Here is a 72089-nt window from a genome sequence, read left to right on the forward strand (position 1 = left end):
GGGTACAAGTGACTTGCCTAGATTTAAATCCCCAATAACATTTTTTAATATGCAGTATTAACTAGGTCCATAAATACGTCTTAGATAATGACCATCCTTTTTGTATGAGCAGTGACACGCCATAAATTATGGAATTTGTGGATTGTCTGCAATACCATACAAAGTGCTAAAGACAGAAAAAAATTAACTGTTTGAATGTGAGTCTGAGAGTCTAATCATATTGTGTATTTTAATGGGTTTTCCCAGAAAGGACAACAAATGATACCAAGTATCACTTCTCAGGGTTCTTATCTTGAGAAGAAAATGGGAATATGGGGAAAAGAGATGTGGTACTTCTTGTTAAAACTCTCCTGAAATTTAACAAAGATAGTAAATCTTTAGGTCTAATTGTCCAAATTTATGAATTCTTCATGGTGAAAGAATTGTCTGAATCAATAAATTTTTTGGTGTAGTCCCTTTTATTATTTTTTTAAAAACTTTATTTTTAAAAACAATTTGTAATGAATCACCATGATATACAATTACAGATTTACAAACTTTCATGATTACAATTCAGTCATATAATGATCGAGTACCCATCCCTTCTCCAGTGCCCATTCTCCACCACCAATGTTCCCACTATCCCTCCCACCACCCCCTACCTCTGTGGCAGGCACATTCCCTTTTACTCTCTCTCTCTCTCCTTTTGTATGCTATGGTTTACAATATAGGTACCAAATGGTCATCATGTTCAGTGTTGCATATCCCACAGGCAAGTCTCAGCTGACAAATGTTTTAAGAAATCTTGCAAAATCATATTAAAGAAAACTTGCATTCTTATACTTAAATCCCTAGTCAGTCACCTGCAAAATCACCACTTGCTGGTCATTTGCTTACCTTTCTTTTTAAAAATATTTAAATTTGATTTTCATAAAATTGTTCACAATAATTGTTTACATCCAATATTTCAACACCAATCCTACCAACATTACACCTTCCCACCACCATTATTTATAACGTTTCCATCACCCAAGCCTGCCCCATAGGCAGATGCTAAATAATTTATTTTGTACTGCTTGTTATGAATAGTATGAGAGGATGTGCAGCTGCTTTGGTGGCTGCATGCCCCTGGAATTCTAAAGCTTTTAAATATTTGGGTTCTGGAGGCATCTCTGTGGTGTGCTGCTCTCTTCCATGATTCATTTATGAGCCTCTGAATGATGGTGCCCAGAGTCAGTTCATGGAAATGACTTCCAAGAAACTGGAAGGGAGAGAGGATGGGGGAAGGTCACCCATCCCTGACTCCATGAAGCCTGGAGTTTTCAGTCACTGGTCCCGCATGTCTGGGTTTTTCAGCAGGTTCATTCTCATGCGTGGGGGGGGGGGGTGTCTCCAGATGAGCCTGTGAAGGTCAGTGATGAGCATGACAGCAGTTCTGTTCTGGAGGTTTGTGGCTGCCGGGCTTCATTTGGGGCAGGCAGAGGAACACACATGCCCCCTCCCAGGTGCCCTGGTGAAATCTCTGTGGCATACTGCTCTCTTTTGGGATTCCTTTGTGAGTCTCTGAATTTGATCTCTTTCAAAATTTATTTATGGGTCTCTGAAACAAGGCCAATAAATGAGCTTGTAGAGCTGAGTCAGAGTTGGTTTGTGGGCATGACTCCCACATACCTAACTTTTGGCCATTTAAGCTTTTGGGAAACTTGGTCCCAAGTTGTTGGGGTCTGGCCAGATGCACAGCAGCAATTTTGGGGTATCAGGAAGCCTAAAGGCATTATCAGGCTGCTGATGGACTCACCCTACAGGTACAGGTTGACTGCTGAGTGGCACCATAAACTCATTTACCTAAATTTAAGATATATGTATTCTCCTTACCAACTGTCATGTTAAATAAGTTGTAAAAATAGGGTTTTGAGAAGAGAAATTGCTTACAACATGAATTTTACAATTTGCATTTTATGTCCAAACCAGTTGTTAGTGTTTCATATTAATCATTGCAAATTAAAATTTTTAGTCTTGCTCTAGGTCCTATGAAACATAAAATCTCCATGTTACATGAAAAGTCTTTTTTTGCAGTATATTCATTGAGTCTTTATATTTTTTCTTTTAGAATTAATGTATTCTAATCCATGGATTTATGATAGAAGAAACAATCATAGTCTAACAGATAATACAAGCCACAGCTCTACCACTATTTCATAAATTTATGGAAGAAATTCTTTTGAGTCTCAGTTTATTCTGCTGTAATAATGGTTGCCATGGAGGGATGTGTGTGGATTAAGATAAATAACTTACATTGTAGCACTGTTCACAATAGCCAGAATCTGGAAAAAACCCAAGTGCCAGAGAACAGACAACTGGTTAAAGAAACTTTGGTACATTTACACAATGGAATACTACGCTGCTGTTAGAAAATAAGAATTCAAGAAATTTAAATATAAGTGTATAGACATGGAGAGTATCATGCTAAGCAAAATGAGTCACAGAGAGAGGGACAGACATAGAATGACTGCACTCATTTGTGGAATATAAAGTAATGCAATGGGAGACTAGCACCCAAGGATAGTAGCTCCATGGCTTGGAAGCCAGCCTCACATGCTGGGGGAAAAGGCAGCTGAGATAAAGAAGGAACCACCAAGTAAATGATGCTTGAAGGACTCGCCCAAGATGGGAGATGTGTTCTGAAAGTAGACTATGGACTGAACATGATCACTTAGTACCTGTATTGCAAACCATAACACCCAAAAGGAGAGAGATAGTAAAAGGGAATGTGCTTGTCACAGAGGCCGTGTAGGATGGGGGGGTGGTGGGAAAGATACTGGGAACATTGGTGGTGGAGATTGAGCACTGGTGGCGGGATGGGTACTCGATCATTGTATGACTGAAACATAATCACAAAAGTTTGTAAGTTGGTAACTGTACCTCACGATGATTCATTTTAAAAAAAGACAATAGGACTTTCTGCAGCTACTACAGCAAAGTATAAGATATAAAAGGTAAGAAAAAGATAGATAGGAAGAAGAAAAGAGAATGAGAAGAAGGGGGTTGAACCCAGGCCTCCTGCATGCAAAGCATGTGTTTGAACTATCTCTCCAGGTTCTGTGATTGGTTTTGAATAGTATCACTGTATCACTGTCATCCCATTGTTCATCAATTTACTTGAGTGGGTGCCAGTAACGTCTCCATTTGTCCCAGCCCTGAGATTTTAGCAGTCTCTCCTTACTCATTTTCCCCAATGATTGGAGACTTTTCAGGGTCAGGGGAATGAGACCTGTTATTGTTACTGTATTTGGCATATTGAAAATGCCATGGGGAGCTTGCCAGGGTCTTCTGTGTGGGAGGGATACTCTCTGTAGCTTGCCAAGCTCTTCAAGAAGTGTATACACACACACACACACACACACACACGCATATATATATAGCTACCCATGCGTATTGGATATGCCAAAAATAGTAACAATAAGTCTCTCAATGAGAGACATTACTGGTGCCCGCTTGAACAAATATATGTGTGTATGTATATATGTTTCCCTTTATGATGATGTGTCCAGGAATATGTGCACTTATGCGTGAGGTTTGGCCAAGAGTGTGGAAAGTGGCCTGGAGCTTGGCGGTGGTGGGTCAATGGAGGTCTGTTGCCAGAGCTGGGTCCCTTGGGGCGGGGAGGGCTCTTACCCACCCCCCTCTGGGGCACCCCTGGTGCGGAGTCCAGCTGGGGCTGCGGGGACACACTGTCACCTCGGAGGCTGCCTCCCTCTCTACACCTTTGCAAACCATGGCCCTGCTGAAGCTGTGCAAGGAAGTGTTTAGCACTGCAGATATTTACCAAGTGCTGGGTGTGCGGTGTGAGGCCTTGGACACCAAGGTCCAGCGCAGCTACCACAAAGTGTTCCTGCAAGTGCACCCAGACCAGATGAGCGAGGGCGACAAGGAGGATGCTACCCGCCGCTTGCAGATCCTCAGGAAAGTCTACTCAGTTCTGAGTGACAGCGAGCAGAGAGCACTCTATGATGAGCAGGGAACTGTGAGTGAAGATGCAGTCATGCTCACCCAGGACCGGGACTGGGAGACCTACTGGAGGTTACTCTTTAAGAAGATATCTCTAAAGGACATCCAGACATTTGAAAAGACGTACAAAGGATCCGAAGAGGAGCTGGCTGATATCAAACAGGCATATCTGGACTTCAAGGGGGACATGGACCAGATCCAGGAGTCCATGCTATGTGTGCAGTACACAGACGAGCCCAGGGTAAGGAGCATTATTCAGCAAGCCATCGGTGCCAAAGTGGTGCCTGCCTACAAGGCCTTCATCAGAGAATCAAAGCAGAAGATGAATGCAAGCAAAAGAAGGGCTCAGGAAGAGGCTGAGGAAGCGGAGAAGACCTGGGAGAAGTTTGGACTGGAATAAGGAGTGGGCAGCCTAAGAGCAGTCATCCAGAGCAGACAGAAGGGTCGACAAAAGGAAATCTACAGTTTTCTGGCTCAGATCGAAGCAATGGTTTTTTTTAATTATTATTTTTTGCTTTTCTCATTCATTTTATTTTTTTAATTTTTATTTTTTATTAATTCACCGTGAGATACGGTCGCAAAAATTTTCATGTTTGAACTTTGATCATATGGTCATCCAACACCCATCCCTTCACCAGTGCACATTTTCCACCACCAAAATCCCCAGTATCTCCCGCCATCCCATACTTCCCCCTTGCCTGTGTGGCAGACAATTTGCAAGGTATTCTTTCTCTACTTTAGTTACCTTCGATATTTCGAGACCAGTCCTACCTCCCCTCATATCTTCAAAAATACAACTGTTAGACAATGTGTTTTGTATTGCTTGTTATGGATATAATATAATGTCACACAGCCACAAAAGCGGCTGCGCACTTTAGAAATTTTAAGATTTTAATAATTAGGGTCTGAAGAAATTGCTGCCACAGGTTGCTCATGTCTGAGATTCCTGTGTGTGTCTCTGGATCATGGCCATGTGGGAGCTGGTGCTTCTTGCTGGCTACTAGAAAATGGCAACAGCTGGAGCTCTTAGAGGGCAGGTGGTGGGACAGCACCAGCCCCCATTGAAGCAGCACAGCAGAAAAGGCCTATTGCAAAGTCCCGGGCCATCTCTGCCACAAGTTGCTTGGGTCCGAGATTCCTGTGTGTGTCCTGGAAGCAAAGTTTTTTAATACCTATACTTAATTTTGTACAAACTACCTGGATTGGGTTTGAAGTTGGAGAGAACATATTTCTCTTTGTTGTGCCGAGACAAATCAGAGCAGCTAATATTTATTAAAGAGCTGATAAGAAAAGCCAATCTGCAAAGCCAATGGCATGTTTAAGTCCAGGCACTTGGCTAAACAAATTATATGCAGCAGTTCATTTTTCCACTACCTTATCCACTACCTTAGTATCACCTCTTGATTTCAAGAATAAGAAATCACAATTCAAGGGATTAAGCAGTGCATTCAGTATCACATACTTTTAAAAGAGTGTAAAAATAAAAGAGCTGGGAAAGAATAGAGGTTTGTCAATTTTTTTTGGTATTATATCTTTATTTTTATTTATTTTATTTATTTTATTTTTTATTTAATAGTTTATTTTTAATTAGTGAGTCAACGTGAGGGTACAGTTACAGATTTATACATTTTTGTGCTCATGTTTCTCCCTTACAAAGTTTGATAACCCATCTCTTCACCAGTGCCCATTCTCCACCACCAGTAAACCCAACATCCCTCCCCCCCTCCCCAGTCCTGTCTCCCCCCACCCCACACTGCCACTATGGCAGGGTATTCCCTTTTGTTCTCTCTCTCTGATTAGGTGTTGTGGTTTGCAATAAAGGTGTTGAGTGGCCATTGTGTTCAGTCTCTAGTCTATATTGGGCCCGCATCATCTTTCCCCCACATGACCTCCAACCACATTTTACTTAGTGTTCCCTTCTCTGAGTTGCCCAGAATGAGAGACCAGCCTCCAAGTCATGGAGAAGGTTTGTCAATTTTTAAGAGCCTGGCTTTCTAATATCCAGATTTGACTCTCTTAAAAACAAAAGAGACAAACGATTCTAAAAATTATGGCTAATTTAAGCCATACATATTAGAAGCATAGATGATAAATTTAAGAATAGGAAAAACAAGGAAATGAAAAAGAAGAGGAATCAAAGTCATTATCAAAATTGTGTCCTGTTATGAAATAATAAGCAATCTCCTTTTTGGAGAAGATTCAGAATTTGGGATGTGTCTACCTGTTTTTAGCATTGGGGTTATTCTTCTTGAAAGTCCAACTGTGGCAAAATATGTCCACTCTCAGTTATCTGTCAACTCTTTGGTCAAGGGAGAATAGGGTATCATGCATCAGATTCCCACCAAGTAAATGGAAAAGGAACAGTTTCCAACATCAAAAAAGGGTGGTCGTCATCATCATCATCATCATCATCATCATCATCCCATTGATCATCAAATTTCTCGAGCAGTCTCAGTAACTTCTCCATTTGTTCTAGCCTTGATATTTTAGAAGCCTCTCTTTACTCATCTTTTTCAATGGTGCCACATTGGAGACTCTTTCAGGGTCAGGGGAATGAGACCCATCATTGTTACTGATTTTGGCATATGAACACACCATGGGGAGTTTGCAAGGCACTCCCATGTGGGCAGGAAACTCGGTAGCTTGCCAGGTTCTCTCAGAGGGAGAACTAGGCTATAAGATGTCACTTCCAGGAGCTTGGTTTTATAGTCTCTGGATGTTGGCCATTGGTGGAATTACATGGTTTAGCAAGCAGTCCCTGGGTGTGACTGCCTAGCTACTGGAAAACGGTGAATCTGGGCAGAAGATATCCAGTCCCGATCCAAGCAGGCTTGAAGGTTTCAGACCCGGGTCCCACACACCTGGGTTCCTCTGCCGGGTCCTTCATGTGTAAGGCTCATCTGAACATGTGGAGAGGGGTCTTGAGCATGGCTGTGGCTAGGGTCCAGAGGTCTTCGGCCCCCAGACGCTATGCTTAGGGCGTGGAGGGAAACTGAAGCCCACCCCCTCTGAGGGGCCCCAGGAAAGACAGCCAGGCATGAGGGCAAGGGACTCTCAATAAGGATGGTATTTTTTGGAACTTACACAAGGAATGGACAGTGGAAAAAAAACAAGATATATTCACTTCCGCAGCATGATACAAAAGGTACATATGACCTAAACCATTCTACAGAATATTATTGGTCTAACACCATGACAAACATGTACTTCTATTCCCTCACTACCTACACTCGGTAAAATTCAAGCTTAAATCTTAGAGAGGAGATCGTGGCTTGAATTTGGACTTGAATCTTGTTCTCCTATTTATACCTATGTGTCTTTGAAATTTACTAAATCTGTTAAAGACAATTTCTCCATCAATAGAATGGTTTAGTATGCAGTGCCTGTATCTAGCATATATGATCACTATGAAAATTCAGTTCAATAATGCATAAAAATCTTTTGGCATAGAACCTAGAACAGTAAGAGAATCTAATAAACGTGAACTACTACTACTAGCACTAAACTTGGAAAGAGTAAAAGTCCTCCCTCTGACCACAGAACATCTTTGGGCAAAACTGATGGTTTGGTTTCCAAATACCACCCTATGATCAATCTTTTACCAATGTGTAACCAAATTAGAAAAAACTGAAAACAATGACTCTGCATCTATGTCACTCTCTTCCAGGAACTTGGTTTTATAGTCTCTGAATAAGAGACGCAGAGAGTCTCTTGCCCCAGCACCTGGCTATCTTCCCCGGGGCCCCTCGGAGGGGGTGGGCTTCAGTTTCCCTCCCCGCCCTGAGCAGAGCTCCCGAGGCCAAAGACCTCTGGACACTAGCCACAGCCTTGCTCAAGGCCCTTCTCCACATGTTCAAAAGAACCTTACACATGAAGGAACCGGCAGAGGAACCCAGGTGTGTGGGACCTGGGTCTGAAACCTTCAAGCCTGCTTGGATTGGGATTGGGCCTCTTCTGCCCAGATTCCCCATTTTCCAGTAGCTAGGCGGTCACACCCAGGGACTGCCTTCGGCACCATGTAATCCCACCAATGGACAACATCCAGAGACTATAAAACCAAGCTCCCGGAAGTGACATCTTATAGCCTAGTTCTCCCTCTGGGAGATAAAGAGCCTCCAATGTGGCACCATTGGAAAGAATGAGTAAAGAGAGGCTTCTAAAATCTCAGGGCTAGAACGAATGGGGAAGTTACTGAGACCGCTCAAGAAATTTGACAATCAACGGGATGATGATGATGATGATGATGATGATGATGATGATGATGATGATGATGATGATGATGACAACAACCACCCTTTTTTGATATTGGAAACTGTTCCCCTTCCATCTACTTGGTGGGAGTCTCATGCATGATACCCCATTCTCCCTTGACCAAAAAGTTGACAGACAACTGAGGGTGGACATATTTTGCCACAATTGAACTCTCAAGAAGAATAACCCCAATGCTAAAAACAGGTAGACACATCCCAAATTCCAAATAGAGATGTTACTGAGATAGCTCGAGAAATTCGAGGATCAATGGGATGAAAATGATGATGATGAGAACAATGAAGGAAATTTTTAATAAAGCTAAATAAATTTAATTTTAGATATTAAGATGCCCTTCATAGGCTCACAATTGTGCATTACTTTCCCTCTTTTTCTCTGTCTCTCTCTATATGCCTATTAAAATTTAAAAATGTTTAATTTAACTACTGGCACTTTTCCCATAACTTTATTATACCATGACTCTCGGCCATATCACTGCACCTATAGTGTTCCCAGGTGCGTCTCTCATTGTATTATAGAAGAAGAGTTCCCAATATCTGTCTCCTTGTTCTTGCGTTCTTACTAGCTTTAATTTTCCCTGAAACGTTATTACTGTGTGAAATTGTATGTTTATCCACTTATCTGCATATCATCTTCTTTTCATTATATTTGGAGCTGCCTTTTTAAAATTTGTTTGGTCTTTGGCTTCACCCAACAGTGCTCAGTGCTTATTCCTGGCTCAGGAATCACTCTTATGGGTCTTAAGTAACCTGAGCATATACAGTACTGAGGATCAAACAAAGGTCAGTTACATGTATGGCAAATGTTTTAAGTGTACTATCTCTCCAATCCCCAGAGCTATTTTTCATTCATTTTTGTATTCTCAGATCTTAGAAAAAACCTGCAATATTTTAATTTTTAATACTTAATTCATGCTTATATATAATTAATATAAATCAGTGAAGAATAAAGGCTTCTATAGTTGCAGGAACCCCGGCTTTAATTCAAGCAATATAGTTAGAACTCAGGAGAATATCAACTCTGCAGCAGTTGTTATAGCCTTAGGTTTCTTTATCTGCAGAAAGATCATGATAATTATTATAAGAATTGAGCAGGAAAAGAAAAGAGAAACTTTAGTATTAATTCATTTGCCCTTGATTAATAGTGTCTCTGATTTGAGTATATCTTGCTCCTAAGTTATTTTCCAAGTTACATATGGCTTGAAAGTAAGATATCACACCGTGTCAACGATGTACCACATCTGGAGTGATTCATGTTCAAATATTAGATGTAATCAAATATTGTGAATTACTTTATAAAAATAAAAGAAAATTTTTTTTAAATGCACCACATCCGATACTCCTACATCCTGCTACTGCCACTGGCACAGAGTCAGCCTCCCATCCCAGTACCCACTGTGTCTGTCTCAGAAGTCCTGGTGGCACAAGGGATCCATGGTGAAGTCTAGCAAATTGCTTCTTGCTGAGCGCCAGGACCAACCCTCGTAACTGGCATGGCGCAGGCACCCCTACATCACTGGCTGAACTAATCAACAATCGACTAGCACGAGCAAGAGCAGACCAGGGCTGAAGACAAGAACACAAATCAGTGCACCCTAAAAATCACATGGAAATTGATATGATAGTGGGAACGCAAAGGAATCTGGAGGAGAAAAGGGCAGGCGCTGCTCAGAGACACGGAGCAAAGATCCTGCTTTCTGCAGTGATTCTGGTTGTTCTGGAGAGCCAAGAAGTCAGAACTGGGTCCCAGGTCCTGACTTTTTGTTTAAAGGGGAAATCAAATAAAGTGTTGCATTCCCTCCTAAAGATATAAACAGAGAGATGCCTTAATCCATCTGTGTTTAGTGTCAGGGTTCAAGCAAAGGGTTTTTTCTACTTTTATAAAATGTTACTGTTTGTGTAGGAGAGGCAGTAGAGAAGGTCAGACGATTGCCTTGCACTAGGCTAACCTAAATTTGATTCCAAACACCCCTCCTCAATTAGGAAAGCTTGAATCTTTCTCTTCTATGTTTTCCATTTTAGAGTCATGGCAGACATGTGGTGTGACAGATGAAGAGACTGCCTACTAAGCAAGTGACAAGACTTAACCCTCTCGGGATGCAGAGTCCTCATCTGGCAACACTGGCATAGTAGCAGAACGATACAATTTCTATCAGAAATGTGGGTCTGTTCCTAGTGTGGACAGAAATAGTCCTAGAGATGGGAGTAATGTTGGGCTGGAGTTGTAAACTCAGAATGAGACTTGTACTATTTCTGTCTGAAAATGAAAACAAAATTAAATGCAATTTTTGAATTATCTTAATTATTCTTAGACATAAGTTCTGAATTTGATATAGGAAAAATAAAGCTTGTTATGTCTTTTATGGACTGGAGCAGTAGCACAGTGGGTAGGGCGTTTGCCTTGCCTGCAGCCGACCCAGGTTCGATTTCTCAGTCTCTCTCAGAGAGCCAGGCAAGCTACCAAGAGTATCCAGTCCGCACAGCAGAGCCTGGCAAGCTAACCATGGCGTATTCCATATGCCGAAAACAGTAACAATAAGTCTCACAACGGAGACGTTACTGGTGCCGCTCAAGCAAATTGATGAACAATGGGATGACAGTGCTACAGTGCTACAGTTCTATGACTTTCATATTTGTCTCATGTTCGTCGCCCGCGTCGCGATTTCCCTTCGCCAGCAAAGAGTGAGACGACACGGGTTGAGGATCCTTCTGCAGCCGTTTTATTCAGTTAACTGACCAAGAGAAAGAACCCCAACCCGGGTAACGGCAGTCCTTATATAGCCCTGGTTGCCCCGCCTCTGACGTGGTGCTCATCTATTGGCTCTCGCCAATCACCCCATATGAGGTCATTCTGTCATGGCCGCCACGCATGCGCAATGTGCTCTGGCCGCCACGCATGCGCAATGTGCTCTGGCTGCCACGCATGCGCAATGTGCTCTGGCTCCCTACATCCTCAGTATGTATCTAACAAAATTTGGGAATTACCAGGGAGAGATTATTAACCCAGCAATTTACAAAATGTGAAACAAAAGAAAATAAGAAGGTAAATGAGGGAGGAAGAAAGGAGGAAGAGAAAGAAGAAAAGGAGAAAGGAATAGGAATGTCATCTTTCTCCAACTCTTCCTGTAAAATGTATTGTCCCATTTACCTCTGATTTGACATTTGGAAGATAGGTAGTATATAGAGATGATAGGAGAGGGTGGTAGGGAGAGAGAGATACAGAGAGAGACACACAGAGAGGAGAGATTCATTGAAGATTAAAAAATACTAGTATACTAACATGCTCATTCTAGCTTTACCTAAAACAGCAAAGAACAGATAATCTAAACAATCAACATATCATGCTTATACAGGTAAATTGTGGTATAATTCCTCTGTAGGTTTTAAGAAAGAAATTCAAATAAATATTTTAAGGATATGCTTCAATAATTTTTAAAAAGGTGTTTATAATTATGTTGCATTTTTAAAAGCAGACTATAAAATTAAATACGTAGTAGAGGCACCAAGCCATAGTTCTTTCCAGCTTTTAACATTTTTAAATATCTGCTAATGTGTGACATAAGAGGCATCCATCTATTTGTATATGTACATGCAAGCATAAATACATGTATATGTGTATAATATGTCTGCCGATATGCATATTATATATTATATCAGAAACTAGATCAGAACATTGAGTTCAGAGGTCAGTCATTTGAGTTCAGGTTTTTCTTAGTTGCATCCACAATCCTCCCTTCCACTCTAATTTAAGCACTACATGGTAGCTGCGAATGCCAACATTCCTGCTATGAGGGAGGAGATTGCTTGGAGAGTCTTCATTGCTCGGAGATTCCAGCCCTATCCATCACCCAAAACAGACTATTCACTGTGCCGAGAGAAAGGAGTCCTGTGATGCAAGCAACAAATGGTCAACTAATAAAATGGCTTAAAGATTACTGCTCAAACTACAGACAAATTGACCCAGCTACAATTCCTCTCGGCTGAGAATCATTTACTCAGATGCCCTGCCACTTTTGAAAGTGACTCATTGGCTTGCTTCTTCTTTGTGATGAATAGTTCCAGTTGTTTTGGATTTTCTTTAGACTAAAGCTTTTATGTGAAGGAGGGAAAAGGTTGGAAGATGTTTAGAATGTAAAACAATGGCTTTTCTAATGGTATATCTCACTTTTAATTGACACCAGGAGGGGAAAAAAAGAAAAGAAAAAAAAGTTGCATCATCAATCCACCCAGATGTAACATGCTGTTTCATTTTTAATGATTACTTTTTATTGCACCCCCAAATTCCCAAGATGTATATAGACAGGATTTACCCACCTTAATAATTAGATGTCACAAATTATGTCACAAATTTAAAAGATGATCACATGTATCATCTTTTAAAATGAAAGTGTTCTTTAAATAACTGCTGCCATAATAAAGATTTTCACCCATGTGAAACTTAATGTTTAGTATATTATACTGCTAAGCTTATTTCAGATTCAAATATCTTTTGATTCTTTGTCCATAGATACTGAGTATCAACTATAAAAATGTCTGAGAGCACGTCTACTTCTTTTATGATGTTAATTTGAGGAGAAAATCTCTGTGCTTACTACTAATTAGTTGTAAGGTGTACGATGATTACCCCAAAATATATGCCCATGGTCCTTTATAATCTATATGTAAAATCTTATTTGGAAAAGATATGATTAGGAATTTCAAGATGAGATCATCCTAGAGTATCTGAATGGACCGTATGTGCAATGACTAGTATCCTTATAAGAGAAACCCAGAGGACAAATAGAAGAATAAGAGGAGAAACTCCTGCAAAGACAAAGGCAGAATATGGAGATACATAGCTGCAGGTGAAGGGACACTTTGAGCCTCCAGAAGATAAAAATTGTCAAGGAAGGATGTTCCATAAGCCTTAAGGACAAAATGATGACTCTTTGATTTGGACTTCTGGCTCCAAGAACTATTTCTATTGCTTTAAGTCACCAAACTCATTTTAACTTGCCTTAGAAAACACTAATTTGCCAATTGTGTAGTTTTGATTATTTTGCTTCACCACTCAGATCTACTTTCCCATCATAAGTTAGATATGAAGAGTAATAGCTATCTATAAACCTAATTTATAAAGTCTGGATACTGGTAGGTACTCAAACACTAGCTGTAGCTATCAAGTTGTTATTAATACAGTTAATATTATTGATTTCACCAAAAAATGATAAGTGGAGGATGCAATCAGAAATTCAACAAATCTTAAGGGATTCTATTTTCCTTCTCAAGGATATACTGTGAAAGACTAACTTTTTATGCTAGGTATTAAATTTTTACATTCAAGGATTCGTTTTCCATGGCCTCGCCCTAAACTGAGATATATGATAAATTCTAAACTGAGTAAATATTAAACTAAAGAAAGTGGTCAAGGAAACAAGTATAAGTAATATGGTCAATGCAATTAATTAATAATTACAGGCACAAAACATTGTGGGTTTTTTCATGAGTGAAACCCAAATTGAATTGTAGGCCAAAAGACTTTCTGAAAATAGACTATGAAATAGACTTTAATAAAGAAGACTTTATGAAAATAGAATCTGACTTGATTACAGTCATGTTTTGTCAGTACACTCGTCTAGTTAAAACCAATGGACTCTCAACTTCAGAGAGAAATTCAATTGCTCTTTTCTTTGCTCATTTGCTTTCAAGGTATTTATTCATGGTCTTGCCATCTTCACCCTCTCCAAATTATTATCACCCATTTTCACATTTTTCATTTATACTACAGCACAGCGGGTAGGGTGTCTGCCTCGCATGCAGCCGACCCGGGTTCAATTTCTCTGTCCCTCTCGGAGAGCCCAGCAAGCTACCGAGAGTATCTCACCTGCACAGCAAAGCCTGGCAAGCTCCCCATGGCGTATTGGATATGCCGAAAACAGTAACAACAAGTCTCACAATGAAGATGTTACTGCTACCCACATGAGCAAATTGATGAACAATGGGATGACAGTGCTACAGTGCTACTGCAATCATCCTACTCCAGACTCCTACCCTACATTCTTCTCAAATGACAATTATATTCTCCTTGTAACTTTATTCCTCCTACCTGTGCACCCTCTTAGATAATTTGCATGCATCAGTGAGCGTATCAGTGAGTGTGACTTAAAATTTTAAAACATAAAGTCTGAAAAAAATATTAAAACATACTAACACAATGCTTCCAATGATACTTTCATATCACTTATAACAAAGTCCAAGAATCTGGCCCTGAATTCTGGAACTCTACTAAAATCTTGATCTACTCACCAACTCTCCATCCGGGATCTCCTCATCAATTCTTTCTGTGCCCCCATCACTTTAACCTTCTTTCTGGTCCACAAACGCTCCAAGTTTATTTCTTCCTTGCGGACTTTCTCTCTAGGAGTTCGCTGCCTATTAGACAACTAGCTTTTCTGAGTGTTGGCCACTTCTTGGTTCTCAGACCTCTTTTTCATGTCACCTCCTCAGAGTGATTGTTTTTCACGATCAACCACTTTTAATTATATCACTGTTTAACTTTTCTAATTTTCTTTATCACATGAATTAGCTGCTTATAAGTTTATATTTGTCTTTATCTCCAGAATCTAAACTTTTCTTTCGTGTGTGTGTGTGTGTGTGTGTTAACACCATACTTGGCAGTGTTAAGGGCTTAACTCCTGGCTCTGAGCTCAGGGATCACTTCTTGTGGGTCTCAGAGCACTGTGTGGGATAGAAGGGATTGAAACTGGATTGGCTTTGTGCAAGGCAAATGCCCTACACACTGTGTTGTCACTAAAACCCTCTAAACTTCTTAGCAGAAATTTACCCATATTTTTCACTGTCAGGGCCCCTGGCCTACAAGCCCATCTGAGTCATATAAGATGACCACAACCATTCATAAATATTTTGTAATGATTGACTTGGAAAACTATCTCTTAACTGGAAATGTTTTAAAGCCCCCAAGGGACATATATCAATGCCTAAAGATGTTTTATATTGCCACATCTTATATGTGTATTTAGGCATCCCATGGGTAAAATCCAGAGAAGCTGCTAAATATCATATATTGCACTGGACAGCTCACACAATGAGTAATGATCCACCTCCAAATGCCAAGAATGTTGATGCTAAGAAACCCTAACATTTAATACACAAATTACCTCACCAACACCTAACACAATGCCAAGAATGCAGCAAAGAAAATGCTTAATGCTTGGTAGAAAAAAAATAGATTTGAGGAGGAGAATATAGACTATAATCTGTATATGGATATTGACTTATTAAGGGTATACCCACAATGCCTAAAATATTAAAAGTTTCATATACCCAAAAATAGTTTAAGAAAAATTTAACATGTCCAAGAGTGATGGCTCAAAAGGCTGAAGCATATGGGAACCTCAGTTTCCTTTTGCTCACATTCCCTTCCTTGAGCACAGCTGGGGGTGAATACCAAGCAAGGCCAAGTGCAGCCCCCAAAACCAAAAAAGGCATATCAGATAGAGAGGCAAACTTATACCACCTTTTCCTAAACTTGATTATATTGTGTTAACTCATTTTACAAACGTTTATTGAGATATAATTCATATATCATACAACTAGCTCATTAAAAATGCATAGTCCCATTACTTTTAATCTATTCTCAGGTATATGCAACTAATACTAAAGGTAATATGCCAACATTTGAATCCCCACCAACTCACTTTTTAAACTACCCACTACATCTTCTTTGGGACATCTTGCTGACTAACAGTGATCTATGTTAGGTTTTTTTCAGAATCTCAATGTCTAGTACCCAGTCTCTAAGATACAAAACAAGGCAAATATGTTGGACTTCTCTTGGGTGCATACCAAACATGATAACCTCTCACTAGCTATGATTCAAGCAGAAGAGAATTAATCAGAAAAAATTAAGTCATAAGCACTAACAATATAGTGTTTGGGGGCTTATGGAGAAGTGAAGGTCAGGAAAGAAGTCAAGACCAAAATATTTGTTTTGACGTCTGTTTTGCACAGATCATGGTGAGAAAGCAGAGAGATGAAATCGTGAAATTTGCTTATAAATGAATAGACATGGAGAGTTTCATGCTAAGTGAAATAAGTCAGAAAGAGAGGGACAGACATAGAAGGACTACACTCATTTGTGGAGTATAAAATAACATAGCATGAGGTTGACACCCAAGGACAGTGCATACAAGGCTCAGGAAGATTGCTCCATAGCTAAAATCCTGCCTCATGAACTGAGGGGAGAAGGCAGCTGGAATATAGAAAAGATAACTAAGAATATGATGGCTGGAGGAATCGCTCGGGATGGGAGATGTGTGCTAAAAGTAGATAATCTACCAAACATGATAACCTCTCAGTATCTGTATTACAAACCTTAATGCCCAAAAGTAGAGAGAGAATATGGGGAATATTGTCTGCATGGAGGCAGGAGGAGGGTGGGAAAGGGGGTGGTATGCTGGGGAGATTGATGGTGGGGAATGTGCACTGGTGGAGGGATGGGTATTTGATCATTGTGTGATTGTAACACAAACATGAAAGCTTGTAACTATCTTACGGTGATTCAGTAACATTTTTTAAAAAAAGAAAGTCTAAAGATCATAGATTAATACTCAAGGGTAATAGCAAAATTTCTATGAAGCATAATAAACCTCAGAAAGACCCCTGTATTGGCAGGAACAGAGGACTTAGGCAGAACAGCTCAGATCCACTTTCAGGTCCTCTGACTCCACCTACTCACTCTCTCCCTCATCCTGAAGCAAGGGTGGGTAACAGTGACACATTTTTTAGGAGGCAAGACCTAGGCTTGTTACTCTCTGAAGGACCAGGAAGGACCCTGCCAGCTCCGTTCAGATTACCAAGAACTTTTTCAGACAAAAATAGGACTCTCCACCTTCAGATGTGAAAATACTACTAGAGTGGTATTTTCTACATTATTTGGCTGGGGAGGGATGTCTGCTGAGAAATCCAGTCCTCCACGCTGGAGGAGTCAGTGTGATAAGCATCACGTAAATATAGACTTGGCATGTGAAGTTTTCCTTTCTGTTCTTCTGACACCAGACAGTCTGTTGCCATGGAAATTGTTCTGTCACTTTGCAAATACAATCTTTCTTCCAGAACTGCAAAACACCAAATCATGTCTGCATTTTGGAAATCAAACTTGACTAAGGGCTGTCATTCTGTCCTCAGCACAGAGAATACCTCCAGTGTCTCTGACTTTTAGCTTTCAAACATCAGTATCAGAGAGCATATGAAGGTTGAATTTAGGGGGGTAGGGAGGTCTCACTAGCAGTGTTCAGGTGCCTGGGATCTCTTCTTGTGACTCTCAGTCAGACAGACCAACAGAAGGACCAGAGAACATGGTTCCACTTGGTACTATGGTGTTGTTCGGTGTTGTTCAGTGTTGCTCCCGCCTTGTGATGAAGATTATCAGAGTCACTTCTGCATTGTTCAGGGGCCTCCTGAACTTCCCCAGGCAGCTTTGGAAACCAAATGATGTCAGGGATGAAATCAAGGTCGACCACATGCAACAATGCACTTTAGCCCAGATATCATCATTCCCATCCCCACAGTTAATTTTTTTATTTAAATTTATTTATTTTTAATTAGTGAATCACCGTGAGGGTAGAGTTACAGATTTATACATTTTTGTGCTCATGTTTCCCTTATACAAAGTTCAAGAACCCATCCCTTCACCAGTGCCCATTTTCCACCATCCGTAAACCCAGCATCCCTCCCAGCCTCCCCAATCCCATCTCCCCCCACCCACCCTGCCACTGTGGCAGGGTATTCCCTTTTGTTCTCTCTCTCTAACTAGGTGTTGTGGTTCGCAATTATTTTTTTAAGTAGTTTCCCCTTTTTTTGGCAAAAGTATGCACATCAGTTTTATTTCCTCTTGGCAATCAAAAAGATAGAGGTCTCTCAATTGCTTCAGAGACCATAGCACCAACTAAATGTCTTTTTAGCCTACTTCTAAATTTGAGGGATGGTGCTCTGGATAAATCCCAGAGGTATCTGGCTTCTAAGAAGACATCTGATTATCTCTTTAATATGCTCATTAGATACGCATCAAGCAATATTGCTAGTCTTCAGGCAAAACTCAAGGTGTCATAGGACACAGAGAGAGGGAACTGAGTCCAGCACCTGTTTCAATATGTTTGTACAGCAATGATAGTAACAAACTGTTAACTACCTTACCAATTAACAGAGTATTATCTCTCTGCTTTCTGATTAGGTCTCAAGAGAGCCTTGAGCAGAGAACACTGCTATTAACGCCATTTACCAGTGAGCTTGAGAAATATTAAACCAACGTCTTTTGACTTCAGAGTCCTTGCTAGTAGCAGATACATCATCAAGGAATCAAGGTGACTAAAGAGAATCAGCACCACAGGAGAACACAACCAGGTGCTCTGGGAATGCAAATGCACCAAGAGTAGATTTTTTCCTGTGGGAGAAATCCAAACAACTTCCCCAGGAGGCAGTGGTTTGAAAATGGAGATTAGGAGTCAGATTCCCAATACGGGGAACCAAATTAGGTAGGTTTCCCAATTTGCAGTTCTCCAATATTGGGTGAGGAAGTTTGATCCTGAGACTTTCCACATCTATTACATCCATGATTTCTATTTCGATTATAGGAATGAGGAAATTCAGTCTATTTAATACTATACCCCCATGTGATGTATGTGCCCAAATACTGTCTATGGGATGGATCCATGGTTTTGATTAATTAAAGAATGTGCACTCTGACTAGGGAAATAACTCAAAGTGGTCGAGCACATGTCTGGAATGTATGAGATCCTGAGCTTAATCCAAGGCACCACATGCCCCCATCATCATTGGCTCCACACACCGGACCAAGAAGACCAGAATACTAAATCTTTGCCTCCCCCTTACCTAAAGCACTGTAGCACTTTCATCCCGCTGTTCATCGATTTGCTCAAGCAGGCACCAGTATATCGTCTCCGTTGTAAGACTTGTTACTGTTTTTGGCATATCGAATATGCCATGGGTAGCTTGCCAGGCTCTGCCGTGGGGGCGGGATACTCTCAGTAGCTTACCTGGTCGAGGAATCGAACCCAAGTCAACCACATGCAGGAGACGCCCTACCGGACGCCCTATCGGTCTCCAGCCTAAAGCAAGTATTATTAATGTAGTAACTCTGCCTGTCCCTATGATTTTATCCCCCTGAATTTGTGGCATATGTGAGTGTGGCCCCTAGATATGTGTTATTCACTGAATTACTTTCTGAGCTTGTAAACAGTTATTAAGGAGTAAAAAGTTTGCTTAATAAATAATAAGTGGGGGGCCGGAGCGACAGCACAGCAGGTAGGGCGTTTGCCTTGCACGTGGCCGACCTGGGTTCGATCCCCGGCATCCCATATGGTCCCCCAAGCACTGCCAGGGGTAATTCCTGAGTGCAAAGCCAGGAGTAACCCCTGAGCATCGCTGGGTGTGACCCAAAAAGCAAAAAAAAAAAAAATAATAATAAGTGGCTCTACATCTGATTTTTCCTAGATTTTATATAATAGACACTTCACTTATTGCTGGAGGAAAGACTTTCATAAGCTTCAGAGAGTACAGTGTTCATGCATAGCCCTTATAAACTTTCACAAGCTATATACGTTCGTTACTACGACCCCAGCCACAGACTCAAATGTTAGGACAATTGCTTTATGGCCATTACAAAGTCCAATTCCATCATTACCTTTAGTTCAAGTAAAATTTAAAGTTTTTCGTGTTTAAATTTTGAGTGTTTAAATGTCTTAATATAATTCATGTTTTCATAGTTCTTAGGACCTGGCCTATCATTAAAGTGAAAGTTAATTTTTGATTCACGAAGGGGCAGGGGAAAGGAAAGGTCTATGCCTCATATAGAAAAAAATACAATTATTTGCATTCTTCTTCAATTCGCCTTTGAAATGCAATGACAATGCTAGAACCATGAAAATTTAGACACGTTGAAACCCACACACTAAATTGAAATTAATCAAGCACATGTTAACATAATCTCAGCCCCCCAAAAAGAGAAGCCCTGGATTATATAGACATCAGCAACATCAGTGCCTGACGATGCCCCTTCCCTCCTGGCACCAGGACGCTTCCATCCTCCGGCTGCAGAGAATGTCTTCCCAGTGGCTTCAGTGTGTGAAGAGATTACCTCGATAAAATATTGATTTTCTTAGAATTTATAGAGTCTTCCAAAAGATTGCTAGCAGAATTCAGTACATTAATTCCCTGAAGACATAACACAAAGTCTACACAATCTGGATCCTTCTAGGATATAGAAAAACAGACGCATCCCTGAAGCAGAACTTCTAATAAAAGGCCTGACTACTTCTGTCACAACTAATAGAAGGCATGATCATTAGCAAGTGACATTGTTCAGTGAGCTCCGCAACAGGAAGCTACTCTAACTCAGTTTCCCTTGAGGGAGTCACTGTGATGAAAGACTGGGTCTTTATAGTGAGGACACTGCCTCTTTGCATACTACCTAGTCTAATGTTTGGAAACAGTATAAATAATGATCAAGCCCTTCAGCTCTGATAGCACATTTTCTGGGTTTTGTAACTTCATCCTCAAGTGAAAGGAAAAATCACTATGTCACCTTTGTTTTTTCTCACTAAATGAAAAAGCTTCTGATAGAAAATAGAAATATAGAAAAACTTTGTTAGCCCGAAGTACTAAGTTTGTTACATAGTTTGAATGCTGTATAGAATTATTTAAGGTCTATAATTTCAGAGAACTGGCTAATATATTCTTTTGTTTTGTTTTATTTTGTTTTGTTTTGTTTAGGTGCCATCCCTGGTGGTGATCAGGGCTTCCACCTGGTGGGTTTAAGGCACCATATGGGATGCCAAATATATGCAAGTAAGTACCCCTCCTCACTATACTTCACTCTGGCACTGGTTAATATATTCTAGGGCATTTTCATCAACAAAAGAATGCTTTTAAGAGGTTTTGTTTTATGTGAAGGAAGAAGCACCACTTATGTAGGAAATCAGTTATTTAACTAAATAAACAAACTAATTAGCACAAGCTTAATATGCATCAGACTCTGTTCTAAGCCTTGGCATAGCACAGTGGGGAAAAACAAAAATTAAAAGATAAATAACTTTCCCTATATGGAGCTGACAAATTTGGAGGGAAATATATAATAACCAAAGTAAATAAGAAAGAGGGTTACATATGAGGAAAGGACTAGCAAGAAACAGCAACACAGAGAAATGAATGGGATATATTCAGCATGTAGTCATGGCATCAATCAACTCTTTGACCACCTACAGAGATTCAGGCCTTCTGTTCTTTTAAAAAGAAATGTATGCCCTAGTTAGGTCCAATAAATGAGTCGCCATGGGAAATATAGAAAGTTCTAGTTTGTAAGATAGGTAAATCATCAACAGTGGATGAATGATCTGTAATTACTCTACAAAGGTCAAATTAAGTTCAGGCATCCTTGACCTCCATGCATCTGTAGGTTCAGGTGCCTTGTATTAGACCACTGTCTATTCTAGAATTATTCCTTATGCTTTCCCTGATGATGGACCAAATACTCTTATGCCTGAGGGCAGCACAGGATTTGATCCTGTGCTTGTTGCATTTACCTCTTGCAAGTCTAAGATTCCAGTGTTAATTTGACCCAAATTATCCTCCGAACTTCTGAATTAGCTATGATCTTAGGCCTAGAACCTAAGATGAGAGATGGCAATTAAGGGTTAAGGGAACGGAGTGTAAATATAAGATATTGGGAGCCAAGAGAAAAAGAAAAAATTCCTGCTGTGAAAGCAGGTTGAGGGGAAGGAGGAAAATGGTTACACTGGTGGAGGGAAGTAGACACTGGTGAAGTGTTGGTGTTGGAACATTGTGTGCCTGAAACCCAATCATAAATATTTTTGTGATCCATGGTGGTTCAAAATAAAATTAAATTAACCTCTGCAAATCTAAGGCTCACAAAATGAGCTTTGCCTATGACCTGGACTTTGCCCAGGTATTGGAGATACAGAAAAGAAAAGATGGAGGTGTTTTCTATCTTTTTAATGCTTTAAAAAAACTGAAAATCGCACACACACTGTAACACCAATATATCACATTTTGAAAGATTTAGTAACTTAGAAAATGATTCTTAATTCTCAAATGACCCCATGGGAATAAATATAATTATCTCCATTTTAATCTCCATTTTAAGCTAGGACACTGAGATCCAAAGACTAAGAAAGAAAAGTCAGAAGGAAATAAGACCATTTAAGCCATCATTATAAGAGAAAATTGACAGCTCAACTTATTTTTACAGTAAAAACACAGCCCTCCTGCTTCTCAGTAGGTGTGGAAATTTGGTACTTTGAGTACCAGGCAAACACAGCAATTTAGTCCATATATAACTTCAGTGTGAAAACAAAATTCTTTAAGCAGGTAGATGGAGGTGAGCAGCAATATGTGAAAATGAGTGCACCCACACACTTGGGGGAACCTCTTCATCACCTGAAAAATGGAGGGGGGCAGTAAAAGACCCCAATTCATGATCGCTAGCTTTATCATTATTGTCTTCACTTATATCACTTGTCATCCCGTTGCTCATTGGTTTGCTCAAGCAGGTGCCACTAACATCTCCATTCATCCCTGTCATATGCCAGTGTAGCCCAATGGATGGCATCTGGAACATGAAGAGCATCAAATGGTTCATTCAGGGTCTTAATGAAGAATTCTGACCATCTTGTAGGTGGGCGGCCGGGCATATGTTTGACGTACCGTGGAATCCAGTCGGTAACGGCTCTAGTCCAGTGGTCATCTCCAAATCACATTACGTGTCCAGCTCATCTGATTTTTGACGTCTTGGCAAAAAAGGCAGCATACCTGATTCTCAATCATCGATGGAGATCAGAACTCCAGATTCCTTCTCTCACTTGAGTTAAACGTGAGATTCCAAGAATAGCTCTTTCGATTCCTCTTTGGGAGACCCTAATAGTGTTCTCATCCTGTTTGCATAGGGTGCAGGTCTCTGAGGTGCATGTTAGTGCAGGAAGAACGGTGGAGTCGAAAAGATGTGCCTGGAGCTGGAGGTTTTTTGCCCTCTTAACAACTTCTTTGACGCTCTTGTAGGCATTCTATCATTACTGTCTAGGAGATAAAAATCTAGTGATGGCATGATTTTGTTGAGAGACAAGAGAAAAATGTGGCAGGAAGAAGTGAAGCAGAAAGGAGCAAGTCCTGCATTATTCAGAGAGCCCTTCTCAATTTTCCATGGGCAGTACTACTTCACAAGCTAGATGCTAGCACATACACATTGATAAAGGGTAACTTGGAGAGATGAGTGGTTTTCTGTACCAAGAAAACCTTTGTTGCTCTGGACAAGACTAACAGAAAATGGTGGTTTACCTGGATTTGCTTTTGGTTACTTACAGGGGCAGAGCTTCACTGGCATGTGTTCAGGATGCCATCCAGCAGGAGGATGTTTCCAACTGACTCTGGTTGAAGAAACACTTGAGACTGGGCACAGAGTTCGCAGGTAGAGAGAAGCCATCTAGATCATGCTCCAAGGGCCGAGAGTCTCCTGAAAGTACCTTGCTTGGTCAGAAGTTCAGGAACCACCTGAGAAAATCAATGCATCTGTGTTCTCGGGGCCAAATAATAACAAATAATCAAGGTTTCTGTCCCAGTTGTTTCTGCTTAATGAAATAGAGGGCGCGAATCATCCAAAATTTCAGTTTAGAGCACAAAACTGGGCCTAAGGACCAGGGAAGTGGCATTTGAATTTGTTTAGAGTTCCAATTTCCCTTCATGAATATTTCATTTACATCCTGTATGAATCATTAAGTAGTAATGACTGCCTCCTCTGCCTTCATGCCGGCTCTGTTCCTCAAGCATCCTCTTGCACTATCTTCTTTTGTTCCTATTCAAGTCTTTGGTATTTTGCTGTATTTAGATCTTTCTTGCCTCCCCCCCTTTTTTAAATCTCTCTTCTCCCTCTCTCTCATCTCCATCTCACTTGTTCACTTGCTCTCTCTCTCTCTCTCTCTCTCTCTCTCTCTCACACACACACACACACACACACACTACACACCTTTTATCCCCTGTCCCATTACCTTACCTGGCCATTTGGTCCAGAAGAAAATCCTCTAAATCTACTGGTCTCCCAGTTATGTGTCATTATAAAGATACTTGAAGGGTAAAGGAAGCCCAATTCCAGAAAACTAGGAGCCAGAACAGGTGCTCGACGAGATGCTTACTATCATGGCATGATCCATATTCAGACTTCATTTATAACCCAATAGAGAGCACACGCAGAAATCCAGCCTAGACACATAATTCATTTTACGCCAGACAAGCACTCTCTGCGGCATAGTCACCCCACAGGGCAGGCAATGCTTCAAGCACTCTCTTCCTTTGTTGGTAAGAGCAAGCTTTTCCCAAGGCAAATCACGTCATTGTCCTGAAAGAGACTGGCAAAAATCACAAAGTGAGAGAGCAGACCAGTGGACAGAGAAAGTTAAGGTTTTATGACTTTCATAAAGAATGTCAGAATCACCTTTATGCATGCACAACACATCTGAAAGTCGGAGAGATGGCTCAAGGACTGGAGCATATGCTTTGTTAAGTGGGAAGTCAGGATTCACTCCCCAACACTATGTGGTCCCACAAATAGCTCAGGGAAAGATCTCCCAACCAACAAGCCAGAAATAGTTCCTGAGTACAACTAGGTATGATCTAAAATCAAAACAAACAAACAAAAGAGCATAAATCTCTACATTTCCCCTCCACTGACTCAAATGTTCTCCTTGAACAACCAAGCCCCTGTGCTGAAATAATATTAAATGGCTATAATATTCTTTTCCTTTTTTATTGTACCAAATTTATGTATTTCTTAAAAATGTTAACAAGTAACAGTTCTGAATGGTCAGACTTTTAAAAATCACTTTCATTTTCTTTATTAGGTTTTTCCCTAAATGTTTCCTCATGAGCATAAATTACTGTTACAATGTGGGAATGTAAAATATTGTCAAAATTTCAGATAAGTCATTGTATCTTGCCCAGCTCTTCCATAAGAATTCCTGACTTGTTTGAATTTATAGTACCCTTATTTTCACAATAGTTATGGCAGCTTATAATTGTATTCTAAGCCCATTTTCTGACAGTCTTCATAATTACCCTGAAACTAAGATGCTTAGTATCATTTTGCATATGAGAAAAGGAAATCTCTTAAGGCTAAATGATTTGTCCTGGTTATATATTTAATGCCAGATACAAGCTTCAGATGAATCTCTTTTAGATTCTTTTTTTGTATAGTTGATATAATCGTCATGAGAATTTTATTAATAGTTCCACTGATACTTAAGGGCTGGAGCGATAGCACAGTGAGTACGGCATTTGCCTTGCACACGGCTGACCCAGGTCCCATTCCTCGGCACCTCTCAGACAGCCCGGCAAGCTATCGAGAGTATTCCACGCGCATGGCTGAGCTCCCCATGGCATATTCGATATGCCAAAAACAGTAACAACAAGTCTCACAATGGAGATGTTACTGGTGCCCACTCAAGCAAATCAATGAGCAACAGGATGACAGTGATACAGTGATACTGATACTCAAAGATGAATTTTATAGTCTCAGATATAAAATAGTAAAATGCTTTTACTATACTAAACATATATACTCTATAAGTGTCCTTTACTTCTGCAGAAACCGCTCAGGAAGTATTTCTCTCTCCCAGCTCACTCTCTGAGTCCTTGGATGTCCTTATCCATCTCTGGAGAAGCTCCTCCCCATCTAAAGATTCTAATGAGATTTCTTTTTCCTATCACCTCCTCCAGCATGAAAGAAAGAAAGAAAGAAAGAAAGAAAGAAAGAAAGAAAGAAAGAAAGAAAGAAAGAAAGAAAGAAAGAAAGAAAGAAAGAAAGGAAGGAAGGAAGGAAGGAAGGAAGGAAGGAAGGAAGGAAGGAAGGAAGGAAGGAAGGAAGGAAGGAAGGAAGGAAGGAAGGAAGGAAGGAAAGAAGGAAGGAAGGGAGGGAGGAAGGGAGGGAGGAAAGAAGGAAGGAAGGAAGAGGGAGGGAGGAAAGAAGGAAGGAAGAGATAGAAAGAAAGAAAGAAAGAAAGAAAGAAAGAAAGAAAGAAAGAAAGAAAGAAAGAAAGAAAGAAAGAAAGAAAGAAAGAAAGAAAGAAAGAAAGAAAGAAAGAAAGAAAGAGAGAGAGAGAGAGAGAGAGAGAGAGAGAAAGAAAGAGAGAAAGAGCACAGAGCCATGTGGGGATGCTCCTTTCCGGCCCCGCGCGAGATCGACCCCAGAGGCAACTGAACCACTTTGGACACGAGCGGCGCCCCCAAAATGCCTCCAAACTGTGTGCCGGGAGCTTCTGGTCCAGGCGCTGCCAGCGAGTGATGCAATTACCAAAAGAATTTTCCCTGGACTTCATATAGAAATCCAAAACCGCTCGGCTGCTATCGCAGCAGCGCGACCTAATATCTCTTGATTGTCAGCAACGTGTAAATGTTCCTTTTTGGCAGGGCTTAACGTGGGGGGAAACTCCAAACAATAGTACTAAGTTTTTTGTTGAAGGGTAAAAGATTGTAGCGATAGAATTTTAGGCAGAATTTTCCCTGGACTTTATATAGAAACCCAAAACCGCGCGGCCGCGGCAGCCTAATGTCATCTAATCATCAGCAATATGAAATGGTTCCTTTCTAATGGGTTGGACTTTGGGGGGACTATAATAGGGTTAAAGTTTGTAGCGACGTGCAATTTCTGGCTGTACTTTCCCTGGGCTTTATACAGAAATTCAAAGCCGCGAGACAGCTGCCATGGCCGCGCAACCTATTGTCATTTAATCATCACCAATATGAAATGGTTCCCTTTTAACGGGTCGGACTTTGGTGGGAAATGCTAACAAGAATAGTAAGTCTTTTGCTGAAATATTGAAGGCTACCAAAGTGGTAGCCATCTCTATAGACTGAACTAAGCCGTATCCCCACGCCGGCTGAGAAGAAATATCCTTCTTTCTCGGGAAGAAACGCGGCGTGGCGTTAACCATAGTATGATGTCCATTAAGCTGACACGGACCTGGTGGCGTGGGAATCGGATACAAGGGAATAAATTATTATGTACTTGGAACAGCGGGACGCTGGTAGAATCTTGAGCCGGGGCCGATACCAGCGTATTACTTTTGGTTCCAGAAACTGCTTGCAGACATTCTACCAGACTATCAACTAAGCCAGAGCCCCAGGCCGGCTGATGACTAGAAATAACCATCTTTTTTGGTTTGTTTTCCCTTTGTCAGGCAGCGTGGTGATTACTAAACAGGCGTGATCTCGGTGGTGCGGGACAAGGGGGGAAAAAAATAGAAAAGTTATGTAACAAACAGCGGGACTTAATATCTCTACATTCTCAGCAATGGAGAGCCATCAAATGCTTCCTTGACAGTGGGACTGTCTTTTCTTTTTTGGGGGGAAACCCTAGCAACAATAGTGAGTTATGTGTTGAAACATGGACTGTAACCAAGATAAAGTGTAAACGAAGTGAAACTTATCACTTACAAGGGCGGGGACTGGGGGGGCGGGAGGGGGCGGGTGGTTGGTGATGGAATATGGGCACGGGTGAAAGGAAGGGTGTTTGAGTATTGTATAACTGACATAATCCTGAGAACTATGTAACCCTCCACATGGTGATTCAATAAAATTTAATTCAAAAAAAAAAAAAGAAAGAAAGAAAGAACTGACTTTCTTGGGAGGAGAGGTTTTGTGTAAAGACACCTTAGGTGTATGATGAAACAGTCAGTCCAAGATCTTGGATCATCTTCAAATTTGCACCATGAACCGAAAGATGGGAAAATGCCATTAGAACTTGGGCCCCAATCTCTCCTGAGCACAGTGCTAAGTCCCTATTCAAATGTTCCAGCAAATAGGATGATGTCCCATCATTAATGAGTTCATCCCACCATGATGAACTCTTAAGTTTTAATAAAATTTATCCAGAAGGGAAACTGCCTGAAATTTGGTTTGGTTTTCACCAATAATATTCTCAAGAAAGTGTGTGACTTGAAACTAGTGAAGAGTTTGGGAGGGAATAACTAAAGATGGTATCTTTTTCTTTTTTCGGGGGTGGGAGGAGAGTAGAGGATTAGGGTAGGAGTTGACAGTGCCTGGAGGTTACTCCGGATCCTTCTCAGGGGGTGTTCTTCAGTGTTAGGGGATTGAATTCAATTCTCCTGCAAGCAAAATGCACATTCAGCACATTGAGTTAAAGAGATGTTACCTTTACTTCACATACTTGACTAAGGTATAATTCATCTTTCCCTTAGAATTTTTTAAAGGAAATCAGAATGAAAAAGAGCTACATTTCAAGAGTTATAATAAGGGATCATGAGATAAAATGAAATCAAATTGACACCTGTAAATTGTATTTGTTGAGGATGGTTACAAATTCTGGAGTGGAGTAAGATAGATAAGGGCTCACAGAAGAATGTCAGACCCACTGATCAGGGTCACTATCACTATCATCCCATTGATTGTTGATTTGCTCAATCAGGCCTGGTAATGTCTCCATTTGTCCTAGCCCTGAGATTTTAGCAGCCTCTCTTTACTTGTTGTTCCCAATGGTGCCGCATTGGAGGCTCTCTCAGGGTTATCAGAATGAGACCCATCATTGTTACTGTATTTGGCATACAAATACATCATGGGGAGCTTGCCAGTCTCTCCCATGTGGACAGGAAGCTCTCAGTAGCTTGCCAGTTTCTCCAAGAGGGAAAAGTAGGCTATAAGATGTCACACAGCCACATCTCAGAGCTTGGTTTTATAGTCTCTGGATGTTGGCCGTTGATGGGATTACATGGCACCGGGGGCAGTCCCTGGGTGTGACCAACTAGCTACTGGAACATGGGGGATCTGGGCGGAAGAGGCCCAGTCCCGATCCGAGCAGGCTTGGAGATCTCAGCCCCGGGTCCCACACACCTTGGTTCCTCTGCCGGTACCTTCTTGCGTGAGGCTAGTCTGAACGTGTGGAGAGGGGCCTTGGGCATGTCTGTGTCTGGGTTCTGGAGGTCTTTAGCTGCAGTGGCTCTGCTCAGGGGTGGGAAGGGAAACTGAAGCCCACCTCCTCTGAGGGTCCCCTGTGAAGACAGCCAGGCGCAGGGCCAAAAGGCTCAAAATATATAATGCTAAACACAAGAAGCAGCTTGAAGGATCAGCATAGTATTATGTCATAAATATGGTTAGTGGGCCTTGAGCATGACTGTGGCTGGGCTCTGGAGGTCTTCGGCTGCTGGGGGCTCTGATCAAGGTGGGGAAACAAAATCTTAAGTGATTCATAGAAAAGATCCATATTGATGATGATAATGATGATGAAGAGGAAAAGGTGGAGAATAACTAACATCATCTTTAAGAAACTTTAAATAGCTGCAATATTTCCATTATACAAATGGAGAATGATGGGCACAGAAAACAGCTTACCAAATCATTTCCAATAAATAATCATTAAACCTGGGTATGACCTGAGAGCATCTCTTTATTACATCACTTGTGGCCTGCTGTGCATGAATGAGGCTGATGAATTAATTAGTTATTGAAGAATTATATATATGCATTTTTAACATCATTTAGAAGATAGTTGTCTAAAAAAATTATAATGTGAGATAGCTTTAATTTTCTAGCAGTCACCTTTTAAAGAGGCAAAATATAAGTTAAACTAGTTTTGATGATGCCTTTAACCCATCATATTCAAAGTATAATCACGTCTATACAGAGTCAATATTTAAAAAAAAAAACTCCTTTCTAATCTTCTATTCAGACTCTCATAACACACCCCACTCTGGACTAGCCAACAGAAGTAAGTGCTCTGCATCTACGGGCTGGGCAGCACAGATGAGTTAACAGGTCTACAACTTGAAGAGTTAGAAAATACTGCTACCTGTACTCCTCCAAAGATCCATTAAATGAGAAACTCTGGATCTATGACCTGACGTTGTTGTTTGTTTTTATTAAATACCAAGCCACTTTTGCAATGCTATCATACTGTAAACTCCCAGAAGGAGATGCCTTTAACTTTGTCTTGATATATGCACAGAGCTTGGAAATATCTAATCATTCAAAATATGATTCATGAAGATGTGTGATAATGATGCACAATGGAATAGCACTCAAGCATTCCAAAGGATAGTGAAATCTTTTTTTTGCTGAAATGTGGATAGAATTGATGGAGGTTATGTTACGTGAAATAAGACACATACAGGAGAATGATGCATAGCAGTTGAACTCATTCATATGTGGTATTAAAAAAATAGCAAGGGATCAGACAAAACAAATAGATACAAACCCTTAGATTCTGAGCACAAAACTGACTTTCCCTAATTGTGAAGGTGGGGTTATTAAAAGTATCCAGAAAACTATAGTAGTTGGGTGTGATGACATTGTGCCCCTAAAACAAGATGACATTTATACTCTGTAAACCATTATTCCCTCATTGAAAATTGAGTTTAAAAAATTGCTTCATGAAAAAATAAATACATTTGGGACTGGTAGCTAGTTGTACTAAATACTAGTCCTAACACTGCCTCTGACTTGATGTGTGATGTGACCTATACCAAAGCATGTCTTCCTCATCAGTAACAAGCTCTCTGGGCTCAATGCTCACTTAGCCGCCCTTCTCAATCTGAAAAAGGATTCCCCTTTAAAAACACACCACACCCCAGCTGCACGAGCGTAGCCTGACTGTACAGAAGCCCTTTTAATCAGTCTTCACCTCTATCTACAGTCCAGAGCCCGGGATCGCCAATTACAGGGCACCCTGCTGCATAGCACTTACACAACATATGTAATCACCATGTTGGTGGCATCTCTACAGCCACAGGAAACTCAAATTGCATATTTCGTGCTTGAATACAGTGTTTCTGGGCTGTTTCCTATGCAGCTCCTAAGAGGAAGGCATTTGCTTAGCGTGCTCAGCAGTGACACTAATAATGGGGGTAGTGCTGTGCTGCTCTTGATAGCATCAGGACAGCTGCGTCTCTGAACTGCAGGTTCTGTTCCAGATTGGGCAGGTTGGGAAAGAAGGCACAGGAAAGTGGGAGAATTATTCCTTTTTCATATGACTATCACTACTTTTATCTATGGTTTTATGAGAGAGTGATGGAGGGAGAGAGAGAGAGAGAGAGAGAGAGAGAGAGAGAGAGAGAGAGCTATGAGCCAAGATCAAGTATAAGCATATACCAAAATGTTGGGGTCTTGGAAGCAGAAAGAAAGAAAGATAGAGGAGAGATGCAGTCACAGTCTTTAGGATGCACCTGAACTCTTAGTCAAGGATCCAACTTCCATCATTTCACTGCACTGCCTAAATTTTCCAGTAGTTCCCCATTACATACGTAATCTGTGGTCCAAGCTCCAGATGGTACTGCAGACTCTTATGTACCCTGTTACCTAGGATTATCAGTTCTTTGAAGTCAGTCCCACACTGGTCAGCATGCAGTCTCTCATGAACTGCAGTTTCACACTTCCTGATCTTGCTTGTAATCATCTCTTGTCTCAGCTTCCTACCACTAGCATTGTTTTTCATCCAGAACTGACATTTGAAGGGTCCTCTTACGATGTTCTAAAGTCCTCTGCACAGAGACCTTTAGCAAATTATGGAGCACTTCTCCCCTTTCTGTACCCCATAGCCCTCCTGTTCATACTCTGAAGCCAGGGAATAACCACACTACATCAGATAGGTTATCTGAGCTTGCTTAATTTTAGTCCCAATAACTCTTTGAGAAAAATGACTTCTCCATTCCTCATCCATAATACTTTACACCGGGACTAAAATTAGCCATGATTGTAAAATAATTGACTAAATGAACCATCTTTATGGGGCAGAAAGATAGCACATAAGATGCTTACCTTGCAGGCAGCTGACTGAAGTTTGATATCCAATTCAGCATACTGTCCTATAAGCACCAAAAAAATGAACTGATTCATAAGCACAAAGTCAGATGTAATATCTGAGTACATCTGATTGTGCCCCCAAACTGTCCCTTCCATAAAACAAAAATTTTAAAAAAATTATTTTTAGTAGAATCCCATCTAAAATTGAGTTGAAGTGAGGCCCAGTCAGCTCTGAAAAATAGTAATTTAAAAAAAATTTCCATAGATTTATCATTCTCTCAAAAGCGGCATGCCGAAAGTAGACTATTTACCGAACATGATGGCCAGTCAATACCTCTATTGCAAACTACAACATCCAACAGAAGAGAGAACAAGAGAGAATGCCCTGCTGCAGAGGCAGGGTGGGGTGGTGGGGGTTGGAGTGGGGGTCGTGGGAGGGATACTGGGAACACTGGTGGAGGAGAATGGGCACTGGTGGAGGGATGTAAACCAAATGCAAACATGAAAGTTCATAAGTTTGTAACTGTACCTCACGGTGATTCACTAAGAAAATTTTTTTTAAAGATATGGCTAATTTTAGAATTTAAATGTAAATATTAGATATTGTTTATATTATGCTCAGATTCATCTTTTGCAAATAATAAAACCATGAACAAATTCTGCTGGTAAACTGTGATGAAAATTTATATCAGACATTAATCAAAATATTTGATAAAGGCCTTATTTTTCCACTTAAAAAAATTCTTGGACGCTTGCCACTCAAAATTTTAAGTGATAGAAGTTCTCTTTGAGAACAAGTCTTATGTTTCTTATTGGGTAAAATTTGTTGAGCTATCACTATGAGATTGGTATTGTGCATACCCTTAGGATGGAGCAGGGGAGTTAATTTTTTTTTCTATTATGGAGCTCTAGGGGAAGTGAGAAGATACCTATTCTATTATAATATTTAAATAAGTGTCATGAACGAGAAAGGGACAAAGATTAAACAAGAATATAAGAAGAAGCAGATCTTCATGCAATTTAGGCAAAGCAGTCTGAAGGTCACATCAGCTGAAGTCTGAATTTTTAAAACTAGGTGTGAGTTTCCAAGAAAAATGCGTGGGGGACTCGAACGTTCAGTGGCCGAGAGCCACCTCCCCAGGCCAGTCCACAGGGCGATGGACAGATGAAGGACCTGAGGATCGGAGAAGCAGGAGCAGGGCCCCAGGCTGGTCAGTAGTCAGTTTATTTCTCCCTGTTCCCCAGCGTAGTCCAGTCTTTCCCTTATAGCATAATCGTAGTCATAGTTTGGGTGGTAGTCCCAGTCATCATAGTTCCATCATCCTAGTCCTTTCATAGACCTCAAAGTCCTCTCCTTCATTATATCTTCTTCTTCATCTTGTCATAGTCTCATAGTCCTCTACTTCCAGTCATTGTTGTCATCTAATCCTCCTTCTCGTCCCCCCTTACCTTTTACAGCATGTTAGCACTGTAGCACTGTCATCCCATTGTTCATCGATTTGCTGATGCGGGCACCAGTAACATCTTCACTGTGAGACTTGTTACTATTTTTGGCATATAGAATATGCCATGGGTAGCTTGCCAGGCTCTGCCATGTGGGCAGGATACTCTAGGTAGCTTGCCAGGCTCTCCAAGAGGTATGGAGGAATTGAACCCAGGTCAGCCACATGCAAGGCAAAATCCTTACCCACTGTGCTATCAGCTCTAGTCCACAGCATAATTATATAGAAATCATGAAAGATGGGGTATGCATATGTGGGGTTGAACATTGTCATAACAACAAACAGAGGTAAAGTCACTCCTTCAGGGGAAAGTTCTTTAGGAAATTAATTCAAGGACAAAATCTCATCGGAGGGTTCAGCACTCCAGATTGCTAGGAGATCCGCTCAAGGGTGGGATTCCATCTAAGGTGTGTTCCTTTCTCCTTTCCTCAGCTAATAATCCATTTAAACTATCATAGTAAATTTATATTATAATATTATAATATTTCCAGTCATTTTATATGAACAACAGTAAGAGATATACTAAACATAAAGGTTGGGTCTTCCTGAGGACACCTCTCTCTATATATATTCCACATAATCCTCAGGCCAGGTTAGTCTTTACTAACCCTAGCAGGGTCCATATTCAGTTACTTCCTTTTAGGTCATGACAGAGTTTGTTCCATGACCAAGCTCTGATCTTATTATGCTTATTGCGCTTAGGTTGTCCCCTTTTGATGCCATGGTAGCTTATACCTTTCATCAGGACCTTGCTTTTGGAGTGCTAGGAACAAAGAGCAACTGAGGCTTGAGTCAATTAAATATGAATGGATGCCCAGGAGTACATATTATTTCAAATTCAATTAACTCCCATGTTACAAAAGTCAAAAATATAAATAAATAATATAATAATTTTTAAAATTATCAATAAAATTTTAAAATATGTAATTATCAAGCTTAGTACTGATTTGGCTACTAGGTTAAAACTCATTCAGTATAGAAGAACAGAAGATTTGTCTATGTTTCATTATTATTTCAATCCATCTCATTGAGGTTTGGGGTGAATTCAAGACAGAAATGAATCAGGAATGGGCAAGGTTGGTTTAAAGAGAATAATTCTTCTGATACAATCCCAACCATGTTCGTCATCAGTTCTGAGACTGTGAGAAGCAGCATCCCCCAAAGAGTTAACTCCTGGCAGGAATCAATATCTACAACCTTGAGGCCAGGAGCTTCCTCTTCCTACACCTCAATCAATCACACAAGATTTTCTGAAACCCCTGCTCTAAGTTTTCCCTTGATCACTATCTTGTCCCCTGTTATAAACCCATTCTCTGTCTTGCCCCAGCAGCAGGGGAGACAAGCTGCCTGTTAGCCAACTGACCACAGATTTCTTGGAAGTTTTGCACTTATTCTGAGGCTGCCTGCTGATGCTTTCACACTGCAGGACTTCAAAGGGGAGCCCCACACATTTAAACTCCATGGGAGAGAAATGCTGGAAATAGATACACTATACCTAGTGGGGCTTGGCTGTGTTCTCTTTCCACTTCGGGTAGAAACATCACTAAGAAGTCACAGTGATAAAAAGTATTGATTAAGAAAATTGGAGGAAGATGTAGTGAACAGAAGCAGAATTTTAACAAGCAGGGGTGTTTCTGGATTATAGATTTCTCTCCACCAAGTATTAATTTCCTCATCCACACAGTAAACGAATTAATGATCTTTCAAGTGAACTTCAGTTCTTGGAGAAATAGATATTTTCGGGGAAATGAGTGCTTCGGCAGATGAGTCAGAAGGAAGGAAGGAAGGAAGGAAGGAAGGAAGGAAGGAAGGAAGGAAGGAAGGAAGGAAGGAAGGAAGGAAGGAAGGAAGGAAGGAAGGAAGGAAGGAAGGAAGGAAGGAAGAAGGGAGGCAGGGAGGGAGGGGAGGGAAGGAAGGGAGGAAGGAAGGAAGGAAGGAAGGAAGGAAGGAAGGAAGGAAGGAAGGAAGGAAGGAAGGAAGGAAGGAAGGAAGGAAGGAAGGAGGGAAGGAAGGAAGGAAGGAAGGAAGGAAGGAAGGAGGGAAGGAAGGAGGGAGGGGGAGGAAGAGAGGAAAGGATAGAGGGAGGAAGGGAGAGAAGGAGGGAAGGAGGAAGGAAGGAAGGAAGGAAGGAAGGAAGGAAGGAAGGAAGGAAGGAAGGAAGGAAGGAAGGAAGGAAGGAAGGAAGGAAGGATGGAAGGAAGGAAGGAAGGAGGGAAGGAGGGAAGGAAGGAGGGAGGGGGAGGAAGAGAGGAAAGGATAGAGGGAGGAAGGGAGGGAGAAAGGGAGGGAGGGAAGGAAGGAAGGAAGGAAGGAAGGAAGGAAGGAAGGAAGGAAGGAAGGAAGGAAGGAAGGAAGGAAGGAAGGAAGGAAGGTAAAGACAAAAATGTCATAAACTTTGGATCCAAACAAGAATAACACCTGTGTTTTAATCATTTTACACAGATTATTATCACATTTTATCAAGCTCCAAATCTACACATTGTTGCAGATATCTAAATTTTGTGTCAGTTTTCCCTACTAAATATTAGCAAGGAGAATTGCACAAAATATTAAGCTCAAATAAGATTTTATGTACAAATGTGTAGAAGTTATCTCATATTGCCTTATAGATACAATGAGGTGTTAGATCATCAAAAACTTGCTAAAGCAGTAGAGATTATACATCTTCAAAATCATCAAACTACATGAGATATGTTGAATTTCCAAATTCATATATCCAAGAGCCTATTTGAATTTCTACTTAGATGTCTCACACCTATCTCAAAATTAACCTCTTGCAAACTGAAAGCTACATCTACTCTCTAAACTTCTCTGACTCAGTGATAGAAACTATCATCAAGTCTCTTAAGTCAAATATCTGACAGAGATCCCTGACTTCTCTCCAAGTCTCATGCTTAATTTTTCGTTGATCCTATCAAGATGATTTCTAATGTACTGATATCACCCACAGTTCAGCTGTTTAGTTAGCCTACGTAAATCAAGGCATTATCTTTTTGTCTGGAACTTCTCTTTGTCCTCCCACTTCTCTACTGCTTCCATTTGCTTTAATCTGCGCTCCAAAGAGCAAAGGATTTTCTGAGCATATTGAGTGGATCGTGATACATCCCTGCTGAGGTCCCTCAGTGTCCCTTTCAGCACTTCCGATAGGATCCAATAGTTGGTCATAAACAGCAGAGACCTTTGTACACTGACTCCAGTTGACTGACTTCTTCAGCTTGTTCCTGTATTTTGTCTTCTCTCCCTGCCTCCTGAACCCACTGCTATTATTTCTCACTTCAGAATCCTCAGTATTATAACCCCCACATTTCTCTAATCTAACACCCAAACCCTCTTATCCTGTATATTGATAAATTTCTACATATTCCTATCATGAATACCAGTCAATAGATTTGTCTGACTTCGAATTATAGTAGCTTCTGACTTATGCCCTCTCCTAGGATTCTGGTTTCTCCTACGAGTATTACAATCTGAAACTGTGGCTACACAGGTGTCTCGCTAAAAATCTGTCTCTTGAGTCATGTTACAGACTCACAGTCGAAGTAGACCAGTATTCATGCCACCTGGCTAATGTTTAGTGTTATTAGAACAATGTCATGAGCAAAGTGGAGGTGGTGTAGTTGTCAACCATCTATCTTCACTCCCATTCCTTCCCATTCGTTCTTGAAGGTGGCACTGAAGAGTTTTGGTGAAATGATATCGCCCTGCCAAAGCCCTTCCTTGTAGAATGGTGAGATCCTCGTGGCGAATCTGTAATACAGCTCGCGGTGCATCTTGATGTACTGAGCTTGAACACCCTGTTTGGCTAGGGCTTTGATGACTGCTTCAGTCTCAACTGAATTAAAGGCCTTCTTAAATCAATGAATGTTAGACAAAGCGGCATCTTGAGCTCTCAGGAAACTTCAATGAGCTTGGTCACCGTGTGGATATCGTCCATTTCAGAACCCGGCTTGCTCACATGGTTGTCCTTTGTCTAGTGTTCTGCCAATCCTACTCAGTATGACTCAAGTGAATAACTTGTAGATGATGGACAACAGGCAGATCAGGGAAAAGTTGCCATTGTCATGGATGTCTCCCTTCTTGTACAACAGGATGGTCCTGCTGTTTTTCCACTGGGATGGAACCTTGCATTCAGACAGGTAGCGTGTGAAGAGCCGAGCCAGTGTATTGAGGATTACTGGTGACAGATTCTTCAGGTCTGACCTTGTCTGGACTGGGTACTATATGCTTCTTTACCAACAAAGAGGCATGTCAGATTTTGGAAGGGAGAATACTGGGAACGACATATTCATCCTGCGGAATTTGGTATGCAGGCAGGTGGACATGGCTATCAAAGAGATCCAAGTGGAATTTGTGGATAACCTTTTCCATTGCCCTTCCAGAAGATTTGATAGATCCATCAAGGCATTGGAGGGCAGTCATCTTGGTCTTATAGTTAGCAATGGACAGGCAGGCATTGCAAATACTTTTCCCAGCTTCTGCTGCATTGGCCAACACTGCTGCTGTTCTCTCTTTGAGGCTTTCCTTTACCGCTTCTCTGCACAGCTTTGCGAGCTTGGACATTAGCTTGTGATTGCCTGACGCTCACGCCAAACCACGTTGTCAAATGAGCTCGAGAGTTTCTGGAGACAGGCGTCTTTTTGTGGAGTTCTCGCTCTCAACGTTCCTTGCACAATCATGGAAGTGCTGAACCAGTCGATAGTATTCCTCGTTCATGTTGCCAAAGATGGCATCTTCCCATATTGCTGCAATAGTGCCAAAGAGCTCCCAGTTGGTGGTCATTCTGGGAGTTCTCGTCTTAAACTTTGCAGCCCTTCCTCCCTGCTCCTTGAAGTAGAATTTCGCATGAAGGAGACACAATGTGAGGCCAGGGAGATAGCTCTAAGATGGAACATGCCTGAGACCCAAGTTCAATCTCCAACACTGCATAGTGTGAGCCTTACAAGCCCCAGCATAACAAGTCCCAGCAGCACCTCACCCTAGGGTCAATCCTCTGAACATCCCAACTGAATGACCCCTAAGTGCCATTATAGATAGCCACTGAGGAACCTTCCACCAAAAATCCACACAATACAGAGATATAGAAGTCAAGTCAAAAACATGAAACAATTTAACCACATTCACACCAACTACACTAATTACTGCAGTTTCTACAGCTCTATCTCTGCCTACCCACCTCGCTCTTTTCCCAGTAACATCTGCTTTCTTACCTGGTCCATATTTTATTACATTTTTAGTGATTAGGAAATCAATACCTGTTCTGTAAAAAATATTCACAAAACAAAAAAAGACAATAGCCCACAGTTCAATCAACCAGAGGCAATTTTAACAACTCAGATGAATGAAGTTTCACGCTTTTTATGTCAGGTCTTTACAATAAGGATGATTGTAGGAACATTTATTTCATGGCAAAGGCAGACAACAATGTTCTATCTTCTTTAAAAATTGTCAAAATGTAATCAATATCCTCCCTTGAAATCAAACAATCATTACTGTTTAATTTTGACCAATTAATTTAAATGTTTCAAAGGAGCCATACACAATTTGCTGGTTAACGTCTAACAATGCCCAATCCAGTTAATGTTTACATCCCTCAAGGTTCTCACCTCTACTAAAATCCAGCCTTGCACATCAGCCCCACAGAGACTGCAGAGTTAAAGGTGGGCTCCAAGATAAAGAGGAACCCAGATGGAAAGCTGAAATTCAAACACATATGGTTTCTATTAACTGAAATTGCAAAAGCCTCTTCAAAGAAAAGGAACATTCCTTCCTCCACACCTATGGACAGCTTCCTATAGGGTTGTTGATATGGAAAATGGTTCTGATTCAGAGAACTGAGTTCCCCGGGTGAAAATTTTAGGCTCGTTTTAAACAAACCAGTTGAAGATAAAGAAACAAAACTAAGGAACAAATAAAATCAAAACAAACTCAGAGTATAAGAATGAAATAGTAACTTTTGGAAGCAATGGAAAAAGAAAAATGGTAAATGAGGTTAGAAGTATCAATTATAGGGAATAGGATGGAAACCAGACTTCCAGTGGAGAATATGATGTAGTAACATAGAAGTTGATTTGTGGCATTTTATAGTATACACAGAAGTTTATTTGTGATGTTTATTCCTAAAGCCTATGCAAATATAAAACAATGTCACTGTCACTGTCATCCCGTTGCTCATAGATTTGCTCAAGCGGGCACCAGTAACATCTCCATTGTGAGACTTGTTGTTACTGTTTTTGGCATATCAAATACGCCACAGGAAGCTTGCCAGGCTCTGCCATGTGGGCGAGGTACTCTCGGTAGCTTGCAGGGCTTTCCAAGAGGGGCGGAGGAATCGAACCCTGGGCAGTTGTGTGCAAGGCAAACGCCCTACCCGCTGTGCTATCACTCAAGCCCATGAAACAATGTTGCCTAGTAAAAATTAATTTTAAATATTTTGATGTGAGGCTTTGCTATATGCAAATTATAACTCAATAAATCTACCCAAAGGTACCCTTCTACTCTGATCTTTGACAAGATTTTAAGTAGCATAATATCAGTCTACTACAAACAAAATAAAAACAGTCATAAAAAGAATAAAATGATACTCCATAAGTATCAGTCATTTGAAAATATTTAACAAAATGAACTCATATTAATGACTTCATATATTACTAATTACTATTTTGTTATCATCCTTACTGACATTTTTCTTAAGCTGCCTGGTTTCCATTGAAGAGATAATATCAATCACTCCCTTTGGGATTGTACATTTAAATTGCTTCAAAGTTTATTCTACTAATAATTTATTTTTAACTATTTTGGAGTCACATTCAGCTGTGTCCAGGGCTAACTTACTCCTGGCTCTGTGCTAAAGTATAATACGTGGTGAGGTTGGGGGACCATTTATGGTGCTAAGGATCAAACCCAGGTCAATTGCATGCAAGTCAAGTAGTCTACACACTGCACAATCTCTCCAGCCTCCATTAATAGCATTTTTAATGAACCATTGCTCAACAACTTACTCAACAGAGATATATTGAACACCTACCATGCCAGGGACACATGTCCCAAATATTCACTGATATTTTTAATAGCTTCTATAAGATAAAGTTATGCAAAGTGGAAATTGGTCCAAGTATATTTTAATAGCAAATTGAAATTGGCAATTGCTCTCCTAGAAAGTATGTGTCAATAGACAGTTTTATCAAAGCCACCTGAGAACATCTCCTTTACCAAGGAGACCAGCAAGGCAGTGGAATAGTAGTGTTGTTAGATATTTCAGCAACATCACCATTCTATTAACATGCAAATTCTCAGACTTTACTTTTGGGACCTATACATTCTACATTTCTATTGGACAGAACTCAATCATCTGAGTTTTAACATATTCTTTCACATGATCTTTATGTCAGTTAAAATTTGAGAATCATCAGATGAAAGAACCAGAAACAGCTATAATAAAGATAATTAACTCATGTGGCCCTACTGATCACCCCCACAGATACCCTTCCTCAATGAGGTAAACACTAACTTCAAGTGATCTGACACCTAGCCCTGCAGCAGAGGTCTAAGTGGACTAGAAACTAAGCTTTGGAGCTAGTCTGGTAAGACTGTATGTTTCATAACCGAAATGAAAAAATATTAAGAATTAAGTGGAAAGGAGTGAATAATGTGGTAACCTACCAGAGGACAGGATGGGAGTGGAGAAGACGAGTCACTTGTTTCTGTGAAAGGGCATTGTGGGAGGTCTGGATCAATTAATTGAAAGACTGGCTGCAAGAGGGTCTGTTCTATTTCACTTATAACACTCTACCTGGGACAGACACTGAATTCTCTTGATCTTTAGTTCCCACTTTTGTTATCAGGAACAAAGTATCCTATTTTGCAGGTTGATGAGATTCACATATGATAAACTACATGAAAAGCTTTGGAAACTGTAAAAGCCTGTCCACACTAGGGGATGATATTATTATCAGAGACGCAGGTGTAGGGGAGGGCTGTCTTTCCTGTACAGTCCCTTTTCCCCTTTCTGACCATGAAATTCACTTCTTCCGCCTGAATCTTCAAAAGGCCCCATTTATAAGTCTTCAGAGTACAAAGCAATCTTCCACCTTGGCTTCCTTTTAAGGGGGTATCATTTACACTTCCCACTTGGAATATTACCTTTCTTATCTAAAAACCTACAAAAAAAATACTAGCCCCTTAGCCTCCCTAAGTTGTACAGAAAATTACTTAGATGAAGCACCTTATTTGCATAGAAAGAGACTGAGGGCTATAAACACTGTTAAGGAAGGATGAATAAGGCTTGAAGTACTGAAACAGAAGTGCTGTTTTTGTGCACTGAGCATCATCAGAATGATAAAGTCTAAATAGAGCTTTTCATATATCTTTAAAAGTATGTTTTCCACTAGATTTACCCATCCCAGGGAATAGTTCCTGATTTTTCAGACAAGAAATATGGGTTATTATTGATAATTTTATTTTTCTTTCCCTGATCAATCAGACTCCAGATCTCCCTGACCAAATTATATTCCATTTCCAGTAGGTCACTATGTCTTAGGAACCTTAAAAAAATTGTCCAGTGTCATATTAGAGACTGAGCTCCCATTTGACCCAGCAATATGACTCCTGGGAATATATCCCAGAGAGGCAAAAGAAGTATAGTTGAAATGACATCTGCACTTGAATGTTCATTGCAGCACTGTTTATAATAGCCAGAATCTGGAAAAGACCCAAGTGCCCGAGAACAGATGACTGGTTAATGAAACTTTGGCACATCTACACAATGGAATACTATGCAGCTGTTATAAAAGATGAAGGCATGAAATTTGCATATAACTGGATCAACATGGAAAGTATCATGCTAAGTGAAATGAGTCAAAAAGATAGAGACAGACATAGAAAATTTGCACTCATCTGTGAAATATAAAGTAACAGAATGGGAGAATAGCACCCAAGAATAGTAGAGATAAGTACCAGGAGTTTGACTCCATGGCTTGGAAGCTGACCTCACAGGGCAGGAGGAAAAGGCAGTTCAGATAGAGAAGGGAACACCAGGTAAAGTGTGGCTTGAGGACCTACTGGGGATGTGAGATGCATGCTGAAAGTGGACTATGAATCAAACATGATGGCCACTCAATACCTCTATTTTGAACCACAACACCCAAAAGGAGAGAGAGAGCAAAAGGAAATGCCCTGCCACAGAGGTGGGGTGGTGTGAGGTGGGACGGATACTGGGATCATCAGTGGTAGAGAATGGGCACTGGTAGAGGGACGGGTATTCGAGCATTATATGACTGAAACACAAGCACAAAAAGTCTCAAGTCTAAATGTAACTCACGGTGATTCACTAATTAAAAAAAAAAAGAAGAAAAAAATTGTTCAGTGTCCTTCAGTGTCAGTTTGTTCCTCTGAAAAGTGGTCTAAAAATGTACTCCAAGTTTTTCAAGCATTTAAACAAAATTTTTCTAGTTCTTGTTCACATACACCCCTGGAAACATTTTCAATCAGTATAGAGCATAAAAAGACATTGAACAGTGTCTTTTGAACAAATATTGATGGTATATACCCCATGCTGTTTAACTGTACAAGACATTTAAACAAATAAACAACAACAATGATCCGTCTTCTAGAGTTAATAATACCACAAGTGGAAATTTTGGTGGCTCAGAGAGAAAATGACTGAAGAACCAAAACAAATTCCAAATAATATAAGTATTACCTTTTGTTGCAAATGAATTTTGGAAAACTTGATAGCCATATGATAAAAACATAAAATTAGAACTATATATAACACCATTCATAAAAGCAAACAAAGCATATTAAAGGTATCAAGATTAGACCACAATCCATAAGTATGTTCAAGAAAACATCAGCAAATTCTCCATAAAATAAAACACAGAGGAATCCTCAACAAAATGATCACAGTGGCAAAGAAAACAAAATTAAATAAGTGGGACTACATCAAATTAGAATGCTACTACAATGCCAAAGAATCTCATACTCTAACAAAATGACACTACTGAATGGGAGAAAATATTTGCCCATAATATATCAGTAAAAGGTTGATAGTCAAGACTTATAAAACAGTCACAAAACTCAGCAACCAAAAAAGTCTAAGAACATCATTCATAAATGGGATGAGAAAATGAACAGACACTTCCCTAAAAATGACATAAGGCAAAAAAAGTGATTATCACTTGTGATTTGGAAAATACAAATCCGTACAACAGCAATTCATCATCTTAGGCCTGTGAGGATGGTATATATCAAAATTTCTGGAAAGTCAGTCTTGGTGGGGTTATGACGGTAAAGGAAACTTCATCCACCATTGGTAGGAATGTTGTTTGGCTCAGCCATTATGGAAATCAATGTGTGTATCTATCAATAAAATAGGACTGGAAAAATAACCTATGATCCAGCTATACCACTGGATAGCTGGGTATCTGGACATCTGTCTCCAAAACACAAAAACACTAATTCAAAATGATAAATGCACACCTCTGTTCATCACCTCATTCAGAATGATAGTCAAATTATGAAAACAATCCAGATGCCCAACTACAGATGAATAAATCAAGAAATTGTGGTATGCATACACAATCAAATAATATTCTTCTCTAAGAAAGAACAAAATTATGCAATTAGCAGCATCATGGCTGGAACTAGGGAATATCATGCTGAGTGAAGTCAGAAAGATGGGATATGTACAGATTAATTGCTCTTATATGTGGTACATACACAACAAGGTAGGAACAAAGATCGAAAGGCAAATGGAGAAATGATCCACACAACTGAGTTCGGAAAAAAGGGTTGGGAGAAAGGAGTATAGAGTAACCTTGGAAGAGAAAGGTAGGTACACTGGGAATGGGTGTGCTGTTGGAATTATGTGCATGAGAAATCATTTTTCAGAGACCTTTCGTTTTATATAGAATGTGTGTTCAGAATAATCTCTCTAGGAGGTGATATTTAAGTTGAGATTTAAATGACCAGAATAAAAAACAGATATTTAAATAGAGGGGATAAGATTAGCAGCCAGGGCAATGGCCCTTCGACCTAAGTGAGCTTTCAAGATCTAGCAAATATCAAAATTAGCAAATCTGGCATCTCATGCATCAAGAAAGTAGGGGAGCATGAAAAGCAAGGTAGAGGTAGATCAGGGAGAGTTTTAAAAACCACTGTAGCACTGTAGCATTGCAGTCCCATTGTTCATTGATTTGCTCGAGTGGGCATCAGTAACATCTCTATTGTGAGACTTGTTACTGTTTTTGGCATATCGAATACGCCATGGAGAGCTTGCCTGGCTCTGCTTTGCAGGTGGCATACTCTTGGTAGCTTGCCGGGCTCTCCGAGAGGGACAGAGGAATCGAACCCGGGTCAGCCTCATGAAAGGCAAACACCCTACCTGCTGTGCTATTGCTCCAGCCCCTCCCCCCAAAAAAACAGATTTATTATTTCTTCTTTCTCAGTGACATGGCAAGACTTAAAAGGATTTTAAGGAGAAGAATAACTTGTCTTATTTGCCTTTTTAAGGTAGCCTTATGAGCGCTTTATGTTAAATGGATTATAGGACAAGATTAGAACAGATAGTAGTAAGAAAAAGATGTTTAGACAGGCAATCCCTTGGAGAGCCTGCCTCAGCGCGGAGAAGCCCCCCTCCCCGCCCCCTGCCCGCCGCGGCTCGGGGCTTCTCCTGAAGCCCCTGCCTGGCACCTTTCCGCCGCCGCCGTCCGATCCTGACCAATCCCCACTCTGCTGCTTAGGGGCGTGTCCTCATCTCAGGGGGCGTGGCCTAAAAGTGGGCGTGGCCTCTTTCCGGAGCACAGGCCGCTAACGCGGCCGCAGTTATTTTTTTTTTACCATTCCATGCCTTCTCCTTTGGCCACAATTGATAGAATTCATTCTATCTGTGTCTTAGTGGGCGTGGTCTAAAGTGGGCGTGGCCTCCTCTCAGAGCGGCCAACGCTAACGCGGCCGCAGTTATTCTTTGCTACCTCAGCTCAATCCGTACTGTGTATTCCTTTGAAAACTCACTTTTGCGATCTCAAACATTTACGCAAAATAGCCATTAGCTTAGGCTGACAGTATAAAAGCTATCAGTGAAGAAGGGAAGTTTAGCACAATCGGAGCCCCTTCTTCCCACAAAAAGGAAGAGCAATAAATAACTACAAGGTTCCAACTCTGCACTTCCGTGACAATATGAAGAAACAGCGAAAATCCCCTCCACGAAGAGAGGGAGAAGAAAAGATACTAGAAACCTCAAAAGAGTCTCCCAACATCTACGACCTCTCAGATAAACAATTCAGAGAGGAAATATGGAGGAGAGTCGACCTACTCCAAGCAACTATGGAACAGACATCCAATAAATTAAGGGAGGAGATGAATCAAGCGCTGGAACGGTCTACCAAGAAAATACAGGAAGAAATGAGAGCAGAAATGAGAGCAGAAATGTCAAACCTTCGAACCGAAGTCTCACAAATAAAGCAATCGGTAGATGAAATAAAAATCTCACTAGATGCCCTCAACAGCAGAATGACTACAGCCGAAGACAGAATCAGTGAGCTTGAGGATGAGCTGCAGAAAGCTTACAGACAGCAACAAATAATGGCCAAAGACCTCAAAATGGCTATAGAGCGAATCAGAGCCCTGGGGGATGACTTCAAGAGGAACAACATAAGAATCATTGGAGTACCAGAACCACAGGGAAGTAACCCCAATGAAAAAAACATAGTCAAAGACATCATCACTAAGAAATTCCCAGAGCTGGAGAAGGCAGGCGTCCAGATACAAGAAGTCCGAAGAGTGCCAGCAAAAAGAGACCCAAATAAAAAGACTCCAAGGCATATCATAGTCAGAATAGCGGATGCTGTAGATAGAGACACAATTCTACAAGTAGCAAGGTCAAAGAGGGAAATCACATACAAAGGAGCACCCCTCAGATTTACGGCCGATCTGTCAGAAGAAACCCTCCGAGCCCGAAGACAATGGTGGGACATAGTGAAAAAACTCAACGAAATGAATGCCTCACCAAGAATACTTTATCCAGCTAAACTCTCACTCAAACTCGAAGGAACCATACACTATTTCTCGGATAAACAACAGCTCAGGAACTTCATAGACTCAAAACCAATCTTGAAAGAAGGTCTAAAGGGGCTACTGTAAGACAAGGAGGAGCCCCATAAGAACAACAAATCCCACAGAAAGATGACACAAAACCACATCACAATAATCTCTCTCAATGTCAATGGCCTAAATGCACCTATCAAGAGACACAGAGTGGCTAAATGGATCCGGAAATTAAACCCAACATTCTGTTGCCTGCAAGAAACACACCTGAACAAACAGAGTAAACATAGACTCAAAGTCAAAGGATGGAAAACAATCCTCCAAGCAAACAACCCCCTTAAAAAAGCTGGAGTGGCCATCCTGGTATCCGACAACATAGATTTCAGGATGAAAAAGATCAAAAGGGACAGCGAAGGTCATTTTCTGTTTATCAAGGGATATGTACAACAGGAAGAAATCACACTCTTAAACGTATATGCTCCTAACAAACGACCGGCTAAATATTTAAAACGACTCCTAACAGACTTCAAAGAGGACATCACTAACAGCACAATTGTAGTCGGAGACTTCAATATGGCCTTATCACCTCTAGATAGATCCACAAGAACAAAACTCAACAAGGAAACACTGACTCTGAATGAAGAAATTGAAGAGAGAGGCCTAATAGACCTATACAGGGCCTTACACCCCAAAAAGAAAGAATACACATTCTTTTCCAGTGCACATGGAACATTTTCAAAAATAGACCATGTACTGGGCCCCAGAACATACCTCAATAGAATCGGAAAAATAGAAATTGTATCAACCATCTTTTCAGACCACGATGCGCTGAAGATAGAAGCTAACCACCCACAAATACGGAAAATCAAATCAAACACCTGGAAATTAAACAATTCCATGTTGAACAATGAGTGGGTCAAGAAGGAAATCAAGGAAGAAATCAAAAGATACTTAGAAACAAATGAGAATGAAGACACGAGCTACCAAAACCTATGGGACGCAGCTAAAGCCGTGTTAAGGGGAAAATTTATAGCTCTCCAAGCATTCCTCAGGAAGGAAGAAAGGATCCACATAGATAGCTTGACTTCACGACTCAAGACCCTAGAAAAGGACCAGAGAAAGGACCCCAAACCAGACCGAAGGAAAGAAATAATAAAAATTAGAGCAGAAATTAATGACATCGAAACCAAAAAAACAATCCGAAAGATCAATGAAACAAAGAGTTGGTTCTTTGAGAAAATAAATAAGATTGATAAACCGCTAGCAAGTCTCACAAAGAAAGAAAGAGAGAAAACTCTAATAAATCGAATCAGAAATGAAAAGGGGGACATCATAACAGAAGCCAGTGAGATTCAAAAGATCATTAGAGACTACTTTGAAAGTCTTTACGCCACAAAAAAGGAGAACCTAAAAGAAATGGATGGATTCCTTGATTCCTATAATCTCCCAACACTGAAGAAAGAAGACCTGGAATACCTGAATAGACCCATCAATGTTAAGGAAATTGAAACGGTAATCAAAAACCTCCCCAAAAACAAAAGCCCAGGCCCAGATGGTTTCACTGGCGAATTCTTCCAAACATTTAAAGAAGACCTATTGCCTGTTTTCCTCAAACTTTTCCAGGAAATTGAAAAAACAGGAACTCTCCCAAACAGTTTCTATGAAGCACATATCTCCCTAATACCAAAAGCAAACAAAGACACCACTAAGAAAGAAAATTACAGACCAATTTCCCTGATGAACACCGATGCGAAGATCCTCAACAAAATACTAGCAAATAGGATCCAACAACTCATCAAAAAGATCATACATCACGACCAAGTGGGATTCATCCCAGGGATGCAAGGATGGTTTAACATTCGGAAATCAATCAACATAATCCAGCATATCAACAAAAGTAAAGATAAAAACGATATGATCATATCAATAGATGCAGAGAAAGCATTTGACAAGATCCAACATCCTTTCATGATGAAAACCCTCGCCAAAATGGGGTTTGGAGGAACTTTCCTCAAGATAGTCGAAGCCATCTATCACAAGCCTACGGCAAGCATTATCCTCAACGGGGAAAAACTAAGGGCCTTTCCTCTGAGATCAGGCACAAGACAAGGATGCCCACTCTCACCACTCCTCTTCAATATAGTACTGGAAGTACTTGCGATAGCTATTAGACAAGAAAAAGAGATTAAGGGCATCCAGATAGGAAGGGAAGAAATCAAACTCTCACTATTTGCAGACGACATGATACTATATCTAGAGAAGCCTAAAACCTCTACTAAGAAACTCTTAGAAACAATAGACTTATACAGTAAAGTTGCAGGCTACAAAATCAATACCCAAAAATCCATGGCCTTCATATATGCAAACAATGAGGCAGAGGAAAGGGACATGAAAAAAGCAATCCCATTCACAATCGTGCCCCAGAAAATCAGGTACCTCGGAATCAGCTTAACCAAGGAAGTAAAAGACCTTTACAAAGAAAACTACATAACGCTACTCCATGAAATCAAAGAGGACATGAGGAAATGGAAACATATACCCTGCTCGTGGGTAGGGAGAATCAATGTTGTCAAAATGGCAATACTCCCTAAAGCATTATACAGATTCAATGCGATCCCTATAAGTATACCCATGACATTCTTCAAAGAAATGGATCAAGCAATCCTAAAATTCATATGGAATAACAAACGTCCAAGGATAGCTAAAACAATTCTTGGGAAAAAGATGATGGGAGGCATCACCATCCCCAACCTCAAACTTTACTACAAAGCAGTAACAATTAAAACAGCATGGTACTGGAACAAAGGCAGAGCCGTAGACCAATGGAACAGGGTGGAATATCCCTACACACAACCCCAAATGTATGACCATCTAATCTTTTATAAGGGAGCAAGAGATGTGAAGTGGAGCAAGGAAAGCCTCTTTAACAAATGGTGCTGGCACAACTGGACAACCACATGCAAAAAAATGGGTTTAGACCTTGACCTGACACCATGCACAAAAGTCAGATCAAAATGGATTAAAGACCTCAACATTAGACCACAAACCATAAGGTACATTGAAGACAAGGTCGGCGAAACCCTCCACGATATTGAAGATAAAGGTATCTTCAAAGGTGACACGGAACTAAGCAATCTAGTAAAAACAGAGATCAACAAATGGGACTACATTAAACTAAAAAGCTTCTGCACCGCAAGAGATACAGTGACCAGAATACAAAGACTATCCACAGAATGGGAAAGGATATTTACACAATACCCATCAGATAAGGGGTTGATATCAATGGTATATAAAGCACTGGTTGAACTCTACAAGAAGAAAACATCCAACCCCATCAAAAAATGGGGCGAAGAAATGAACAGAAACTTTACCAAGGAAGAAATACGAATGGCCAAAAGGCACATGAAAAAGTGCTCTGCATCACTAATCATCAGAGAGATGCAGATCAAAACAACTTTGAGATACCACCTCACACCACAGAGACTAGCACACATCCAAAAGAACAAAAGCAACCGCTGTTGGAGAGGATGTGGGGAGAAAGGGACCCTTCTTCACTGCTGGTGGGAATGCCGACTGGTTCAGCCCTTCTGGAAAACAATTTGGACGACTCTCAAAAAATTAGATATTGAATTCCCATTTGACCCAGCAATACCACTGCTGGGAATATATCCCAGAGAGGCAAAAAAGTACAATCGAAACAACATCTGCACATGTATGTTCATCGCAGCACTGTTTACAATAGCCAGAATCTGGAAAAAACCCGAATGCCCCAGAACGGATGACTGGTTGAGGAAACTTTGGTACATCTATACAATGGAATACTATGCAGCTGTTAGAAAAAAGGAGGTCAAGAATTTTGTAGTCAAGTGGATGGGCATGAAAAGTTTCATGCTGAGTGAAATGAGTCAGAAAGAGAGAGACAGACATAGAAAGATTGCACTCATCTATGGTATATAGAATAACAGAGTGGGAGACTAACACTCAAGAACTGTAGAAATAAGTACCAGGAGGTTGACTCCATGGCTTCGAGGCTGGCCTCACGTTCCGGGGAAAGGTCAACTCAGAGAAGCGATCACCAACTACATTGTAGTCGAAGGCCATGTGGGGGAAGGGAGTTGCGGGCTGAATGAGGGCTAGAGACTGAGCACAGCGGCCACTCAACACCTTTATTGCAAACCACAACAGCTAATTAGAGAGAGAAAACAGAAGGGAATGCCTTGCCACAGTGGCAGGGTGGGGTGGGGGGGAGATGGGATTGGGGAGGGTGGGAGGGACACTGGGTTTACGGGTGGTGGAGAATGGGCACTGGTGAAGGGATGGGTTCCAAACTTTGTATGAGGGAAGTATAAGCACAAAAGTGTATAAATCTGTAACTGTACCCTCACGGTGATTCTCTAATTAAAAATAAATAAATTAAAAAAAAAAGAAAAAGATGTTTAGAGGCTCATACAAGAAGATGGATATGGAAATGAGGGAGTTGGAAAAGGACAACCCTGGATGTTCTGGATGAAAACTCAAGAGGACTTGGTGGTCATTTAGATCTGGAAGGTAGAAGAAAAGCAATTGCAATTCCAGTTAATTCAGATTTCTGGAATGCAAAAACTGTGAAGCAACTTCATAGCATGGCAGAACCTAAGGGGATGCAAGCCGGCAAAAATAAGTCAAGAATTTTGTAGTTGGCTATATTGGATTTGTGATACTTGCAGAGTTCACATGCAGATGTCAAGTTGGTAATGAGATATGTACACACTGGAATTCAGGGATGTTCTAGCAAGGTGTGAAATTTAGGGGTTAATTGGTCAGCCCCGACAGCTGACCTCCAATACCCAACCACCACCACATTCCAAGCTGCTTTCCGGATACATTATAAGACACTTCCTACTCATTTTCCTTAATTACCACACTCCCTCCCTTCTTCCTTCCCTTCCTCTCTTCCTCTCTTCCTCTCTTTCTTTCTTTCTTTCTTTCTTTCTTTCTTTCTTTCTTTCTTTCTTTCTTTCTTTCTTTCTTTCTTTCTTTCTTTCTTTCTTTCTTTCTTTCTATTTTCCTTTTTTCTTCCTTTCTGTTTTCATCCTTCCTTTCTTTCTTTCCATTTTTCTCTTGCTTTCTTCCTTTTCTTTCCCTCCATCTCTCTCCATCTCTCTCCCTCTCTCTTTCCCTTCTTTCCTCCCTCCCTCTCTCCCTCCCTCCCTCCCTTCTTACCTTCCTTCCTTTCTTCTTTCTTTCTTTCTTTCTTTCTTTCTTTCTTTCTTTCTTTCTTTCTTTCTTTCTTTCTTTCTTTCTTTCTTTCTTTCTTTCTTTTCTTTCTTTCTTTCTTTCTTTCTTTCTTTCTTTCTTTCTTTCTTTCTTTCTTTCTTTCTTTCCTCTTTCTTTTTTATTTCCTTTCTCTCCTTTCACCTTTCCTGTGCTGAATATCAAACCCAGAATTTCACATGTGCAAGAAATCAAGGATTCAACGTCCTGATGCCACACACCAGGCTGTCTTCACTGGGGCAACTTGAGTTTCCCTCCCTACCCCAGCAAAACCCTGGCAGTTGAAAGCCTCGAGAACCCAACCACACAGCCATCCTCAAGGCTGCTCTCCACAGGCTTGGACAAGCCTCACCTATGGGGGGAACCTGCAGAAAAACCCAGGTATGCGAGACCTGTGACTCCAAGCTCCAAGTCTCGGAATGGTACTAGGCATCTTCCCCTCAGCTCCCCAGTTTCCCAGAAGCTTGGCAGTCACATCCACAAAATGCCTCCAGAGCCATTTAATCTCATCAATGGCGAAGATCCAAAGACTATGAAATAAAGCTCCCACAAAAGAGCAACACAGAACGTTCTGGGTTTGCCGCTGCATTTGCAGCCACAGGACCTATACTGTACTATATATAGCCCACTGATCTACCAAAAGTAGCACACATTTTGGGGGGGTTTGACATAAATGCTTGTAATCTCTTATACAAGGGCTTAAATATCTCCAGGATGAAATACAACAATCTTCACACACTTTCCTCTTACGGTGGTGGGAAGGTGCATGGTGGTGGGATTGGTGTTTGAATATTATTTCTAATGAACTATTGTGAACAATTTCATAAAAATAAAATTAAATTAAACTTGAAAAAAGAAGTCAAGGATTCATTTTAATGTACTATACATTTATATGTTTTATATTCTTTACTGCACCTTAATAAAATTCACTTGCTAAATACATGAATGCCATGAAATACGTGAAGTAAGTATTGCAAAATACGTGAATGCCAAGATCAAGAGAAAAACAGAAAAGTGTACCTTGCTATTTTCCCTAAATACCAGGATGGAAATGTTTGTGAAAAGCTGACCATACTCTTAGACACTTTGAGATCACAACTGTGTCACAATACGAATAATATTACCTGTCTTTTCAAGTGGGCATTAAGCATTTTAGAAGAAATAAGGTAGACGAAAGAAAATGAAAAACCAAGAGAAAAAAATTATTATCCCACTGTAAAAGAGGAACGCTGGCATGAGAAACAACTCACAAACTTACCAGGAAAACACGGGGATCTGGCTGATAGAACATAAATGAGCCTGTCTATTCTATGCAGCAGGAAATTCAATTCTTCACAAAGCTAGTGTTTACACTATGTGAGAATTTGTATGGAAACCTACTATAGGATGAAAAGTGTTCTGTAACTGATAACTCATTAAACACATATGCAAAGGACTTGGTGACTGTTTATTTTAACATTTCCCCTTTGCAAAAGTTTCACCTTCAAAACTCCTACCAATGACTTTATACTCAGCAATTGGGAGAGCAATGAGCCACAAATTTAATAAGCTTTGGGTTCAAAACTTAATTTTTTCCTCTAATAACTTTTGACCAAGTTCCTCAGTTTTAATTTCTATAATTATAACACGGTTTTAGTAACTGTCTCCCAGAATGTTTATCAGAAGACGGAGATTATTATGTGTGATACATAATGAGTACCCTAAACAATGGAAATAAAGTTTACACTTTGCACATAGTCTATTTGAGGCCACAAATAGGCTTTGTTAATCTGCATATTACCAACACCTTCAGAATGGAGACTCGATGTATATTCATGGAATAAACAAATGGCATGTGGAATAGCCGCATGAAGCCTTTAAGGTTACAATAAGGGTCCTCTAGGTAAAAAATGCCTTCCCATGTACCAGATATTCTTCCCTACTGAGCCCAGCTGGTGCCCAGAAGTTGAAAAAATCAATTTTATGATTCACAATTTCAATAGAACCTTTGTTCAAGAAGACTGACATTGGAGATCAATGGAAGAAAAAAAAAGAACCATTCCAGTCACTATATAATTACCTCCGTTTTCTTCCTTCCCTCTAACTAGAGGCAAGGCTTACTTTGACAAAGAGAACATTAAAATCTACTTCTGTGCTGGCAGGTTAAAAAATATGTCATTTTTAAATATCAGCTTATACAGTAAGGGAAATATTCATTAAAGTAAATTCTTTTCACCTTTCAAAGTTGAATTTCACAAAAAAGGGGGGGTGTACTTCAACAAATATTTCTTAAAGTGTATTGATTGAGATGATGGACCTGCAGGATATTAGTAGATTAATGGGGAAGAAAGGGCTTTATGGGACCAAGGTTTGGGAAAGATGAACTAAAACTAAAAATGAGGGTAAAGATCAGAGAGACATTACAGGTGTAAACCTTTCTAGTAACTGACTGCATCCAATTCTCAGCACCATGTATGGTCTCCTGAGCACCACTAGGATTACTCCCTGAGCATAGTGCCAGGAGTAACTTCTGAACATAGTCAGGTGTGATCCAATCACCCACACATAAAAATTTTAAATTTGAATAAAAATTAGTTATTTTTATCTCTAATAGGCTATTGTACATGATTAATCTAAATAGAGCATGAGCCATTGCCAAATTCACTGTACCTAGTATCTTATAGGACTTGCCTTTCTGAGAAATGTGGCCTAGATTTAGGGTAGTAGATATGATAAACTTTCCAAATCCCTTCTGGACCTAATCAACTGTTTATTTTCTACCACACAAAATTCAATTGGAAAGTACAAACATATTTATGTTTCCACACTCTGGTCAATGTTCTCTGACAGCCTCATGATGCCAGTTCCTTATTAATATAAGGGTTCATTTAATCATCAAACCTTTATTGGAAATCTGCTATGAACCAGGCATTGTAATTAAGTAGAGATTTGTTCTCTTGAAAGGAAGATGTACTTGAATCATAGACATGGGAGAGAGAGAGAGAGAGAGAGAGAGAGAGAGAGAGAGAGAGAACAGGTAAGAGTGAAAGATTTTAAAAGCACATATAATCAAGGAGGTAGAACACAGTGCAAAAAAAAGTCCACAACAGATGGTGAGACAATTATTGCATTTAAATACAGGTATTTATTGTTTCCTGTCACCAGTTTTTGCAGGATATTAGGAGCACTCTCATGAACCAGCAGTAGGTCTATCATCAAAAAAAGTGAACTATCATGGGAAAATAAAGAATTAGATTTTGCTTTTGAAGAGCCATTTTGGCAATTCAGTGAAGAGGAGAAAAACCATGACCAGTTCGGATAATCTAGGTAAAAGTGATTAAACCATGAACTACAGCAAAGACAGCAGAGAAGAAAGAATTAGATAGACTCAGAAAACACAATGATCAGAATGGACATAATAAAACAAATTATAAATTAGTGACTCTCTGAGAGATAGAAATTATGATGTTTAGGAAGGTCACATTTTTAGATTTGATTTTATTTTTATAAAGTTGTTCACAACAATGAATTACACTTAATATTCAAACACCAAATCCGCCATCATTACACCTTCCCACCACCATATTTCCAATGCTTCCACCACAAATCCTAAACTGTGTCACCAAAGCAAAGCTGAAATGATTAATTTTGTATTGATTTTTATGAATAATCTGCTAAAATCAGTCCAATAAAGTTTCCTTAGAGGAAAGTGTGTGAAGATAATTGTATTTCACTCTGGAGCCATTAAGCCCTGCATAAGAGATTCCTAATATGTTATTAAAGGTTGAATCCTGTGTGGTTTTTCCGCATGAGATTGGTTTCCTTCCAAACCCAATCAAATGAGGTCTGCTCCTCTTAGTATATCAGTGGTGTAGAGTATGAGAAGTCATGTGGCCACAAATGCAGCCACACACTTCAGGAATTCAAAAATTTAAAATACGATTATACTGCGATTCACTCATGGGTGAGGCTTATCAGAGCAAGTGGAGAGCTATCTTGAGCATGTAAACAATTGAGTTCTGGAGACTTTCAACTGCCAGGGCTCTGTTGGGGAGGGGAGGGGAATTCACGCACTCCCCTCCCCTCCAAGTTGTCCTGGATGAGACAGCCTGATTTCAGTCAAGACTTGTGACTGAAATCTCTAAGTTCACATTGAGTGGAAATGGGAAACCTCCCCCCATCTCCCTAGTTTACTGGTAGCTTGTCAGTCGGGCCCACAAACTCTCCCTTACACCATATATTCTCAAGAACCCCATGATCCAGAGACTCAAAAATAAAGTTCCTGGAATAGAGCGATATAGGAAGGTTACTTTTGACCATTAGGTTGAAAGTGATACATATTCATGAGCTTGGAGAATGAGAAAGGGATTCCAATTGCTATTGACTAATCCCTAACTTTGTTATTTTATATACTACATATGAGTGATGTTATCTGGCATTTGGATTTTTCTCCTTACAAGTTATTTCACTTTGTATGACCTCTTCCAGTCCTACCCACACCGTAGCAAAGGAAATAGGTCATCGTTTCTTATAAGCTAAGTATAATTTCATTGTGTACATATAGCATAATGTCTTTATACACTATTGTTGAGTATTTAAATTGTTCTCAATCATATCTTGGCAATTATTATGCTGCAATGATACAGGTATTCTTATTCTCTTCAAATTTCTTAAACTCAGAGATGATGATCGTTGAAGGCTCTAAAGGTTTTCTCCCATTTTTTAAAAGTTTTTTATTGAACCACTGTGAGATAGGCCATGACAAAGCTGTCCTTCAAATCTATATAGAATAGAAGTGGCAAGACTGGGCTTCCTTGTATTTTCCTTGATCTTAGAGGGAAAGCTTTTATTTTTTTTCCTCCATTGAGGATAATGCTTGCCATGGGCTAGTCATAGATGGCTTTAATTATATTAAGGAAAGTTCCTTCAATTTCCATTTTGCTGAGAGTTTTCATCATAAACGGATGCTGGATTTTGTCTAGTGCATCCTCTGAATCTATTCATATGATTGCATGGTTTTTATCTTTTTTTTGTTGATATGATAGATTATGTTGATTGACTTGAGAATGTTAAACCATCCATGAATCTCTGGAATGAATCCCACTTGGTCATGGTGTATGATCTTTTTGATGAGTCTTTGGGTTCTATTTGCTAATATTTTATTGAGGATCTTTGCATCTGTGTTTATCAGGGATATCAGCCTGTAATTTTCTTTTTTGTGGTGTCTCTGTCTACTTTTGGTATCAGGGTGATATTTGCCTCATAGAAACTGTTTGGTAGTGTTTCTCTTTCTTCAATTTCCTGGAAAATCTGGAAAAGTACTGGCAATAGGTCCCCTTTAAATGTTTGGAAGAGTGCTGCAATGAACATAGAAATGCAAGTATCATTTCTACTATACCTTTTTGCCTCTCTGGGATAAATTCCCAGGAGTGGTATTGCTGGGTCAAATGGGAGCTCAATTTCTAATTTTTTGAGAATCGTCCATATTGTTTTCCAAAAGGGCTGAACAAGTCAGCATTCCCACCAGCAGTCAAGAAGAGTCCCTTTCTCCCCACATCCGGTGCCAACATTGGTCGCTTTTGTTTTCTTTTTTTTGGATGTGGGCCAGTCTCTGTGATATGAGATGGTATCTCATTGTTGTTTTTACCTGCATCTCCCTGATAATTAGTGATGTCGAGCATTTTCTCATGTTCCTCGCAGCCATTCGGATTTCTTCTTTGGGGAAGTTTCTGTTCATTTCATCACCCCATTTTTTGATCAGGTTGGCAGTTTTCTTCTTGTGGAGTTCAACCAGTGCCTTGTATATCCTTGATATCAACCCCTTATCAGATGTGTATTAAGAAAATATGCTTTCCCATTCTGTAGGGTGTCTTTGTACTTTGGTCACTGTATCTTTTGAGGTGCAGAAGCTTCTTAATTTAAGGTAGTCCCATTTATTTATCTCTTTTTTCACTTGCTTGGCCAGTGGTGTGTCAGCTTTGAAGATACCATTGGCTACAATGTCATGGAGGGTTTTGCCACAATCTGGAAAAAACCTGGAGTGCCCAAAAACAAATGACTGATTAAAGAAACTTTGGAACATCTACACAATGGAATACTATGCAGCTGTTATAAAAGATGAAGTCATAAAATTTGCATATGAGTGGATCAACATGAAAAGTATCATATTGAGTGAAATGAGTCAGAAAGAAAGAGACAGACATAGAAAGATTGCACTCATATGTGGAATATAATGTAGCAGAGAGGTACGAGCTAGCAATGGTGCAACTTCTGGCAGAAATTTCTCGGGACTTAGTTACTAAAATACCAAAATACAGAAACCCAAAACCTCGTGGCCGCTATTGGGCCACACGACCTCATATCTCTTCATTCTCAGCAATGAAAAACAAATTATCAAATGCTTCCTTTAGAGCAGGTCTGACTTTTGTGGGGGGAGTCTCCAAACAATAATAGTGAGTTTTTTGTTGAAATATTGAATGTAATCAAAGTAAAGAGAAAGTAAAGTGAAATTTATCAGCTACACAGGTGGGGTGGGGGCTGGGGGACTGGGGGGTGGAGAAGAGGTTTACTGTAGTTCTTGGTGGTAAAATATGTGCACTGGTGAAGGGATGGGTGTTTGAGCATTGTGTAACTGACAATTAAGCCTGATATCTTTGTAACTTTCCACATGGTGATTCAGTAAAAAAATAAATTAAAAAATAAATAGATAAATAAATAAATAAATAAATGTTTGGAAGAATTCATTTGTGAATCCATCTGGATCTGGGCTTTTGTTTGGGGGAAGATTACTGTTTTCACTTTCCTTAATAATGATAAGTCTATTTGAGTATTACAGATCTTCTTGGTTAAGACTTGGGAGATTATAGATATCCAGTAATCTATCTATTTCTTCTAATTTCTTTTGTTTTGTGTAATACAGACTTTCAAAGTAATCTCTGATGATCTTTTGAATTTCTTTGGTTTCTGTTATGACCCCCTTTCCATTTCTGATTCAATTTATTAGAAAATAATAATTATTTGTGAGTCTTGCTAGTGGTTCATCAATCTTCTTTATTTTTCCAAAGAACCAGTCCTTGGTTTCATTGGTCTTTTGGATTGTTTTTATGGTTTCCATGTTGTTACTTTCTGCTCTATGTTTTATTATTTCTTCTTCTGCCTGGTTTGGGGTCCTTTTCTAATATCTTAAGTTGTGAATTTAATTTATGTATGTGGACCCTTTCTTCCTTCCTGAGAAATGCTTGCAGGGCTATAAATTTTTCCCTTAACACTGCTTTACCTGTGTCCCACAAGTTCTGACAGCTCGAGTCCTCATTCTCATGTGTTTCCAGGAATCTTTTGATTTCTTCTTTGATTTCCTTCTGACCCACTCATTGCTCAACAATGAGCTGTTTAATTTCCAGGTGTTTTATTTAACTCTTCGTTTCTCTGTGTGATTAACTTCTATTTTCAGTGCATTGTGGTTTGAAAAGATAGTTGATACAATTTCTATCTTCTTGATTCTATTGAGGTATGTTTTATGGCCTAGCATGTGTTCTATCTTAGAAAATATTCCATGTGCACTGGAAAAGAATGTGTATGCAGTTTGAGGGGGATGTAAGGCCCTGTATACATCTATTAGATCTATTAGCCCTCTCTCCCCCATTTTTCCTTCAGAGCCAGTACTTCCTCACTAAGTTTTAGTCTTGTTTATCTATCAAGATAAGGCAGTGTTGAAGTCTCCAACTACTATTGTGTTGCTTCCAGTGTCCTCCTTGAAGCCTATTAGCAATTGTTTTAAGTATTTTTTGCCCCTCATTGGGATCATATATGTTTAGGAATATGATTTCTTCCTGATGTACATGTCCCTTGATTATTTAAGAAAATGGCTTTTCTGTCCCTTCTAATCTTTTCAGACTGAAATCTATGTTGTCGGATACTATTATGGACACCCTGACTTTTTTGAGGAAGTTGTTTACTTGAAAAATTGTTTTCCATCTTTTGAATTTGAGTCTGTATTTGCTCTGACTGTTCAGATAGAAGAATGTTTGGTTTTTTAATCCATTCTGCCACTCTGTGTCTCTTAATTGGTGCATTTAGACCATTGACATTGAAAGAGAGATTATTGTCGACCATTGACATCGAGAGAGATTATTGTCATGGGTTTTTGTGTCATCATTCTGTAGAGGTTTGTTGTGCTTGTAGGGATTTGTCTTGTCATACAGTAGTCCCTTCAGTCCTTATTTTAAGGTTGGTTTTTACTCTATGAAGTTCCTGAGCTGTTGCTTATAAATGAAACAATATATTGTTCCTTTGAGTCTGAGTGAGAGTCTAGCCGGATAATGTATTCTTGGTGAGGTGTTCATTTCATTGAGGTGTTCATATATTCCACCACTGTCTTTAGGCTCAGACAGTTTCCTCAATAACCCTGCTATAAATCTAAGAGATGCTCCATTGTATGTGATTTCCTTCTTTGACTTTGCTGATTGCAGTATTGTGTCTCCATCTGTGATATTTGTCATTCTGATTATGATATGTCTTGAAGTCTTTTTATTAGAGTCTCTTTTAGCTGATATCTTTTGGGCTTCTTGGATATGGATGCCTGAATTCTCTAGCTCTGGGAACTTCTCAGCAATGATATCTTTAACTCTTACTAATACATTGGGATTACCTCCCTGTCCTTCTGGTACTCTGATGATTCTTATGTTATTCATCTTGAATTCATCCCCTAGGTCTCTTTTTCTCCCTTGTACTATTTTGAGGTCTTTTTCCATTACATGTTGTTGCCTGCATGCTTTCTGCAGCTCATATTAAAGTTCACTGATTCTTTGACAGTTGTCATTCCACTGTTGAGGGCACCACTAAGTTTTTATTTCCTCCACTGAATTCTTTATCAGTAGCACTTCTGTTTGTAATCTTCTTATTTCTGTTCTCATTTCTTCCTATGTTTAATTGGCTATCCAATCCACTGTTTCTTTCATATCCTCCTATATTTTACTGGATGTCCATTCCACTGTTTCCTTGATCTCATTGAACATTTTTTACCATTTCATCTCTGAATTCTTAATCAGAGAGATTGTATTTGTGGGTATTCCCTGTTGAGATGTCTGGGTTCTTTTCTTCATTCACTCCTCGTGGTGGGGATTTGAGCTGTTTATTAATATTGTTGCTGTAGTATGGGGGTGGATTCCTCCAGTTCACTATCAGTGTCCCCCTCTTACTGTGAGGGGGGATTCTGGGCGAGCTGATTCGAGGGTAGTGTCCTTTTTCCCCTTCAAGAATACTAACTTCCTCTTTGGTGCTCTTCTGTGACTTACGTGAGACCTCTAGTGATGCTTCAGAGGATGTTTTCTTTTACATTAGGCTTGTTCAGATTCTTGTGTTCACTATTATTTTGGTGACTTTGAAGAGCATTTTGATTGGAATAGGCTAATGAACTTTTGGCCTATGTGTTTGGGAAAGCTAGGCTGTCCTCATAAGAATTAGGCATTGAAGGTTTACATATGAGTCCAAAGTGCTGGAAAAGGGAAAATAACTATAGTCACATTAGCGGCCACCACCCAGGAGGTCATTATCCCCCCCAACACACACACACCACCAACCGCTGCCAATGTACCTGTGAGGGAGGCACTGTGTTGGTGCTGGTCCTGGATTAGAAATCTACTTCTGGCGCACTTCTCAAACTGCAGGGGTCCCCTCTAGCCTGGATGCTCATGTGGGCATCTTGGCCAAGAGGAGAGGGTCCATTCTCTCCTATATTTTTTTGTATCCCTCAATATGCAGTGTTGTTCAATCCCCGAACTGGAGACTGTTGTCTTTTCTGCTAGGAAAGCATTCATCTCAGCTACTTACTAACCCCATACTCAACTCCTCAAATCATGTTTTTTTTTCTGCTTTTTGGGTCACACCCGGTGATGCACAGGGGTTACTCCTGGCTCTGCACTCAGGAATCACCCCTGGCGGTGCTCAGGGGACCATATGGGATGCTGGAATTCGAATCTGGGTCAGTCACGTGCAAGGCAAACGCCCTACCCGCTGTGCTATCACTCCAGCCCTCAAATCATGTTTTAAATGCCCCCCCTTGTGTAGAAGTAAGGAGTCCTAGAAACCATTGAGTAGTCAAAACTTGAAAATATGTCTCAGTGGTCACTTTTCCCCATTTTTAAATCTATGTAAAGAGACAAGCACATTCTGAGAACCCAATATAAACTTAGTGAACTGATGACATATCTGCTTTCCCCTCTAAATTGTGAACAATTATGCCTCCTTAACAATTATTTCTCCCCAATCCATAGCATGATGCCTAGCACATGATCTATGTTCAATAAAAATTGTCAAGTGGATGGATGAAATAATTGATTGTTAGAACTAACCTCAAAGCCTGGACATCCCAAAGATAAGTAAAGCCAAATGACAAGAAGCACAATTTCAGTCTCACAAGGAGCACATAGAGAATTGCATGAAGACCAGTTATCAACAGATAATATTATGAGTCTTATCATTATTTTACACCACAGGGGAAATGTTATGGGTGTACTGTAATTATTTTTTACATTTTCTAGTTATAATAACAAGTTAAAAACATGTCCATTATTTCCAAAAGAGTCAGTGAGAGATAAATATCCTATTGAGGCTATTATACTCTACATCTGCTCTCTACAATTGTCTACAATGCCCATAGAATCAAATGATATTACATTAATGCTAGAAAGGATCTCAGGATCAACTAATTTAGACCCATCCCATCCTTTTACACACAAGGAAACAAATAGCACATAGAATTCTCATTTTTATATTGTTTTGAAGTGGTAATTTTATTTCCAGACTTAATAAGTCATAAAATCATTATTTACAAATTATTTAATTCATAGACTTATAGCATAGATGCCTACATTTATATATACATATATATATAGAAGAGAGGAAAAGTGAAAATCATTTGGAAGAAATAATGTTACACAACCAGGATCTGAAGATAGAAAAGAACCTGTGGTACAATTTTACCATTTGTCAATCATGATATTTCATAGTGCAAGAATCACTTTACAACATCTTAAAGCACAGAGCTGTTGTGCTAAGTATTATGATTATTTATGTCTGAAGGAGAACAGGGAGTTAGAGGAATAAAAGCATGAATTGCCCTGATAGGTCACAAATCATTGGGAAAGAGAAAAATGCATTATCAAGAGTACACATCATTTTGGGGGAGTTTCTGGAGGCATCACAGTGGCCTCCTATTCTTACCAACATCTGAAGCTCAGTTTCTCATATTCTGAATCATTACAGTGTGACTCCACTCTTTGCTCCCGGGATGAGGTATAAAAAACTGAAACATAACAGATAACCCAAATCAATATGATCAATTTCAGAAAAGCAAAAGTCAAAAGGAGACAAAGGAATAACGTTTATATCAAGCTTCTTTCTTGTCATCTCCCTTCAGGACCGTGTGCTAATCCTGTATCTTAAACTGGTCAGTCAACCCTTTTCCTCACAGTTCTCTCTTACATTTCTCCTGTTACCTGGAATGTCCTTTTCTTGGATCATTTCCCTGGCCAATTTGCATTCTCTCAAAAAAACATTAATTGGATACTTACTATGTTCTTGAATTGCAAATACAATGACTCAGTTTACAGACTTGAGAAAAGAATGACATATAAGATTTCTGTCCTTGGGGCTGGAGAGATAGTACAGCAGGTAGAGCACTTGCCTAGCATCTGCTGAGCCAGGTTCAATCTTTGGCATCCCCTATAGTTCCCTGTGCACCTCCAGGAGAAATTTCTGAGAGCAGAGCCAGGAGTAGCACCTGAGCATTGCTGAGTGAGTATGCCCCAAAACAAAACAAAAAAAATCAAACAAAATTTTCTATCCCTTTACAAAACTAAATCTCAGTTAAAACCAAGAATAGACATGACTTTAATATTATCTAGTTTTCCAAGACAACCAACCTTAGCACAAAAGTCTGGCCCATGAAAGATGCTCAGCAAATATTGAATAAAGGAGTAAATAAAGGCACAAACTAATAGGTAGTGTTTAGATGAATGTGTTGACACATAAGGATAGGTATGAAGGCCTAGGACTTAAGAGGGTCCCTTACAGATGAGAACCCTCAAGTGGATATATTCTATCTCTGAAAAGGGTAGGTGGAACATTGTTAAGTGGGGTGGCAGACAGAGAGGCATATTTCAAAGGCAATTACTGGATCTGCTTGATTGGGGGAAGAGGTGAGGGCAGCATTTGATTTGAGTTCAGGAACAGCAATAGCAGTCACACGGGAGTGTCGCATTAGAGAAAAATTTTAGAACTTTTAAGTTCTATCTTATAAAGCCAGATTTTTCTTCTTTTGTGGGGGGAGTCATTAATAGAGCCAGAGGTGCTAGGTAGCTACTCCTGGCTTTGTGCTGCATGGACTGTGCAGGGCCAGAATGCCCTGTGGGCTTCCAACATGCAAAGAATGGACTCAGGCATTAAGCTCTCTCTACAGCTCATGAAGCCAGAATTTTAACATGAAACTTGCAAGGAAACTTTTGACCCAAAGATTATGGGTAAATAAAATGTTTATTGAAACAAAGATGTCTCACATAGATCACATAGGAGAAAATATTCATTAGTTAGATAGTAAATAAAAATATCTTTGCGAGATATAGAGATCCTGAGAATAGTCAACTCCTGGGTGTAGCAGTTGTGACATCAGGTAACTAATGTTCAAGTTTCTGCTGAATAACATCAGTGAGGTTTTGGGTAAGTCAACATTATCCATCTTCAACTTCCTCCATCACAAAATTTATATGACATTATATCATGAGCTTGATGGTGAATGTTACTTTACGCAATAAATAATAATATTATCTACTAACATTAAATTTCAGATCAAACTAACATTTCATCCCCTTGATGGATCCTTAGTAAGAAGATTACAGATGTGTGGACCAGACTGAGAGCTATAAATTTCTCATCATTCCTATTGAGACTTCAGAATATGTTTTGAGACAATGTTATAAATCAGACATTATTTTTGTTCCTTTCATTAATATTTGCATTATGTGAATGTTTTATTGATATATTAATTATCAATATATTAATTATGTGTGGATACATTATTAATATTTGTGCGATTTTTCATTATTTCATATTTAATAATATTTTCGTTAATATTAATAATTGGACTGGAGCAATAGCACAGCAGGTAAGGCATTTGCCTTGCACACCGCTGACCTGGGTTTGATTCCTCCGTCCCTCTTGGAGAGCTTGGCAAGCTACCCGAGGCATATTTGATGTGCCAGAAACAGTTAACAACAAGTCTCACAATGGAGATGTTACTGGTGCCCACTCGAGCAAATCGATGAACAATGAGACAACATGCTACAGTGCAGTGCTCATTAATATTTGCAGGACTGGTTTGCATCCAACCTGTTCATGTTCAACCTGTTATCCAGATTCCATGTCCTTATGGCAGGGTTTAAGAAAAGCATTTTCTAGTGGCAGAGTTAGAGAAAGGCAATGCCAGCTCATTTTTAATGCCCATCTCTAACGTCTTGTCTAAGATCACATAATCACCTTTTAGTGAGGTAATAGGACCTGGAGTGTTGGTTTTCTCATTCTCATGAAACAGCTTTTCTCGCTACCCTTAAAAGTTGCCAACTAAGCAATACTTAGGTGAAATCAAGCACTGCAGCATCCTCTCAAAGAGGTGCAGGAATGCATGAGCTGTTACTGGCATGTGTCAAGTCTATAGCACTCACTTTTCAAATGAGTCAGATTTACGTTATAATGGCTTCATTCATTTTGCAGTAGTTATAGAAAATCTTATACAGCAACCCACATGCAAATATTGGAATGGAGTGTTTTTTGAACTCAAAAAGTTTTTCCTCTATCTTCAAATCAACCAAATGAGGTTTGTGCAGAAATTGAATGGTTTTGTGTTTTTGGTATCAGAAATTTTCAAGTTATGTACAGCATAAACAGACAGTTTTATCTTGGCATTAATACTTCTCTACCAGTACTTCCCCAGCTGGTAGAGAAGTTTTGCTCTTAAAAGACAACTCTCTGCTACAGAGAACATGTCTAAATATAGATCTCAGGTTTATACCCTTGGTTCTTATAAGCAGAATTTATCATGCACTGAACCAAGTTAGAACTCAAAAAATTGCTCTGGATTTGGAGTTAAGTCAGTGGTATGTTTGACCTCATGACTTTGCAGTTTTTCAAATAAATTTATAATTTATATGAGAATTAAATTAATTAAATACCATCTATTATCTAGTGTGCTCCATTGCCTAGACATTATCACTAAAAACTACCACTTAGTAAAATGCGTCTTCTACCTCAAAAATCATTTCAAAGTTGCTCTAGGTAAGAACTTCCTGATTGGCCTCTTTGCTCTCAATTACTGAAAATGACCTCCCATTATAACACCTTGCATATTTCTTTGTGTATTGACATGTTACCAAGTTTCTGTGGAAAACCAATGTTAATTAAATAAAAATTAATTTTAAATATCACTTCCATTTCAAAATGTGGTCCAATTAGAAATAATAATTGTTAATTCCTACTTTTTGAGAGGTTAAGGAGTAGAAAGCTTCTGGAAGAACCAACTCCTTCATACTGGAGCAGAACATCAAGTTATCCACTGCAGAAACCGTATGAAGGATAAGGGGATGAATGCAAATAAGAGTCAAAGAAGTACCATGGCCAGAGGGACACCAGTAGTTTTAACGACAGAAGGAGCATGAATGCTTTCATTCATTTCAGTACATAGTACGTGAGTCAGGACATGGAACCAGGCCAAATGTCTAATGACAGATGAATAGATGGAAAAGTTGTGGCAAATATACACAATGGAATACTATGCAACCAAGATAAGAGATAAAACCCTGTAGTATATTGCAATGTCGATGGAACTGGATGGTATTGTCTTAAATGAAATAGTCATAGAAGGAAGGATGAATACTCATCTGTAGAATATTGGGAAACAAAAAAGTGGTAATTAAAGGTTTAAAATTATGAGAAACACTTGACCCTGGATTTCAGAACTGAAAATGCAAAGTAACAGGTGGGGTAGTGATGAAATGGACTAGAATAACATAAGTGGTCACTTATGAAAGTCTTGGACACTTTGCTGGGGATGAGAGTAAGTAACTGTACATCAAAACTATAAGTGTTAATATTACTATAAACATGTAACACAAGCCACAGTGATTATTTTTTTAAGTTTACAAAGAGAGAAAGTGGGGGAAAGTATGTAGATAGAAAGTGTAGGCCTTGGTAGAGGATACTGACATTGAGATGTGTATAGAGTTGGAAACTCGTTTGTCTATAACTCTATTGGCAATATTGTAAACCATGGTGCTTAAATATTTTTAAATTAGATATCATTGTCACTGTCACTGTCATCCCATTGCTCATCGATTTGCTCAAGCAGGCACCAGTAATGTCTCCGTTGTGAGACTTGTTGTTACTGTTTTTGGCATATTGAATACACCACAGGGAGTTTTCCAGGCTCTGCCGTGTGGGCGGAATACTCTTGGGAGCTTGCTGGACTCTCTGAGAGGGACGGAAGAATTGAACCCAGGTCAGATGCTTGCAAGGCAAACACCCTACCTGTGTTTTAGACATAAAACAAAAAATATAACAAAACACAATACTGGCTTTGGTGATAAACATGGCGTAACACCATAAAACAGCAATGTTGTACTTACTGTATCATTTATGTACTTCTACATCATTTAAATTAAAAAAAGGATAGATCTAGAATGAGCTCTCACATATGTCAGACTTAAAGACACACCTAAGGTAGCAACAAATGGTTCAAGGCAACACAATGGGAGAACTGATCACGCAACCGGGGTGTTGAAAGGGAGGAATGTTGGGGTTCTTAGCTCTGAGAGTGGATATACTGGTGATGGGTGTGATGTTGGAATGATGTGCATGGGAAACCATCATTAATAATAGTGTACATCACAGAACTTCAATGAATTAAAAAGTTAAAAGAATGTTAAAATAGATTTCAACAGAATCCAAATTTAAAATATAAGGACACATATCCCAATTCAGGTGAGGCAGAACAGGCAAGAGAATGAAGAACAAAGTGGGATAAGGCAGGAAGTCTTTAGCAGGTTGGGTAGAAGAGTAAGAGGGTCTGTAGGTGGTATTCCAAGATCTTAAGCTCTCTGTGATGACCTAGAAATTAAGTATTAGTGTAACACCATAAATGAGCAATATTGTATCTAAGACTGTTCCTTTATATATTTCATATAACTAACACAGTGCCTGAAGCAAAGGAAGTACTTGTAAATGAATAGACAAGGGAATGAATCCAAGTTCCTTCTCAGAGGGAACACCTAGTAGAGAGTGTTGGGAAGACTAACTCGGTTCGAAAGCTGCATACCAAAAGTAGATGATAGACCAAACATGATGGCCACTCAATACCTCTATTGTAAACTACAACACCCAAAAGGAGAGAGAACAAAGAGGAATGTCCTGCCGCAGAGGCAGGGTGGGGAGGTGGGGGTTTGGGTGGTGGTAGTGGTGGGAGGGATACTGGGAACATTGCTGGAGGAGAATGGGCACTGGTGGAGGGATGTAAACCAAATGCAAACATGAAAATTCATAAGTTTGTAACTGTACCTCACGGTGATTCACTAATAAAAATTTTTAAAAAAATGTTTCTTCTCAGACTTACCTGTCAGACTGATATATTTTCAAATAATTTATCTATGACTCTTTCCCATTAGCCTATTTCAGGAAATAGAACACATATCCCTCACATTACATTCATAGTACATATCTCAAATAACAAGTAGTCCATAAACATCTCTCAAGTTGTACTTAATGATATTGAATTTAAATAAATTGCTTTTCAGTACAAATTAGCTTAGGGATCAAAAAAAATGTTTACCTTTATATCAAGAGTTAAAATTGAGACACAAAGAAAAAATGAATAAGCACATGAAATGATACACCAGTACATGCTATAGAAATGGATATCAAAACCACAGAAAAATATCTCTCCACATCCTTTAGAATAAATATCATTTAGAACAAAACAAAATAAAATGGTAAATAATAAAACTAGTGATATTTGGGTCAATTAAAGCCCTGATGGGAATTCAAAATAATGAAATAATGGTAACTCAAAAAAATTAAGTAACAAAGTAATGGGTGGGAGCTAGTACAGTGGTACTAGGGTATATGCCCATTTTTGCACCCAGTCGAGCACAATGCCCTGTGCAGCATGGTCTCCCAACCATTACCAGATAAAGCCTTGGAGTCCCATGAGCATCAGCTGATGTGGCGCTGGAGGCTGTGGAATATCTCCGTGTGGTAACCCAGGTAATCTTTGACACCATGGGCTTAGAAAAGCACAGCATCCTTGGGCCCTGTGTTGTGCCCGAGTATTATTGAAAGTATTTTATTTAGGGCTTTACAGTCCCCTAAACACTTAGGAGGCCAGTCTCTAGAAAAACAAAATGCGATGCAGTTCCTATAAAATAACATGAAGATTCTTTTTAAGATGTCCAAAATAAAGAACCAGGGAGACAGGCAAAAAGGCAATGTTCTATCTCTGTTATCACATGCCACTACCTTTACCACCAGGTACAGCTCTAGTGGTCCCCAGCACCACCTGGCTTAAATAGTAGTGCATTGCGTGGTCTGAACACCTGCCAGGCCACCAGAATTAGCCACTGAACCCCCTCACTGCCCAAACACTATCCACTTCAGAAAATTAAAAAAAAAAATGCCGTGAAACCTAGCCATTTTTCTCTGCATATAGACCTGAAAGAAGTTAAAACTGGGACTCAAGTAGATATGTATCCCATGTTCATAATAGTTTTATTTATAGAAACCAAACCACAAGGTAGTTGAAATCCAAGTCTCCATCAGTAGGGGAAAGTATAAGGAAAATATGTGTACAAATGATGGAACAGTGGCACTATAGCACTGTTGTTCCATTGTTCAACAATTTGCTTGAGCAGGCACCAGTAACGTCTCCATTGAGAGACTTGTTACTGTTTTTGGCATATCAAATACGCCACAGGGAGCTTGCCAGGCTCTGCCGTGGATGGAACAGTATTTAGTCTTAAAAAGAAATTTCCAGCTCATGCTACAACCTGGAGAACCTTAAAGACATAATGCAAGGAAATAAAAACAGTCACTAATGGATAAATACTATCTGAATCCACTAATATCTAAAGTTTAAAGTCATAGGGACAAAACCAAAATTGAAGTAGTGGGGAGTAGGATGGTTGTTGTTTATTTGGTATAGAATTTCAGTTTGGAAGTTAAGAAAAGTCCTAGAGACAGATGGTGGTGAAGGCCAGCTGCACACACGTGAATGTAGTCAATGCTATTGAACTCACTTTAAAAGTATTGTGCACTATTTTATAATTTTCTAATCACAAAAAGAACCCTGAAACTTGTTGGAAGGAATTTAGACTGAAAATCCTTCCAAACATAGGTATTTTCTGAATTTCATTATATGTAAGATGAATAAGCCATTAACTCCAGAAATTTTAGGAGTTGCCACCCAACCCTCACAGCATAATGTAGCTATTTCATTCCTTCAAAAATTGCTAAAAGTATTTCTCATGTGAATAGTTTATTGATCAACTAGAAGATGGTAAATATTGTGTTAGGTTGATGAAACCAGAGATTAATTAGGCAAAGTTTCTGACACTTGAGATTGCTAAAGACAGGCCAATAAATAGGAGCATTATAATAAATTGTGGTAGGCACCATAATAGGTGTTTATAAGATGCCTCAAACTTACCAAGGCATGGAGGAAACATACCATAAGTATATGCTGAATTAACTAATTGAGATTTTCCTGAGGAATTTAGGAAACTTTTTTTTTAAGTTACATTTTTTTTTGCTTTTCTGGGTCACACCTGGTGATGCACAGGGGTTACTCCTGGCTCTGCACTCAGGAATCACCTGTGGAAGTGCTCAGGGGACCATATGGGATGCTGGGAGTCGAACCCTGGTCTGGTCGGCCGTGTGCAAGGCAAACACTCTACCCACTGTGCTATCGCTCCAGCCCCTTAAAAAGTTACATTTAATCCGGGTCTTTGTTCACTTATTAGACTATTTATCTATAAAGCAAGCACATAATTGTTTGTTATTAAACTCTATGATCAGCTGAAAATACAAAGATGAATTAAATAAGAACTTTGCTCTTAATAATTATAAAGCAATATGGCAAATATCTCATTATATAATCTCCCTATGTACCACTATTCTGTACATTCCACGAAAGAAGGATCATTCTCTGACTTTCCATCTGGCACATTTAAAATGCAAATAAGAATGCCTGGTGCCCAGCAATCACTTAACAAACACTGTATGAGTAGATGAATGAATGATTGAAGAATTAGACTGCTCCTACTGTGAGAGAGCAGAGCAGCAGGATCTCATTAGTGTGTTTCAGGAGCAGAGACAGGAAGAGAAATCCAAGAAGGAAAAAGAGGAAAGAAAAGTGGTCAGAGGAAAACTAGAAGATTGCTCTGTTCTAAAATCCAACAGAGGACATCTAAAAGATAAAGCGTGACTTCCTCGCTCCAAGGGAGCCAGCCCCAGCCCCGGGAGACAAAAACCTCCAGATCTCAACCACTGCCATGCTCACAGCCACTCTCCACAAACTCGATGAGCCTCACCCATGAGTGAATCTGCAGAAAAAACCAGGTATTCAAGAATTACGACTGAAAACTCCAGGCCCAACCGGAACCTGGAATGGGTGACCTTCGCCATCTCCCCCTATTTCCGGTAGCTTGGCAATCATCCCCCACAAGCTACCACTGGTGCCATATAATCTCATTAACAGCCATGATCCAGAGCCCCAATATAAATCTCCCAGAAGAGAGCACAGAATGATATACCATAGACCTTAGATAAGCCATAGATACTCCTGACCCTGCGCCAGGCTGTTTCATCCAGGGCAACTCGGAGAGGGTGGGTGAGGACTCTCCCCACTCCAACGGAGCCAGCCCCGGAGGCCAAAAACCTCCAGAAATTAACCACTACCATGCTCATGTCTGCTCTCCACACGCTTGAACAAGTCTCACCCATGAGTCAATCTATTCCTGGACATCTCATACTCTTTTTTTTTGGGGGGGGGGGTCACAACTGGCGATGCTCAGGGGTTATTCCTGGCTCTGCACTCAGGAATTATCCTTGGCAGTGCTCAGGGGACCATATGGGCTGCTGGGAATCGAACCCAGGTCAGCCGCGTGCAAAGGCAAACACCCTACCTGCTGTACTA

At 39.9% G+C, this 72089-nt stretch overlaps 1 pseudogene; it reads left to right on the top strand.

Moving 5' to 3' along the window:
• The first annotated feature begins 3754 nt into the window (after window positions 1–3754).
• Window positions 3755–31236, top strand: LOC101541912 (dnaJ homolog subfamily C member 9-like; annotated as a pseudogene).
• Window positions 31237–72089: the final 40853 nt, after the last annotated feature.

The sequence above is a fragment of the Sorex araneus genome, chromosome 2 (genome assembly GCF_027595985.1).
Source record: "Sorex araneus isolate mSorAra2 chromosome 2, mSorAra2.pri, whole genome shotgun sequence".
Classification (NCBI taxonomy): Eukaryota; Metazoa; Chordata; class Mammalia; order Eulipotyphla; family Soricidae; genus Sorex; species Sorex araneus.